At 42.3% G+C, this 72089-nt stretch overlaps 2 protein-coding genes across 2 annotated transcripts; both read left to right on the top strand.

Moving 5' to 3' along the window:
• Positions 1 to 7426: 7426 nt before the first annotated feature.
• On the top strand, positions 7427 to 14342 carry LOC124124527. Its single transcript, XM_046487711.2, has 4 exons — positions 7427 to 7615; positions 9003 to 9150; positions 10715 to 10956; positions 13670 to 14342. The coding sequence occupies exons 1-4, from the start codon at positions 7564 to 7566 to the stop codon at positions 13879 to 13881; spliced, it is 654 nt and encodes a 217-aa protein (XP_046343667.2). The 5' UTR covers positions 7427 to 7563; the 3' UTR covers positions 13882 to 14342.
• A 9498-nt stretch (positions 14343 to 23840) lies between these two features.
• On the top strand, positions 23841 to 64326 carry LOC124124523. Its single transcript, XM_048382984.1, has 21 exons — positions 23841 to 23898; positions 25739 to 25918; positions 26904 to 26991; positions 28125 to 28223; positions 30944 to 31009; positions 32563 to 32591; positions 35191 to 35274; positions 37605 to 37658; positions 38647 to 38733; positions 39347 to 39476; positions 39817 to 39868; positions 42748 to 42883; positions 46421 to 46465; positions 46955 to 46985; positions 48197 to 48333; positions 49274 to 49336; positions 49521 to 49616; positions 50961 to 51092; positions 56045 to 56119; positions 60813 to 61056; positions 62738 to 64326. The coding sequence occupies exons 2-21, from the start codon at positions 25769 to 25771 to the stop codon at positions 64324 to 64326; spliced, it is 3387 nt and encodes a 1128-aa protein (XP_048238941.1). The 5' UTR covers positions 23841 to 23898; positions 25739 to 25768.
• Positions 64327 to 72089: the final 7763 nt, after the last annotated feature.

The following is a 72089-nucleotide window of genomic DNA, read 5'->3' as shown; positions in this document are numbered from 1 at the left end:
TCATAGTGTGTCTGGTACAATCTGGTACAATCATAGTGTGTCTGGTACAATCATAGTGTGTCTGGTACAATCATAGTGTGTCTGGTACAATCATAGTGTGTCTGGTACAATCATAGTGTGTCTGGTAAAATCATAGTGTGTCTGGTACAATCATAGCGTGTCCGGTAAAATCATAGTGTGTCTGGTACAATCATGGTGTGTCTGGTACAATCTGGTACAATCATAGTGTGTCTGGTACAATCATAGTGTGTCTGGTACAATCATAGTGTGTCTGGTACAATCATAGTGTGTCTGGTACAAGCATAGTGTGTCTGGTACAATCATAGTGTGTCTGGTACAATCTGGTACAATCATAGTGTGTCTGGTACAATCATAGTGTGTCTGGTACAATCATAGTGTGTCTGGTACAATCATAGTGTGTCTTGTACAATCATAGTGTGTCTGGTACAATCATAGTGTGTCTGGTACAATCATAGTGTGTCTGGTACAATCTGGTACAATCATAGTGTGTCTGGTACAATCATAGTGTGTCTGGTACAATCATAGTGTGTCTGGTACAATCATAGTGTGTCTGGTAAAATCATAGTGTGTCTGGTACAATCATAGCGTGTCCGGTAAAATCATAGTGTGTCTGGTACAATCATGGTGTGTCTGGTACAATCTGGTACAATCATAGTGTGTTTGGTACAATCATAGTGTGTCTGGTACAATCATAGTGTGTCTCGTAAAATCATAGTGTGTCTGGTACAATCATAGTGTGTCTGGTAAAATCATAGTGTGTCTGGTACAATCATAGCGTGTCCGGTAAAATCATAGTGTGTCTGGTACAAGCATAGTGTGTCTGGTACAATCATAGTGTGTCTGGTACTATCTGGTACAAGCATAGTGTGTCTGGTACAATCATAGTGTGTCTGGTACAATCATAGTGTGTCTGGTACAATCATAGTGTGTCTGGTACAATCATAGTGTGTCTGGTACAATCATAGTGTGTCTGGTACAATCTGGTACAATCATAGTGTGTCTGGTACAATCATAGTGTGTCTGGTACAATCATAGTGTGTCTGGTACAATCATAGTGTGTCTGGTACAATCTGGTACAATCATAGTGTGTCTGGTACAATCATAGTGTGTCTGGTACAATCATAGTGTGTCTGGTACAATCATAGTGTGTCTGGTACAATCTGGTACAATCATAGTGTGTCTGGTACAATCATAGTGTGTCTGGTACAATCATAGTGTGTCTTGTACAATCATAGTGTGTCTTGTACAATCATAGTGTGTCTGGTACAATCATAGTGTGTCTGGTACAATCATAGTGTGTCTGGTACAATCATAGTGTGTCTGGTTCAACAACGAGGAGTAGTGTTTTTATTGACCTGGGCCCACTTGCACAAAGCAATCTTAGGCTTACAATAGTCGTAGCGCGATGTTAAAGTATGGGAGTTACAATCATCTTAGCGCTATGATCGCTTTGTGAAAGTTGGCCCTGAACAAAATAAGCTTTCATTTTAAGCTTATTAATGTTTCACAAGACTCATAAATACCTGCTAAATGTTGGTTATTTAAGAGACAACATCTTGACTATCAAGGCTATGAGACTATCCAAGGCTATCAGACTAGCCAAAGTTTTGAGACTATCCCAAGACTATGCGACTATCAAATTATTTGAGACTATATAATACTACTATCTTAGATTATTGAATTATCCAAGACTGAGAGTATCAGAGACTGAGGATATCAAAGGCTGTTAGACTATCAGTGACTGTGAGACTACCCAAAACAAGATATACAAGAGTTTGAGACTATACAAAATCTTCACACTATGAGACTACCAATGACTATGGTCTATCAAGGACTATGAGACTATCTATGACTATGGTCTATCCAAGACTATGAGACTATCCAAGACTATGAGACTACCAATGACTATGGTCTATCCAATACTATGAGGCTACCTATGACTATGGTCTATCAAGGACTATGAGACTATCCAAGACTATGAGACTACCAATGACTATGGTCTATCCAATACTATGAGGCTACCTATGACTATGGTCTATCAAGGACTATGAGACTACCTATGACTATGGTCTATCCAAGACTATGAGACTATCCAAGACTATGAGACTACCAATGACTATGGTCTATCCAATACTATGAGGCTACCTATGACTATGGTCTATCAAGGACTATGAGATTACCAATGACTATGGTCTATCCAAGACTATGAGACTATCCAAGACTATAGGACTACCAATGACTATGGTCTATCCAAGACTATAGGACTACCAATGACTATGGTCTATCCAAGACTATGAGACTACCAATGACTATGGTCTATCAAGGACTATGAGACTACCAATGACTATGGTCTATCCAAGACTATAGGACTACCAATGACTATGGTCTATCCAAGACTATGAGGCTACCTATGACTATGGTCTATCAAGGACTATGAGACTACCAATGACTATGGTCTATCCAAGAATATGAGACTATCCAAGACTATAGGACTACCAATGACTATGGTCTATCCAAGACTATAGGACTACCAATGACTATGGTCTATCCAAGACTATGAGACTACCAATGACTATGGTCTATCAAGGACTATGAGACTACCTATGACTATGGACTATCCAAGACTATGAGACTATCCAAGACTATGAGACTACCAATGACTATGGTCTATCCAATACTATGAGGCTACCTATGACTATGGTCTATCAAGGACTATGAGACTACCTATGACTATGGTCTATCCAAGACTATGAGACTACCTATGACTATGGTCTATCCAAGACTATGATACTGCCTATGACTATGGTCTATCCAAGACTATGAGACTATCCAAGACTATGAGACTACCAATGACTATGGTCTATCCAATACTATGAGGCTACCTATGACTATGGTCTATCCAAGACTATGAGACTACCTTTGACTATGGTCTATCCAAGACTATGAGACTACCAATGACTATGGTGTATCCAAGACTATGAGACTATCAAAGACTATGAGATTACCTATCACTATGGACTATCCAATACTATGAGACTACCAATGACTATGGTCTATCCAAGACTATGAGACTACCTATGACTATGGTCTATCCAAGACTATGAGACTATCAATGACTATGGTCTATCAAGGACTATGAGACTACCAATGACTATGGTCTATCCAAGACTATGAGATTACCTATCACTATGGACTGTCCAAGACTATGAGACTATCCAAGACTATGAGTCTATCAATGACGATAAGACTACCTATGACTATGGTCTATCCAAGACTATAAGACTACCTATGACTATGGACTATCCAAGACTATGGGACTATCCAAGATTATGAGATTACCTATCACTATGGACTATCCAAGACTATGAGACTATCCAAGACTATGAGTCTATCAATGACGATGAGACTACCAATGACTATGGTCTATCCAAGACTATGATACTACCTATGACTATGGTCTATCGAAGACTATGAGACTATCCAAGACTATGAGATTACCTATCACTGTGGTCTATCCAAGACTATGAGACTACCTATGACTATGGACTATCCAAGACTATGAGACTACCTATGACTATGGTCTATCCAAGACTATAAGACTACCTATGACTATGGTCTATCCAAGACTATGAGACTATCCAAGACTATGAGACTACCAATGACTATGGTCTATCCAAGACTATGAGATTACCAATGACTATGGTCTATCCAAGACTATGTGACTACCTATGACTATGGTCTATCCAAGACTATGATACTGCCTATGACTATGGTCTATCCAAGACTATAAGACTATCCAAGACTATGAGACTACCAATGACTATGGTCTATCCAAGATATGAGACTACCTATGACTATGGGCTATCAAGGACTATGGGACTATCCAAGACTATGAGATTACCTATCACTATGGACTATTCAAGACTATGAGACTATCCAAGACTATGAGTCTATCAATGACGATGAGACTACCTATGACTATGGACTATCCAAGACTATGAGACTACCTATAACTATGGGCTATCAAGGACTATGAGACTACCTATGACTATGGTCTATCCAAGACTATAAGACTACCTATGACTATTGGCTATCAAGGACTATGAGACTATCCAAGACTATGAGATTACCTATCACTATGGACTATCCAAGACTATGAGACTATCCAAGACTATGAGACTACCTATAACTATGGACTATCCAAGACTATGAGACTATCAATGACTGTGGGTATCACCAAGAATATGAGTAACATGTGTAATAAGCATGTTATTCAACAATTTCTTCAGCTCGCCTTGTGCTTAAACAAATTTTCAGTTTGAAATGGGAATTCCACAAAAAGAGCCAGTTACATTGTTTGTTTGTTTGTTGTCTAACGCCGCACTCAGCAATATGCCAGATATTTGAATTCTGTCAATAAATTATCGAGGCTGGACCAGACAATCCTGAGATGGACATCATGAGCATCGATCTACGCAACGCAATTGGAATATGGTTTTATCTAATCTTCCAAATAGTAAATGTTTCTGGTCTACCATACGAGGATTATCTCAGAGCGTGGCAACCCGTGTACCTCACACACAATAGAACAATGGGTCGATCATGTTGTAGATGTGTTTGACAATCCAACAGATGAAGATATGGTTATCACCGATACGGCTATTAATGATAGTCATGATGATATGAGTTGCTATATTTTGGACTCCCGCATTCCATAAGAGGAGGTGTTATGTGCTATTAACTCTTTGAAATTTGATAAATCCGCAGGAAATGACCACCTCATTTCAGAATTTTTTTAAATATGCGAATGATATGTCCCGTAGCTTACAGTGCTGTTTAATAAGTTGTTTGATTATGCGTACTTTCCTGAATCTTGGTATTTGGGAATTATTGTTCCAATACATAAGCGAGGAGACATCAGTTCCCCATCCAACTGTAGGGGTATATCAGTCCTTAGTGCACTGAGTAAGGTGTATGTTTCTATTTTGAACAGAAGGGTCACGTCTTGGTGTGAGGTCTTTGGTAAAATTCCAGAGTCCCAGACTGGTTTCCGTCATGATTACTCCACCATAGATAATATCTTTATATTACAGTGTATTATCCAGAGATATCTCAGTAAGCGTAAGGGTAGGGTATATGGTTTGTTTTTGATTTTGCAAAAGCCTTTGACAGTGTCAACTGGATTAAATTATGGTCAGTACTAATCAAATGAGGCGTTTCTGACAAAATGATAAAAGCTATACACTCTATTAATACGGATGTTAAGGGTAGCGTTAATGTTTCAGAGTCCAAGAGGAGTACGTCAGGGTTGTGTGTTAAGCCCCCTTTTTTCGCGATGTTCATTAACGAACTAGCTGCTGAAGTTGAACAGAATTCTTGACCAGAAAGATGTTATAGAGATATTCCTGTTATTATTTACAGACGATATTATTCCAATCGCAGACACCATAGGGGGACTTCAGAAGCGTATTGAAGCACTTCCTGGTCAAGTCATTTCTCTAATGCTGGTTTACAGGGGAAACAATGTTTGAAATCTTAAATTCATTGATAAACTTACATCCTCTTCGACATGATTATATTTTAAAATATTTGATATGAAAATACTCCCAATTGTGCTCTATGGTTCCGAAGTCAGGGGTCCACACCGGAATGATGAAGTAGATTCCAGACACACATTGGCATTGACGCTTTCTGGGTGTCAAATCGACAATACCCAACAACATGGTTCGAGGTGAATGTGGGCGGTATCCATTATATCTTTATGCATACAAAAGAGGTATTGGTTATTGGATAAGATTATTGAGTATGTCCGTTTGTCGATTTCCAAAGAAATGTTATTATATGATGTTTCAGGCAGAAAGTAATGGTAAGGTTAATAGGATCTCAAAATGAAAATCTATATCGTTCAGTTTGGGTTTTGGCTCTGTATGGGAAAACCAGTGTATAAGTCATCCTCATTCGTTTTTGTCAGAATTTATGTCGCGTCTGAAATGTAGTTATGAACAGGATTGGCATAGCCTTCTGGATAAGGGTAGTAGATTTTTCTCGTATTCTCTATTCAAGGTATCCGTTTGGTACAGAGTTGTATCTCAGCTGTGTGACCGACATTAAATTGAGAGTGGCACTTGCTCGTTTTAGATGTTTTTCGCATCAGCTATGTGTTGAAACAGGGAGATACGCTAATATCCCACGTGACAGAACACAACTTTGTGTTTGTAATGCTGGGTATGTGGAGGACGAGTATCATTTGTTTTTAGTTTGCTCCGGTTAAAACAAGCTGCGGGTGGATCACTTACCATAGAAATATTGTGAATATCCGACCAAACAAAAATTTAAAATCATTTTGTCTACAACTGATTGTAAATAAATTGAACGTCTATCTATCTTTATCTATCAAGCGATGTCACTTTGTAGTACACGATTGACAGAACAATAACAGCTGTGTACATTACGTCCATTGTAATACAAAGGTAACTATGGGCCGATGGCCTACACTTACGAAATAAACCGAATTGAATACGATGACATGCATCAACCAAGTCAGCGAGCATGAGCACCCAGTCCCGTTTGTCGCCTCTTACGACAAGCATAGTCGCCTCTTACGGCAAACATGGGTTGCTGAAGACCAATTCTACCCCGGATCTTCAAGGGTGGAGCCAGTTAAAATACCGTCCTGGCGTGTGTTGTTTCTTTACATAAATACAGAATACTATGTGATGAAATGAAGAGACAAAGTAGATAACATATAAAATACTGATAGAGACAGGTAAGACCTAGAGCTACAGACAATGAAACCTGGATGCAGCGATACCTTGATCTTCATTACGACATGATGTCAATTACTGGATTGTCTGGTCAAGACTCGATTATCTACAAATATTTACATATATCTGTAATAGTGATGAGTGCGGCGTTAAACAACAAACAAACAAACAAACAAAGAAGACCAATTCTAACCCGGATCTTCATGGATTGTAAACTTGTAACACGCGAGGAACATGTCCCTAACATGACGTATCTTTCACCTGTTTCATGGCCACGAGGCCTGAAGTACGAAATAAACATGATTGATTTATTGATGTCTTATATACACGCACAACGGTCGAATAACCTTTCGAAAAACGTATGGCACTGCGCTAAAATTGATATTCTAAGTGGTCACTTTCAAAGATACTTCTTACAACTCAGAATGGTAGCGTCTGTTGAGGATGTTGTCAATAACAAACGATCATCTATTATATCAACCACATCACATTCCCAGTGTGATGGGTCTATTCATCGTCATGGATTCTTCACCTCAGAATGCCCAGTAAAACCAGTGAAATAAGAGTATAGAAATTATTCACGAACCACTTGTCGTTAATGTAAATGTAAATTGATGTTGGCGTATTTTCTGATGTGACAAGGACTTGGTCTATATCGTCAGAGTGTTGTCCCAATCAATAGTGTTTATCAATATTGCCAAATGATGTACGTACACGACGCCTAAAATAAGCCCATTTGTAGCGGACTGGGTCTGCGATAAGGAGCAGCGCTGGGACCATGTGGCTTTTTCCTTGGATGTCCTGTTTTCTGATAGTCCACCAAATCAAAGGTAACCATTGTTTTTAGCATAGATTTCCGGTCTTACCTTGATCAGGTGATCAGGAGTGTGGGCTGCACGTGCACACTATGCAAAGCGTGAAATTTGGCGGTGTGTTGCACGTGCATACCATACAAAGCGTGATATTTGGCGGTGTGTTGTACGTGCATACCATGCAAAGCGTGATATTCGGTGGTGTATCCATTCCATGCCATGTGTGATATTTGACTGTGTACCTCACGTGCATCCATGTAAAGAATGATATTTATTGAGTTGGTGTGTTAGAATGTAACGTCACATCAACAAAATATCAGCCATATCGTGACGAGAAGTTTTACATTACTAATACCTATCTTTAGACTTAATAAAAACCTTTCATCAACTAGAATATCACAGATTCGGTTTGAAATTAGTTGAAATAAACATGTGGGATAGGAGATAAAAAGGGGTGTCACAGATTTGTTGAGCGCTGCTTCGCAGCAGCATCGGCCATGGTGTTAACAATGATTCCAACATAGTCGGGTAACCAACAAAAGACGATGTCATATTGGCCAGTTGCGAGATAATGAAGTGGATGAGGGTGTTTACAAGGCATATTTGAATTGTTTATGTTTAGATTGGGTGTTGATATATTTTAGTGCTGTTAAAATGGCGTTTGCTTCTGTTGTGAATATGGTATTCTTATCTGGTAATCGTGAAGATACTGTTCTGGATGCAGTGACAGTGGCACTAGAAACTGTGCCACCATCCTTGGGTCCATGTGTAAATATAGATTTTATAAGTGCCCATCTGTATCAATGTGGGGGACTCCAGAACTCTGCTTCACACGTACCATGTGGGGAATTGAACCCGGGCCTTCGGCGTATTGAGTAACCGCTTCAACCACTTGGCCACCCAACCGTCCCCCTGGATCAAAGTTGGTTGGTTGGTTTGTTGTTTAACGTCGCACTCAGCAATATTCCAGCTATATAACGGCGGTCTGTAAATAATCGAGTCTGGACCAGACAATCCAGTGATAAATATCATGAGCATCGATCTACACAATTGGGATCGATTACATGCATCAACCAAATCAACGAGCCTGACCACCACCTGATTTCTGAAGACCCTGGCTCAAAAATTTGATGCGAGTGAAATATTAAAAGACGTACTTGTAAAACCTTCTAAACATGTTTCGCTTTAATTAACCTTACAAGTTTAATTCTCATGGATCAGTGTACCCTCACGTGTCATTCTCAACTCCCTGGGGAGTAAAGAACTCAAACTGCATCTAAGGTGCTAGAAGGTTAACACTCATGTCTTCATTCTGTCCACAAAAACTAGGAGTGACTGGGCCAATACTAAAAGCTCGTTTCCCGGTAAGTAAGTCGTGTGACATACACGTCCGTTCCTGTTTCAGCATCTAAGGAATTTACAGTCCACTACACCGTCCCGGATGTTGAGACGAATCAGGCTGACGCACAGGCTCTGTGCGCAGCATCCGGGTATCACCTCGCAACCATACCTGATGCGCAGACCATGGAGTTCCTTGAAGACTTTCTCATAGAGTAGGTAGTTGTATTGCTGATATGTGCGTGCGCTGAGCGAGTACGCATTTATGCCACTTGTTGTATGCGGAGTTAAACAACAAACAAATAAAACACTATTGTAAAAATGTTTTGGTAACAAAAGAAAGTATACACCTGTGTTTAATTGTGGCTAAAATGAACAATAAAAAATGATTATCAATGGTGATGTATTTGCTGCGGGTATCATGGTTGTGTTTTGATCTTTACGTTTGCAGTGTTCAGGCGATTGTTGTCAGCCTGGTAATATTTTGGTAAGGGTTGCAATAGTTTGGTCAAATCCAGTTTTCAAATGTTTACTTTCTTTTCCCCGGCAGTTAAGTCTGAATGCTTTGAATTGAGACTTAAGAAACTTCAAATAGATAGTCAAATAATTATTGAAAGGGTTATGTAGCTTTTTTTGTGTTTGATGTGAGCATTTACTTACTGACCAATGACTAGTCGGGAAAGTAACATAACCTGGGAGATGTTGACATGTTGTCTGATCTCAAACAAGCGGTTTCTTCTTTTGGAGAATCTGATAATAAACAAAGTTATCGGTATTTATTGAATTACGTCTATCAAAACAAAAGGATAGGGGTATCGACGTCAACTTTTGATATTTTGAAAAGCCATTTGTTTGTTGTGGAACGTCGCAGTCAACTAAAATTCAGCGGCCTGTAAATAATCGTGTCTGGGTCAGACTGGGTACGTTGACAGTCACGGCATTGCGCCAAACCCCTAATTGTCGCTTCCTAACACCAACATGTCGGTCACTGGGGACCTATTCCGACGCGGCAAAACAAACAACAGCAGTAAAAACAACAACAACAACTACAATGACAATACTACTACTAGCACTAATAAGAATAATAATAGTATTGTTGTTGTAGTTGTAGGTGTTGTTTTTGCTGCTACTACCACTACTACTACTAATCCTACTACTACTAAGACCCGTGAAGATTCCTATGCTTGTCGTAAAAGGCGACTAACAGGATCGGGTGGTCAGGCTCGCTGACATGGTTGATGCATGTCATCGATCCCTATTGCGTGGATCGATGCTCATGATATTAATCACTGGATTGTCTGGTCCAGACTCGATTATTTAACAGACCGCCGTCATATAGCTGGAATATTGTTGAGTGCGGTGTTCAACAACAAACAAACAAACAAACAAAACTACTAAGACCCGTGACGAACCGGGGTAGAATAGGTCTTCAGCAACCCATTCTTGCCGTCAAACGCGACTATGCTTATCGTAAGATCCGACTGACTGGATCGGGTGGTCAGGCTCGCTGACTTGATTGATACATGTCATCGATCCCAATTGCGTAGATCGATGCTCATGATGTCAGTCACTGGATGGTCTGGTCTAGACACGATTATTTACAGACCGCCGTCATATAGCCTGCATATTGCTGAATGCGGCGTTAAACAACAAACAAAACAATGGACAACCCAAGCTCCACATGGGGGTATCGGTGGTGAGAGTGTATTTCGTTCTGTTCTACCAGGTACACCTGCTGAATTTGCAATAAACTCACTGTACATGTTCTCCACTGTGTAGCGACGTCGGGTCTGCCTACTGCACTGATGCCTGGATAGCCCTCGAGTACGAAGCCAGCAGTGGGCAGTTCAAATGGCCGAATGGCGAAGAAGCGGAATACACCGACTGGTCTGGACTTTCTAGTGAACCAGATCAAATGAATGCTGGCGAAGTTTGTGTTCGGCTGGCATTGTTGTCTGCCGATGTTTATACTTGGAGGACAACAGCCTGTCACATGCCGTACTTTCCTATTTGCGAAAAATGTACGTATTAACCAGTGTTTTGAATGGGTACCCGGTAGGATGGGATGGCAATGTGGCTGTTAACCTTCTAGCGCCTGACAGGCAGCTTGGGCTGTATACGCAACAGGGAGCTGAGAATGATTCTTGAGTGCACACTGATCCAGTGACCGAGATAATAATATCGCTTTGAGCAATTATAAATGGCCGGTTATTATAATGATTATTATTATACACATTTCTGGGGGTTTTCTTACCATGTCGGTTTAGTACTATTGACCCAATTCACAGTCAGTCTGAAAGTTTGAGTTTGGAGCTACTGATTTTGTTTAAAATTTGAAATTTCTTTGGTGCTATTTAAGAAATTAACGACTCGTTGTACGATAAACAACGACCACGAGTCGTTTTTTTCATATATAAGATATCAATATGATGTAGAGCTCCTTAAAGGATGATGGTGAAATGTACGAGCTTCATAGATACCCATTCGTATTTTAATTATAATGACTCCCTGAATAGAATCCGACCTCGGCAATATCGGACCGTTTTATGCACAGGTGGGTACTCCCGCATATCCTCGCAGTCCTCATGTCAATTACCTGTACCTTTTCTCCCAATGCCGATTGTCATATGTCCACCCTTTTGGATGCGATCGTTTGTCCACCGCGCTCATCTTCGTTGCCGAGCAACACCTATGGGGGACAACTCACTATAGACACTCCCCTCTCAAAAATAACATCTTCCAATATTTGACGTAATCTAGTTGCGACCGCATGTTCGAATCTCCAGATGTGACGTCACTTTGCGTTCTTCATTGTTCTCTGCGATTTATCGCGTAGCTATCTTATATTATTACTTGCCCGTGAAGAGATCACCCGTTTAATAAACATACAGCTTTATTACACATTGTGTAATACCAAAACGCGTGCTTATGTACTCTCGGAACACGTTTCACGAACAAATATTGAAAGCTCTCAACATCCCTTGGCGTATTCAACGACATTGTGTGTGGAGATGATAGATCACTGAGAGGAGCTTATGCACACTCGATGACCCCAGCAACCTTGTTGCTAGGCTGACGTCACATGGCATTGTTTCGCCGATGGATCTTGCAACAAAATTCAACAAATTACGTCATCGGGTATTGTGACGTGATTGTAAACTTTGAGGTGCAAGGCCCCATCCACAAGGCGATCGTACTCTAGCGCAACGACAGTCGTTAGTCTAAGTTAAATTATGTGAGTTGTGATAGCCTTAGCACTACGATCATTTTGTGGGACGAACGCCTGAATTCTAAAGGTGGACCATTGTATGATATTAGATTCATACGTTTCAACTTTTGATTGTTTGAAGTATTATTCTGTTAAACTCAATTGGATTATGCCATGGATCGTGTAGGCGTCAGCCTATTTACACTCAACAGTATAATTCTAAAAACATTATAAATGACAAGTAATAAATAAAATACTAAACTCGCTCTCGTGTAAAACCAATTTTATGAAACTCGTGAATAGTTGTGGTATCTGACTCGCTTTCGCTCGTCAGATACCAGAACTATTCACTCGTTTCATAAAATTGGTATTACACGGGAGCTCGTTTAGTATTCTATATTTTACGTATAACGTCTCGGAGTTCGAAACAATGGTATGACGTCACGTTCATCAGAAATAACACTGACGATATGACGTCATTACATAGGCAACGTTGTACTCGAACAGTCGGTAGTGTCCTGATACATCCATAGTATGGATGAAGTTGCCAATACAGTGAAAAGGGAGATGCACACACATGCTTCTTCCAAACCCCCTACCCCTTATCATCAAACGGCCACCCGTGAAGACCCGGGGTAGAATAGGTCTTCAGCAACCCATGCTTGCCGTAAAAGGCGACTATACGCGTCGTAAGAGCGACTGACAGGATCGGGTGGTCAGACTCGCTGACATGGTTAATGCATGTCATCGATCCCAATTGCGTGGATCGATGTTCATGATGTCAGTCACTGGATTGTCTGGTCACGCTCGATTATTTAACAGACCGCCGTCATATAGCTGGAATATTGCTGAGTGCCGCGTTTAACAACACACAAACAAACAAACAAATACAAACGGCCAATCATTACTAACTACAGTATCAAACGCGCTCTAGACATTGTGTCTGATCATTGTTTTGTGTGAAATATACCGTCTCAAACATCAGCTGACCATATCAGGAGATGTGTAGCTGGTATTATGCCTGTAGTCCTCGCTACTTGAAATAGAATCACGAAATATCGCGATAATTAATTAACGAAAATAGCTGCTGGTGTCCTGATAAGTGAACACAAGCAATTCCTGCGGCAAGGAATATTTGTTACAGTAATGACAAAATGTGCTAAGTGTGCCTTTCAAGAAATAGCGATAAACTTGAGTTTTGATCAGGTGTTTTAGAACAGTACAGTAACTGGAACATATGCACACATCGTTAATAAGTAATGGTGATATTTCGTGATTATATACCTCCAAACATGGTAACATGGTTTATTATTCTAGCATATTTTATAACAGTACATTAACTTTAAAGTAACATAAATACATTGATTGCCATAATCAGCAGACAGATAGAGGCTTGCAGTTTAGCGAGTCTTTTTCATGCAGCTCCATCCAATAAACAATGTAATATTGACGTATTATTCCTGGAGAAAATGACCAGAAGTGATGAGCCATACTTGTATTAATCATGTGTTCTGTTCTCTTCACAGGTATAACAAACTACATCGACCTCGTCCCCAGCCTCAACTTCGTCAACACGACGATGCTCGACATCATCCAAGTAGCCTCCCCTATAGAGTGCGCTGCTAGGTGCATGGAATTGTTCCAGTGTGACAAGATGACGTATGTCAACCACCAATGTTCCATCTACTCCTACAACATAGCCACGTGTTCCACCATGCAACTGAAGATAGACCTCTAGCAAAAAATGTTCTCGGATGTGTTACTGATGGACATATTTTCGCTGTACAGAGTTGCGACCTTTCCGTGTGCCAGAACACTATGACCATAGGTTCGAATCCCAGGTTCAGTCTGATGATATTTCCAGGTTTGTCAGCACCATACCTGTGCTCGTGGGTAAACGTCGGATCCTGCGTCATTCCTGGCTTGTCAAGTTAACACGTTGTGATATAACTGAAATACTGTAGTTCAAAACGGCGTTAATCTCATTTCTTTCGAATCCCCCAAGAGAACAATCTAATTTGTACGACATTTTGAAAAGGAAACTTTTCAAAGTCTCCTATAAGATGTACATGTGTTTTTTTTTAATAATTCAAAATTATATCAAGCATACTGTACCATGACGTGTTGAATGGGGCATCCTTGTCATATGCATGGAACAGTGCTTAGTGTGGCGTTCAACAAGAATAAATCATATACACACCTAGAAGTTCAAGTTGTCGTGTAAATATATATAAGTTTGAGTATCTACCATGGTATTTTATCCTGTGGGAATCTTGCTAGTAGTAGTAGTAGTAGTAGTAGTGGTAGTAGTAGTAGTAGTAGTAGTGGTAGTAGTAGTAGTAGTAGTAGTAGTAGTAGTAGTAGTAGTAGTAGTAGTAGTAGTGAGTGAGTGAATATGGTTTTACGCCGCTTTTAGCAATATTCCAGCAATATCGCGGCGGGGGACACCAGAAATGGGCTTCATACATTGTACCCATGTCGGGAATCGAAACGGGTCTTCGGCGTGACGAGCTTACGCTTTAACCACTAGGCTACCCGACCGCCCAAGTAGTAGTAGTAGTAGTAGTAGTAGTAGTAGTAGTAATAATAATGGGAGGGCTTGGTTAGATGATAGAATTGTCTTGTGCACTCGTCTTGTGAAGCAAGTAAAGACTCATGATGAAAACAATGCATTCCACAGTTTTCTTAAACGAGCCAAGGATGTGGGACATAATCATATACTGGACCGCAAAAGAAACGTCACCCCAAGTAACATTGCATGAAAAGTTATTGGGTAATTTTTGTCAAAGTTTCTAAAATTTAACATTACCTTGTCCAGAAAAATGAAATTTGATGATAAAAAAACAAAGCAGATGACAATAAAACCGATCGCCCATACGCATCATGGCAACGGCCATGGTAGCCCGATGCACGTGAGTTCCGTGCAAATTGAAATGCGCACTCGTTCCCCCATTTCTTGCCCTATAAAAATCCACCCAGATCGGATAACATTCATTCGTTATTAAATTGCTACCACATGCCAAGATTGACAACAAATCAGCGACACCAAGCCCTTGGACGATTACAAGTTGGACAAACCACCCGACAAGTAGCTAATGCATTTCAAGTCCACGTAAGGACCATATACAGGCTCCAGCAACGGTACCAGACCACCAACACTACAGATGACCGACAACGTAGTGGAAGACCAAGGGTCACCACCAGACGTCAGGATTGTGCGACAGCATCTTCAAGATTACTTTGTTACTGCTGTGGAAACTGCTCGACAGACCATGGGGAACAAACAAGCGACACATAAGTGCGAAAACGTGCGTCGACGATTGACGAGCAGACCCTTCCACTGTCACAGGCCACACCGAGGACCCATTCTGACACCACGTCATCGTCGGGACCGTCTTCAGTGGGCAACACAGCACCAGCATTGGCGCCACCAGCAGTGGAGAAGAGTCCTCTTCTCAGACGAGAGCAGTTACTGTATCTAAACAGCAGATGGCAAAGAGCCTGGCGACGCCGTGGTGAACGTTATTCGGATGCTTGTGTTGTTGAGAGAGATTCGTGGGGTTTTCCGGGCATCATGGTGCGGGATTGAATTGGTCTTGCACAGAGGGTTGGCCCTGTGGTCTTCCAGAACATCGGTCCAGGGAGAGGCAATGGTGCCACAGCAGCTCGGTACAATGATCAAGTCTTAAGACCACACGCAATACCTCATTTGGCACGTCGCCGCAACTACGAGTTTCAGCATGATAACGGCCGTGCCCATACTGCGAGAGCAACAAGAGACTTCCTCCAGCAGAATGGCATCAGAATCATGCCGTGTCCTGCCCTCAGTCCCGATTTAAATCCCATTGAGCACCTGTGGGACGAGATTCAAAAACTTCTGAATGACGTCCGACCAAGGCCGACAACTGCAGCTGAACTGCGTCAGGCGTTCCTCAAGTGCCTATGGCCTCCATCAACCGCCTCATCCATTCCATGTATCGACGTTGCACGGCAGTTATCAATGCACATGGCGGACACACGAGATACTGACTTGTGATGCCATTTTCTCACAGACTAGTGTTGTGTTTCACTTTAAGAACATTTGACACTTTAATTTCAACCTTGATGATCAGTTTTGCCAAGTTTCATCGTTTTAATATGTCTCAAAGTATGTGTTACAGTGTTTGGACAAATAAGGTTTCTCATATATTTATCCTTGGTGACGTTTCTTTTGCGTGTCAGTATATAATCGCAATGTCAATGTTGATATTGTTGATGGTTCCGTACTGCTTGGCGGTACAGAAACGAGTATCAGACAAGAGAAAAGCTATATCAAATCGGCACAGACTCAGTTTTTCAAGGAGAGACTATCTGAACGACCACTGCACCGAGTTTATGTGCAGTGGTTTGAGAGGATCAGCAACTCTGCAGAGTCCTTGCTTGGATGAGTCGGCTGGCCTGAAAAGTGAAACAGAAGGCTTTCTGTTTGCTGTTCAGGAACAGTCATTCGAATGTATGATTTTGCATCAAAATGTAAATATAAAATTAGATTATGCAATAAATTTAATGAGACTGTCCACATTGTAACACATTGTCAGTGGATGCCCAGCTTTGGCACAAACACAGTATCTTAAGCCACATGATGGAGTGACTCGATCCATTTATTAACGTCTTCGCCATGCTTGTGGTTTTGACACAGAGGTCCCAATATAAATACAAATATTCTGTGGAATAGGCCAGTATTCAGCCTCAGACCTATCCAGGCCAACAAACCTAATCTTGTCCATCATCATAAACCAATGAAATCATTTATATCATTGAACTTTTCGTCCCTTTTGATACTAATGTGATTGACAAGATTCAGGAGAAACATGGCAAATATGCAGACCTCGCTTTTGAAATGTTATGCTTGCATCCCAAGTACCAAGTTGTCCGTCTACCCATTATTCTCAGTGCTTCAGGTTTGGTACCTCCCAATCTGTTGACTGACATTGGGAGAGTACCCGGGTTTGCTTCCAGGAATACAACCCTTCTGACAATCTGGGTAATACAGAAGGCTGCAGTGTTGGGGAGTCTTCACATTCTCCGAAAAGTTCTGGGTGGGTTCGACTGGGTAGCGCTTCCTGGGAGAAGTCCCATTCGCCGTCTAGGCTGCGTGTATAGAGAGCGCAAGGGCCCTGAGCTGATGATGAGCCTAACCAGCCTGACTGTGCCAGGATCACCCAAACCCTCTTTTCTGCCTTTATTTAATTTAACCTGTAAATGATAATAATATGAAGAACAAGAAGAAGAAGAACGGTAAGCGGGAGTTCGATCCTGGCCGCGTTATACCAAAAAGACGTTTAAAGATAGCACTTGGTGTTACCCTGCCTGGCGCCCGGCATTACGGGGCTTAAACAAGGACTGGTCGGCTCAGGATGTCGAGACATTAGTCCGGACTAGTGCAAGCAGCCACACACACACATGTGCATGCAAGTCGCTATAAAAGTGCAATAATCTTGGAGGCGACGTTAAACTCAATTTCACCTCTCCTTTTATTTAATTGTTTTCGGAATCAATGTCTTCTGTCACCAGGCAGCATTCTTCTGGGTGCGGTGAGGTGGCCAAGTTATTCAGAGATATATGACCTGTGTGAGATTGCGCTCATCAGCAACATTAGCCCATTCCGCCGTCGTGATGGTGCAAAAATACAGCTAATGGATGCTTATATTGTATTTTATCCGAAGAGTGAGTGAGTTTCGGTTTTACGGCGCTTTTAGCAAAATTCCAGCAATATCACGGCGGTTGACACCAGAAATTGGCTCAACATGTTGGGAATCGAACCTGGGTCCTCGGCGCGACGAGCGAACGCTTTAATCACTAGGGTACCCGACCGCCCCTTTTATCCGAAGAGGATTGTTTTATCACAATAACTGAATGTAGAAGGAAAATCAACATGTTTACCACTTTAATAAAGCACTTGTGAAGCGATACTTAACTTTACTTCAATAATAACGCCATCAGGAAGATAAGATCCTACATTGTTCTTTAACCTTAGCTTCTTCGTAGCGAGTTGACTGACCTTGAGGACAAACATCGCATTGTTTGTATCCCGGCGTGCATAGGCACAGGGTTCAAGGCCGTCTGGTGAATATCTTCCCGTTCCCCAAATACCTGTAAGACAGAAATTATGTATTTAAAATTAAATTGTTTCAGTGAAATCAGGAAGTGGACAACAATTCGGCCGTCACTATCATCTGATCGTGAGATAGTGGTGAAGACTAATGTGAAGACTAATGTGAAGACTAATGTGAAGACAGGCTTCAGCATCAGTACCCTAGTTGCTATTGTATTGCACATTAACAGTTGAAGTGGTCAAGGAATCTGAAAGATCGCTCCGTGTCTTTGTTCTGGTGATGATCGCTTGTGCTCGAAATCATACAAAAAACCCTTCAGAATCTTTATCACCATGGACAACGACATGTAACAACATACACTGTAACGACACACTGTAGCTCCACAGAGTAACAATTAGCTGTAACCTGACACTGTAACATCATACTCAAAGCGAGGCTTCCGACCCATAGGGGTTCACGTCCTGCTTGTACCTCCGTGATATGGTTTGAAGATATTTTTTTCTTAATGAAATGGATTTGTCTTAATGCCAATGGTTTGTCTTAATGCAGCTTATGGGGTAGAATAGGTTTTCAGCAACCCATGCATGCCTCATAAGGCGACTATGCTTGTCGTAAGAGGGACTATGCTTGTCGTAAGAGGCGACTAACGGGATCGGGTGGTCAGACTCGCTGACTTGGTTGACGCATGTCATCGATCCCTATTGCGTGGATTGATGCTTATGATGTCAATCACTGGATTGTAGGTCCAGACTCGATTTTTTACAGACTGCCATCATATAGCTGAAATATCGAAATATATAACAACAAACAAACTAACTAACTTCACGCATCTTCAATTCAAAGACATGAATACGTATTGCATGGCATACCAAATATAGACAATTAATGTCATATACAAATATTTGCTAATATCGGACCCTAATTTATTACCATCAGTTAAGCAAGTACAAAATCATTAGATTATGAGTAGATAATTGAACTATGAGTCCCTCTTGAAAAATTGATTCTGTGATAAATGTGTGTACAGAATTATTTCTGTGTTTCTACAACTTTTTCAGCATTACGATACAAAGCTGTTTTTATATCATACCAATGTGAATAGTAATACGTATTATTTCTAATAATGCGTGATTTGGACACACAGGTAGGTAATGAATAATTTCCATAATTATCGCCACAAGAGCAGGATAGGTCATTGAAAAAAAAATCATTTTTAGGTGAATTTAAACCGCTACAACCTAATCTGAGTCGAGAATTTATTGCTTGGCAGAATCTTTTTTTCCAAAATTGGCATCAAATCCACATTTATGTTCCAATTTTGGAGTGATCATGTCTGTAAAAGTACATAAAGATTGTACTGATTATATATCTTCTGGTAAAGAGTTCTAACGTTCTACAGTACTAGGCAGGAACGATTTTATGATTTCAAGATGATGTTCTGGCGTTAATAGGTTTCATTTCTGTAGAATTTCTTAATTTGTAAGGGTTACCCGCTGATACATAATCATGAACAATATTACATAAATGTATGTCATCTATATTGTCGTCCATTCTATGAAATGTGTCAGCTTCTGTATCCAGGGATATAAAACTTGTTTCAGCATCCACTTTACTGTGACTCGTACATCTCGTTTCCCAACATAATTCCCCCGACAAGTAACCACGTGTGACCCTTTCCACAATGCTATCTATGTTGGACTTTCAAAATTGCATTTATAAAAAAAATATTTTATTGTTTCTGGTTGTTGTTTTCTGGATTGATCTTCATCTGCCACTGATTTGCCCACAGTGAATTTGTTTCTATATTATTATTTAAACGTGTTGTTGTTGTAATTGCGTCATCAATTATTGCGTAAAGTGATATATTGTCTGCGAATGGTCACACATTACAATCAACTTATGACTCTGTCCAAAAGTGCCTCTGTTCACCCAGCAGGAAACGGGTGCCCGATATGTGAAGGTGGATGTAAAAACTCTCTGGCGCCAGTAGGCAGCTTTGGTTGTATACTCCCAAGGGAGTTGAGAATGATAGCTGAAATCCAAACGGATCCACTGGTCGTGGAACAAAAAAATCGCATCTGAGCAGAAACTAGTACATGGATTCCTGCGGTATACAAATGTATAATAAACATTAAATAAATATTTAAAAGATAATCCCAGTAATACGCACATAAATATGACATTAGTTTCGCCTTATCAAGCAAAGATAAATAATTTATCTTTCTTTCCTATGTTCATGGGGGTTTATAGTCACTTAAGTAACATAATACGAGACAATGATCGCTACTTACAGGGTCTAGAGCACATGAAGAACACACATTACTATAATTAAAAACAAATATTAATTCTATGCGAGTGATCAGTAATCCTTGCTGGTTCAATAATAAATTGAATAATTTGAATAATTAAATTGAATAATTTGAATAATTACATGAAATAATTTAAATACTTAATTGACATTGCGTGGTCGGTATCCATTTTGTTCCGAATCTGTTTGTTTCAGGTTAAAACTCCATGTCACTCATGTTACAGGTCCGTGTCTGCCTGGAACGTCTTCCTCTGATGGCCTTCAACCCTGTACTCCTTGCCCCCGGGGGTCGTATCAAAGCTCGCTGGTAAAAAACAAACTGTGGCGTTTATAATAATAATTACAATGATGTATTGCGCCAAATTCTCACACTAAAGCATGCTCAAAGTGCTACATTATTAAAACATTATTATGGATCAGTGTGTAGCTGATATTCAATACCAGGGGTACACGGGAGATGGAAACAACAGAACAATATCAGGGATACACGGGAGATGGGAAACAACAGAACGATGTCAGGGGTACACGGGAGATGGGAAACAACAGAAGAATATCAGGGGTACACGGGAGATGGGAAACAACAGAACAATATCAGGGATACACGGGAGATGGGAAACAACAGAAGAATATCAGGGGTACACGGGAGATGGGAAACAACAGAACGATATCAGGGATACACGGGAGATGGGAAACAACAGAAGTATCTAAGGGGTACACGGGAGATGGGAAACAACAGAACAATATCAGGGGTACACGGGAGATTGGAAACAACAGAACAATATCAGGGGTACACGGGAGATGAGAAACAACAGAACAATATCAGGGGTACACGGGAGATGGGAAACAACAGAACAATATCAGGGATACAAGGGAGATGGGGAAACAACAGAACAATATCAGGGATACACGGGAGATGGGAAACAACAGAACAATATCAGGGATACTGGGAGATGGGAAACAACAGAACAATATCGGGGATGTACGGGAGATGGGAAGCAACAGAACAATATCAGGGGTACACGGGAGATGGGAAACAACAGAACAATATCAGGGATGTACGGGAGATGGGAAACAACAGAACGATATCGGGAAGAGACGGGAGATGGGAAACAACAGAACGATATCAGGGATACTCGGGAGATGGGAAAGAACAGAAGAATTTCAGGGGTACACGGGAGATGGGAAACAACAGAACAATATCAGGGATACACGGGAGATGGGAAACAACAGAAGAATTTCAGGGGTACACGGGAGATGGGAAACAACAGAAGAATTTCAGGGGTACACGGGAGATGGGAAACAACAGAAGAATTTCAGGGGTACATGGGAGATGGGAAACAACAGAACAATATCAGAGATACACTGGAGAAGGGAAACAACAGAAGAATATCAGGGATACACGGGAGATGGGAAACAACAGAACAATATCAGGGATGCACGGGAGATTGGAAACAACAGAACGATATCAGGGATACTCGGGAGATGGGAAAGAACAGAACGATATCAGGGATACACGGGAGATGGGAAAGAACAGAACAATATCAGGGATACACGTGAGATGGGAAACAACAGAAGAATTTCAGGGGTACACTGGAGAAGGGAAACAACAGAACAATATCAGGGATACACGGGTTATGGGAAACAACAGAACAATGTCAGGGGTACACGGGAGATGGGAAACAACAGAACAATATCAGGGGTACACGGGAGAAGGGAAACAACAGAACAATATCAGGGATACACGGGTTATGGGAAACAACAGAACAATGTCAGGGGTACACGGGAGATGGGAAACAACAGAACAATATCAGGGGTACACGGGAGATGGGAAACAACAGAAGTATCTAAGGGGTACACGGGAGATTGGAAACAACAGAACAATATCAGGGGTACACGGGAGATGGAAAACAACAGAACAATATCAGGGGTACACGGGAGATGGGAAACAACAGAAGTATCTAAGGGGTACACGGGAGATAGGAAACAACAGAACAATATCCCTCACTCCCTCTAATGGGGACTGCCGGGTAGCCTAGTGGTTAAAGCGTTCGCTCCTCACGCCGAAGTCCCGGGTTCGGTCCCCGACATGGGTACAATGTGTGAAGCCCATTTAAGTTGTCCCCGCCGTGATATTGCAGGAATGTTGCTGAAGCGGCGTAAAATCATACTCACTTACTTATAAACGTTGCGTGGACTTTTCTGAAAAGAATTATACTTCTATGCTGTTTAGGGTTTCAACTTATAATTAGAACGTGTTCGTGTGTTGAATGACGTCATGACAGTAATACATGTATAAATTCCAATAGGCGAGATGTTGCATATCTGTGCAGTATTCACTGTAGTCGAGTTTTTGTATACACGATGCCTTCGTTGAGTCAGTAAGAAAAGATCTGTAAAAACATTTGTGTACGCACGCTGAAAAAGCCACATTGGGTAATTATGTTAAGTGTTCTTATACTTTAGGATTAACTAATTTCTTCATACGTATTTGCATGCAAGCAGACCCGCGAAGATCCGGGGTAGAATATAGGTCTTCAGCAACCCATGCTTGTCGTAAAAGGCGACTATGCTTGTCGTAAGAGGCGACTCACTTGTGTGTGTGTGTGTGTGTGTGTGTGTGTGTGTGTGTGTGTGTGTGTGTGTGTGTGCGTGCGTCCGTGCGTGCGTGCGTGCGTGCGTGCGTGTGTGTGTGTGTGTGTGTGTGTGTGTGTGTGTGTGTGTGTGTGTGTTGTTTAACGCCTCACTCAGCAACATTCCAGCTATGCGACTGCGATCTGTAAATAATCGAGTCTGGACCGAACAATCCAGTGATTTACATCATGAGCATCGATCCAATTGAGATACGATGACATGCATCAACCAAGACAGCAAGCCTGACCACCCGATCCCGTTAGTCGCCTCTTAAGACAAGCATAGTTACCTTTTACAGCAAGCATGGGTTGCTGAATACCTGTTTTACCCCGGATCTTCACGGGTCTACTCTCTATACAGATGACATTATTACATATGGAAATTATTATCTATATATTACCTTAAATGTTCCCTCGATGGATTAATCACCGCCGAAAGCATCGCACAACCCACCCATGCACTCACTCATCCTTCATGAGATAAATATTCCTCTTTTTGATGTAATTTCCTCTTTTAATTTACTTCTTTTTTTAATTGTGTCAGCGTTATAGTGGTAAAATATTTCACAAAAAGGATCATGCATTTTCAGAAAAACCCGCTCAGCACACGACTCCAATGGTTTCATCTTAGTGCGTCGATACGCTTGGACAAGATATCCGTAATTGAAGTATACTCGCAACTTCGTCAGGTTTGGTGTGCTGGAATTCCCAAGTGGTGCAATGTATGTGCAAGCTTTTACACGTGAATATTGTTATTGAAATTTAACGAGTAAGAGACTGGTTTTAAAATTTATCATATATTTCGACCAAAAAAGGCGTAGAAAAATCAAACATACAACATTCATTTTGAAATGTTGATAATCCAAATTTCAACGTGGTTACGACGGGTTCTCATCTTACAAGCTATGCCATGTGTTCTGTGTTTATACACCGAATTTCAGACACGGGTATCAAGCTGCTGCCTTTGCTTGCACAACATCTATCCGTGAGCAAGTTACAAACTCGGCTGAACTGAAGGCATAGATCGACTATGCAGCTGAAATGTGACTGAACACAGTTACCACTAGGCTAAACAACACTCAAAACGCGGCATTGTGGGCGTCTATTAATGAAAATTAACACAAAGTTCCATTTGTCGTGAGGTCTAGAAACAGGTGCTATTGAATATGTTCACCGTTATTTTCGTTCAAGGACCCAAGGGCTATGGATCGAGTTAGGGTAACCTTCCCTAATTTTTCTTGAGATGTATCCAGGTTTGACAGTACTAATGTGTGGCGAACAGATTTTATAATAGCATCGACTAGTACTATAGTAGTAGACATTTACCTGATGAACAGAAACTAGCGCTCACCTAGATCTGTAGTTGCCTGTTTAGTTGTAACAAGTAGCACAGGCCTATAGCCTTCTCTCCATGTACAAGGATTGAGGCAATTAGTGCTGGGACGGTAACTGGGGGACTCGGGTCGGGGGACTCGTGAATAGGTCTTCAGCAACTCATGCTTGCTGTAAAAGCCGACTATGCTTGTCGTAAGAGGCGACTAACGGGATTGGGTTGTCAGGCTTGCAGACTTGGTTGATGCATGCAATCAATCCCAATAGCATGGATTGATGCTTATGATGTCAATCACTGGATTGTAGGTCCAGACTCGATTATTTACAGACCGCCGTCATATAGAGGGAATATTGCTGAGTGAGGCGTAAACAACAAACAAACAAACTCAGGTCGGGTGGGTCCTGAATAGGACCTGGGTACCCACAGTACTACCCGGACCCGTGGTTAGTCATGTGTTGTATTGTTTAATGACAAAAACTTGCTATAGCTCAGTGGTTACACTACAAGTCGCTAATGTTCACATTTCTTCCTAACCAACATCAGTGTACCCATGATCAGATCGTTTGATACATGTATCTAAACAGTTTTTGCCAGGGCTGCGGTAAAACAATTTCCAATGGGACATTTTGTTCCCACATCTTGAGACAGACCTACAGTGGGTGATAGGGTGATAGGGGGTCGGGTACCTGGGTAGTAAATTTGGACTTATCCCAGTCTTAGAGGGAATCATGCATAACCATGTCCATTACTTGTTACAGAAATAATTAGACCAGAAACATTTATAGTACCAGATGCCACATGCCATATCAATTTAGGTTGTGTGATGCTTCCTCATAATAGTATTGGGCCGGTGGGGAATTCTAGTGGTTAAGCATTCGCTCGTCACATCGAAGGCCCAGGTTGGATTCCCAACATGGGTACATTGTGTAAAGCCAGTTTCTGGTGTCCCCCACACTGACATTGTTGGCGTGTTTATAGCGACATAAAATCCAACTAATTCACTCACTAACTCATTATAGTATTGTTCATGATATATGTGGGAATATATAATTAAGACAATGTTTGTCTTCACAATTCACGAAACCAGTTTCATTTTGGCTCTCGGGTAAAATCAGTATTGCATGACTCTGCGTAAAACAACATTCACTCACTTAACTCTGGTTGTGTCTGTTTGTCAAATCTGAAGAACCTATGACAATCTGGAACTGTGTGATTTGAAATTGTTGTAGGGGTTGAAGTGACGCCATATTCAACTAAAGATGGCGGCGACGTTTTGTGAGATAGACATTGAGGACCTGGTGTTCTATGAGCGGTGTGGCGGCGGCACATTTGGCAGCGTGTATCGGGCGCTGTGGAAGTCGCAGGACATGGTCGTGGCTGTCAAGAAACTTCTCATGCTCGAGAAGGAGGTAGGACTGAAAACTTGCCTTTCAAATAAATCACACATAATTACTAGACTCAGGGTCCTGTTCCCGAAAGCGATTGTTTCGCTACGACAGTCATAACCTATGTTAAGGTATGGAGTTACGATCACTTTGTGGAACGGGACCTAGCATGCAAAGCATAGTTTATGTTTGCACATGTCAGTGTTTGGACTAAGGGGGTCCTAGGGTTTGTGCCAGTAGTATTTGCATCTTGGGACCCCCTCATTCTTCAACATTGACTGTCAGCACAATGACAAGGACCCCCAGACTTGCATGGTTACTTCATGCTTAAACACTGTGTGTTAGTCAGATTCAAGATAGTCCATGCCAAACAGGAAATACTGCAGTGAATGCCAGTCATTATTGTTCAGTGTGCATGGTTGTAATGGTAAATTGGATGTGAAATGGTTTCAGTAAGACAAGTAACCAATTCAAGATTTTACAAACCATAACCTTCCCTATTGGGAACAGTAAAAAAACTTCTGAATTTATTAACCATAATTTTCACAAGATTTTATTGTTAATATAAGACAGTTACCGGTATTAGATGAGCATAATATTTATGAGATTCAAAGATCTGTGAAGAGCCGTGTTAGAATACCGTATGTCTTCAGCAACCCATTTTTGCTGTAAAATGCGACTATGCTTGTCGTAAGAGGTGACTAACGGGATTTGGTTGTCAGGCTCGATGACTTGGCTGATGTATTTCCTCGTATCCCATTTGCTTATGTCAATGCTCGGGCTGTCAATCACCAGATTGTCTGGTCCAGACTCGATTATTTTCAGACTGCAATCATATAGCTGGGATATTGCTGAGTGCAGCGTTAAACAACAAACAACAACTAGTCTCAAGCTAGTGGCTGAAGTGACGTTTATTACATGCTGTTTGTTTTCTGTCAAACAAACTTCTAAGAAACATGACGTTGTATTCATGCTATTAACAAAGCCATGTCCTGCTATCTTGTTTCAGGCCCAGGTGTTGAGTGTTGTCAGCCATCGGAACATCATCCAGTTCTATGGTGCTGTCACTGTTGACCCCAATGTGTGCCTTGTTACTGGTAGGTTACCATGGTTACGTGAAATGCCGGCAATCTGTCATTTGTGGTATATGATGGTGGATCAGTTCAGTGTTGTAGAAGGTGTTGATGTTGCAGATTTAAATTTTCACTGCAGGTTTCAATTGGTGTTCAACTGCAGTTGCTTGAGACCCGTGAAGATGCGGGGTAGAATAGGTCATCAGCAACCCATGCTTGCCGTAAAAGTCGACTATGCTTGTCGTAAGAGGCGACTAGCGGGATCGGGTGATCAGACTCGCTGCCCTGGTTGAAGCATGTCATCGATTCAAATTGCGTGGATCGATGCTCATGATGTAAATCACTGGATTGTCTGGTCCAGACTTGATTATTTACAGATCGCCGTCATATAGCTTGAATATTGCTGAGTGCGGCGTTAAACGGTGGTGACTTTGAATCGTGTGGTTGGACTGAGTTATTGCGTGTCATTGTACCTCAAAGGTGTGGATTATTGCTCACACTGTCAAGCATTTGTTTGTCTGGTCCAGATTCATTTATTGACATTTGCAGAGCTTGAGCCAATAGCGCCTTTCTTACAATGCTAAGTTTTGTGGATAAAAATGGCTTACCGGAGAGGGAGACGCAAGCAGACGGGTATACTTCTAGTCACATAGTTTTAAATGATTTTCAGGGATTGTTACGAAACAGCTTTTAAGTAAAATACCCAAATGTCAAGAAACAGGTTGGTAAAACAAATTTTAATACCCTCTAAAACTTGTGGATACTTAATCAAAATGAAACCCCTGGGTAAAATACCCAAATAACCAAAAGCTGTCTCTAGCTCTGCATTTGTGATCAATGTGTCATCTTCTCTATGTCTTCATACTGGCAACATTTGTTTTATATTTTACTTTTGTAAAAATTTAAACTTTGACAAGTCTTTATGAATCTCCTCAAAAGCGTTAAGAAACAGAAATCTTAAACTTTGTGATACTTTGACCACAACTTGACTTGGTTTTGTTCAGGGTATAGAATAGGACAAATCTTTTGGGGGTTGATTATTGTTAAGATACGTATCCTGTGTATTTCACTGCATTCTACCCTGAGATGAAAATGTGGGTGTTTAGAGCAAGCACCAGTGCACATCATCTCCACTGTGTCGCTCTTTATCTTCTCAGAATATGCCCCCAACGGTTCTCTCTATGCCTACCTCACTAACCCTGAAAATCAGCTGGATTTTCAACAGATTCTCACCTGGGCCAAGGAAATTGCCACAGGTAAGTCACAGACTGCAGTCATGTTGGTAAAAAAGATGCAATAATTCTAAATAAAAGGTTTCTGCAAACTTGTCGTAAAAGATAATGTTTAAGTGGTGTGACCTATCCTGTGTTCCGCAATTCAGATACTGCAGTCAAATACCTATGCACTGCTCTTGTACTTCCCATGTAAACATTCTGGTGGGTGGGTCTCTCATCACTTCCTTTGTAAACGATCCGAGGGTGGGTCTCTCGCCACTTCCCATGTAAACGTTCTGTTGGTTGGGTCTCGTCACTTCCCATGTCAACGATCCAAAGGTGGGTCTCTCGCCACTTCCCATGTCAACGATCCGAGGGTTGGTCTCTCGCCACTTCCCATGTAAACATTCTGTTGGTTGGGTCTCTCGTCACTTCCTATGTAAACGATCTGAGGGTGGGTCTCTCGCCACTTCCCTTGTAAACATTCTGTTGGTTGGGTCTCTCATCACTTCCTATGTAAACGATCCGAAGGTGGGTCTCTCGCCACTTCCCATGTCAACGATCCGAGGGTTGGTCTCTCGCCACTTCCCATGTAAACATTCTGTTGGTTGGGTCTCTCGTCACTTCCTATGTAAACGATCTGAGGGTGGATCTCTCGCCACTTCCCATGTAAACATTCTGTTGGTTGGGTCTCTCATCACTTCCTATGTAAACGATCCGAAGGTGGGTCTCTCGCCACTTCCCATGTCAACGATCCGAGGGTTGGTCTCTCGCCACTTCCCATGTAAACATTCTGTTGGTTGGGTCTCTCGTCACTTCCTATGTAAACGATCTGAGGGTGGGTCTCTCGCCACTTCCCATGTAAACATTCTGTTGGTTGGGTCTCTCGCCACTTCCCATGTCAACGATCCGAGGGTTGGTCTCTCGCCACTTCCCATGTAAACGTTCTGTTGGTTGGGTCTCTCGCCACTTCCCATGTAAACGATCCGAGGGTGGGTTTCTCGCCACTTCCCATGTAAACGTTCTGTTGGTTGGGTCTCTCGTCACTTCCCATGTCAACATTCTGGTGGGTGGGTCTCTCGTCACTTCCCATGTAAATGTTCTGTTGGTTGGGTCTCTCATCACTTCCCATGTCAACATTCTGGTGGGTGGGTCTCTCGTCACTTCCCATGTCAACATTCTGGTGGGTGGGTCTCTCGCCACTTCCCATGTAAATGTTCTGTTGGTTGGGTCTCTCGTCACTTCCCATGTCAACATTCTGGTGGGTGGGTCTCTCGTCACTTCCTATGTAAATGTTCTGATGGGTGGGGCTCTCGTCACTTCCCATGTAAACGTTCTGTTGGTTGGGTCTCTCGTCACTTCCCATGTAAACGTTCTGTTGGTTGGGTCTCTCGCCACTTCCCATGTCAACATTCTGGTGGGTGGGTCTCTCGTCACTTCCCATGTCAACATTCTGGTGGGTGGGTCTCTCGTCACTTCCTATGTAAATGTTCTGATGGGTGGGGCTCTCGTCACTTCCCATGTAAACGTTCTGTTGGTTGGGTCTCTCGTCACTTCCCATGTCAACATTCTGGTGGGTGGGTCTCTCGTCACTTCCTATGTAAATGTTCTGATGGGTGGGGCTCTCGTCACTTCCCATGAAAACGTCCGGTAGGGTAGCGATCTCATTACTTGCCGTGTAAATGTTGTGATGGATGGGGCTCTGTGTCACTTCCCGTGTTAACGTTCTGATGGGTGGGGGGTCTCGTCACTTCCTGCATTTTTAAAATGCTAATCCAGATTAGGTAGCATTAGTTACCATGGTTACATAATATTTCGGTCTTTAGTCCCACAGTTTCATTCCAAATTCCTACAGAAAGATTCATATGGTGTTAAATTAACTTTCTGAATTTGAGACTGTAAATGCCATTGTCCATACATGTCTTCAGAACAAAGATAAGTAAAGCAATGAATTCTATACCTTCTTATCCCCCTGCAGATAATGCATGGATATAGTCATCATCTGGTCTATCTGTCCGTCGTCCATATTTCATTTCTGGAGCAAAAATTGAGAGCCATGAAAGATCTTTCATCCAAGTTTGGTACATGTATAAACCTTGACCTGAAGTGTCTTTTGCTATTGTTGGGGCTGATGACTCTGATGGTCAGAGGAAAGGTCATTGACATGACCAACAATAAGATGTCCTCTGATCTAAGATGGGGGCACAGGTGGGCCAGTCATCTAAGGCGCCGCATATCGCTGTGCAGAGTTGCGTCCCTTGTTCATGCCAGAAACCTATGATTGTGGGTTCATATCCCGGTTTGCCCCGATTATGTTTTTAGATTTGTCAGCACCATACCCGTGCTTGTGGGTTTCACCGAAGTGGTAAACGTCTAAGACCTGCAGGGGCGGTTGGGTAGCCTAGTGGTCAAAGTGTGTGCTCGTCACGCCGAAGACCCGGGTTCGATTCCCGCCATGGGTACAATGTGTGAAGCTCATTTCTGGTGTCCCCCGCCGTGATATTGCTGGAATATTGCTAAAAGCGGCGTAAAACCAAACTCACTCACTCACTCACTGAGACCTGCATCACTTGGGGCTTTCCTCCAACATTAAGCTGACATGCCGTGATATAACTGGAATACTGTTGAAAGCGGTGTGAAAACCAACTGACTCTCTCAGATCTAAGATATGATTTTGATGAGATTGCCTTGTTCTGATATGTCATGGTAGTGTGGGAGTTATCTGCGTGCGTTGCCTGCCTACATCCCGCAGTGTGTTTCAGGGATGCACTACCTACACTGTGAAGCTCCCGTCAAAGTCATACATCGAGACCTCAAGTCCAAGAATGGTACGTCATTATTTTGAAATATCCATGAGAATAAGTTAACATGAAAGACAAACTGTCAGACAGTTGATCATCTCCATTTGGACACAATCAATATGAACAAAACTACAGATTTACAAGAGGCGACTAAAGGGATCAGGTCGTCAGGCTCGCTGACTTGGTTGATGCATGCCATTGTATCCCAATTATGTGGAACGATGCTCATGGTATCAATCACTAGATTGTCCGGTCCAGACTCGATTATTTACAGACCGCCGTCGTCATGACAGGAAGAACACAGAAATAGTCCCACTGTATAAACTAGGTAAATGTTTCACTGCATAACTGATGTTCAGGACCAACACTACCACAACAAAGACTGCCTTTTGTTTTTTACCTGGAATTACCTTTATTGTGTTACTGATTGTTTTAATATGATAGTGAGGCTGTTTTGATATGATAGTGAGGCTGTTTTAATGTGATAGTGAGGCTGTTTTAATATGATAGTGAGGCTGTTTTAATGTGATAGGATTTACTCAAAGTATTGACATTTTCTGCCTGATGTCAGACTTTACCTGCATTATGTACATGTGAACATATTCTCACATTAATGTACTTCTCTACATTTAGTAGGGATATTCGGAATGTCTGGATAAATCCAACTGGCTGGTTGGATAGGTTTTCATTTGAATAGGATTTGACGTATAAGTTAATTTCCAGTAATAATAAGGGGCGATGGGGTAGCCTAGTGGTTAAAGCATTCGCCAGTCATATTGAAGGCCTGGGTTTGATTCCTCACATGGATACAAAGTGTGAAGCCCACTTCTGGTGTCCCCTGTCGTGATACTGCTGGAATATTGCTAAAAGCGGCGTAAATCCACACACACACTCACTCACTCACTCACTCACTCACTCACTCACTCACTCACTCACTCACTCACTCACTCACTCACTCACTCACTCACTCACTCACTCACTCACTCACTCACTCACTCGCTCGCTCGCTCGCTCAAGTAATAATAAACAAAAGTAAACATTGGATTAACATGGAAAGTTTTAGAACAAATTTTAGATTTCCGCAATATCGCAAATTCATTGCTAATTAAAACAGCTTGTGTTTGTGTTGAGACACTGAATGAGAAGATGTTAGTCATTGTTGTATGCCTCGTCGCTATATGGCTGAAATAATGCCAAAGAGACGTTAAATTTGAACTCACTCACTCATTGTTGCATGCAAGCTTCTCTTCTTTCCCAAAACGACAAAATGAGTTCTAAATTCCCTCAAATGCGTTAGTCTGAACAATACTACTCAACCCGTGATAGGGATACTGTGCTAGCTGACACTAGCCAGGAGACAACAGCGTGTATATTGTTTTCTTTTGTGTATTATGAAATGAAACTTAAGATGCGTCAGGTCCACTCCAAATCACATCCTATTCGTATGACAGCATCTCTGTACATCCAGTCAGATGTGCCCCCACCTGGACACTGAGACTATCCCTATCACATGTTGAGTAGTATACAACACACACGTTGGCTGTCTGTGTGTCACACTCATATCTGTGTTCATATTTCAGTGGTCATATCAGATGACTGGTCATGTAAGGTAAGTTTTATTCAATATGAACAAGAGACTCTGCCTGACTTGTAAACAGTGCGTAACACCTATTCTGGCCCAGAACCCCTGTAGAATCAGAGTTAGCAGCGGTAGAAAGTAACATTTTTGGTCCACTAGTCCTTATAATGATAACATATAGCAAAACCTCCAAAAATGGCAAATTTCTACTTGTCCTTATGATACCTTAACTATTGGGCAGTTGGCAAGGACCACAGGACGGTCCAGACTCGATTATTTACAGACCGCTGTAATTCATAGCTGGAATATTGCTGAATGTGGCGTTAAACAACAAACAAAACAAACAAAAAGACTACAGAACTAGAGCCAATTTCTAACACTGGTTAGAATGGGTCCCCAGCCACCTAACTGTTCGGACAGATGACTAAGTGGATCATGTGGATTTGATTCAGTGTTAAAAACTGAACAGTTTTAGTCCACTAGGCCCTATAATGTTATCATATAGCCAAACCCTGAAAAGGGGCAATGTTCTACTTGTCATTATGATACCTTCACTATTGGGCGACTAACGGAATCCGGTGGTCAGGCTCGCCGACTTGGTTGATGCATGTCATCGTATCCCAATTGCGTGGATCGATGCTCATGTTATCAATCACTGGATTGTCAGGTCCAGACTCAATTATTCACAGACCGCAGTCATATAGCTGGATTATTGCTGAGTCCGGTGTTAAACAACGAAGAAACAAACAAACAAACAATCAAACAAAGTGTTGGGCAGTTTGGCAAGGACTCTTGGACTAGTGCCAGTTTAGAAGGCTGTGATTATGTGCCAGGGTACCCTGATGGCATGGGACATCATTTTATATGAATCGAGGGTTTGCAGGGATTTATCTAGGTCAGCCCAGAGGCCGATATTCACCCCAAGTGTTAGTAAAATTTCTAAATTGGAATTAATATCCTTTCAACTTGTGTTAATAGAGTTCTAACTGATGTCCTGGCTTTTGAGAGACTTGTGTTTCACTGATAATGTGGACAATACATGATAAAGAGGAAGAGAAGTTGTAGAATATTGCATTGAATGCAATGCTGAGAATCCATTGGTAAAGTACCTCTGAATTTAAGAAAAAAACAACTTAAGAAAATATTGATTTTTTTCCCATCTTGCCTGCCAAGGGCACATATTTTAGAGCCTATGTTAATCTCTTGTTTGTCAGGTCCCGACTTATTTACCAGTCGCCACAACATTGCTGATATTTTGTTGGCTGCAGCAATGTAATAATCCACATTCCATCCAGAGGCTGGTGAAAGTTCATCAGGACTTGAAAATGCTGTTGTAATGTTCAGACCGCCTCCGTGGTCTAGTGGTAGAGCGTCAGCCTGGAGAGCGGAAGGTCCGGGGATCGATCCCCAGCCGCGTCATACCAAAAGACGTTAAAAGATGGTTCTTGTTGTTACCTTGTCTGGCGCTAGGCATTAAGGGGCTAAAGCAAGGACTGGTCGGCTCGGAGTCAGTATACTGTGTCTGAGTGGGGTATTCATGTTAAACTGCGGCATGGTATCTCAGTGAGCTAACACTTTAAATCAGCATCAGTCCGGACTAGTACAAGCAGCCATTCACCCACACACACACACACACATGCAAGCACATCACTCTATAAGTGCAATATACTTGACACAATTTTACCTCGTAGGTCTTGATTTAAGGAATTTGATTTACCTTGCACCAAGTGCATATTGACATGAAAACCAACTTGCATCATACAAAACCAGGTTTCACCTGTGTCCCCCAAATACCAAAGTTGACACATAGGCCGGCCTGCAGACAGTGTGAAAATAATGAATGGTGCTTTGATGTAAAACATAACAGGAGTGTCAGCCTACCCACAGTTTGATGACATCAAGCCTTAGAAAGCATGACAAATAACATATAATACAGGGATTGATGTGGTATGGTAAATAAACTTTAGAGGTATTGAGTGTGTTCAAATGTAAATGTTGTGTGGACAAGTAAGGGTCAGTCAGACACAAATTTGAAATGTTTTGACATACACTTGGTGCATGTGGACATAAATATTAGCTTGCATTTTTCAATAAAAGGTCCCACTGGTGCATGTTTTACTATTTGGTAGTTTTTCATAAACACATGCTCATGATATAGCCGGAATCGTACAATAGATTCTGCTTTATGCAGAGATTTCTTATGAATATGGAAAGGGTGTCCTCTTAATTATATTGCTGGGGCGGTCGGGTAGCCTAGTGGTTAAAGCGTTCGCTCGTCACGCCGTAGACCCGGGTTCAATTCCCGACATGGGTACAATGTGTGAAGCCCATTTCTGGTGTCCCCGCCGTGATATTGCTGGTATACAGCTAAAAGCGGCGTAAAACCATACTCACTAACTCACTCATTAATTATATTGCTAATTCGAGCCCTTGCTTATGTATGCTATTAGTGTTTTATTCTTCAACAATGTAGCACTTCTTATCAAGTATATTTGTAGGTTGGGATACTGCTTCCACAGTGACAACACTTCAAAAGTTATACACAAATATTCAAAGCAGAATGCAAATGTGTTTGGTGTTGGAAGCTATCCATCACTATGTCAGTAGCTGAAGTGTTTCTGTTTTTCAGCTGTGTGATTTTGGTGCATCCAAGTTCATTGGCAGTACAACCAGGATGTCACTGGCGGGGACGTTCCCGTGGATGGCGCCGGAGGTGAGGTAGTCCCGGACGAGGGAGATATCAGGGCTGTCTTAGGGAATAAGGGGTGGTGGGGTAGCCTAGTGGATAAAGGATTTGCTTGTCACGCCAAAGGCCCAGGTTTGATTCCCAACATGGATACAATGTACATTTCTTGTGTCCCCTCCTCGCGTGCTGTCACTGATATAGAGAATCTCACCCGAGTGTCTTTTGATATCAAATATATCAACACGAGTTGATTAAAGTGGAAAAACTCTGAGGCTTGATATTGATATCAAAAGACACTCGGGTGTGATTTTATTTATCATATAACATCATTCTTCCAACTTTATCAGTTTGTAATTAGCAGTGTCTTAAGTGTAAAAAGTACTGCTAACAGCTTCAGGTAGTAGAGCCATTAGTGATGTCATTTAATTGTGATGTCATGGTAACCAATGAGGTCACAATGGTCTGCAAAGCAAATTTGATCTCACCCAAGTGATATCTCCTGTGGGAGCCAGTTTGGGATGATAAATGTTGTTAAAAGCGATGTAAGATCCAACTCCCTCACTCACAGGGAATAAGCATGTTTAGTGTGTAGCTGCATGGTGCTGACTTGAATGTGAATGTTATGTTCAGTGTTTGTAGGCCATTGGCCCATGTACATATCAGTACAAATATACGTGATATAATATGATAGACACAATTAACGATTAACCGATACATACGATATCAATACTTACATACACGATATTTGAATGGTCAGTTTGTGAAATTGCGATATGCTATAAATAGAACAGGAAGTTATAGAGTTACCTCCCACAATGGCAGAAGTAGCACAGCGCCACCTGTAAGCATGGCAGAACACAAGGATGTGGTAGCAGAGGATGTGCCGACTAACTGTTACATTCAATAACCATCCCTTCATTTAAACTCTTTGTTCTTGTGGTTCTCTTTGTAAAGTTTTTAAAATAACAATAAATAAATGTATGAAGAAAGAGGTTTTAGAGCTGCATATCAGTGATGTCATCATTTCTTACTCTTTGATGTGGTGTATCGTGATACCAGTAGTATCATCAGTCTGTATCGTGATACCAGCAGTATCATCACTCTGTATCGTGATACCAGCAGTATCATCGGTCTGTATCATGATACCAGCAGTATCATCACTCTGTATCGTGATACCAGCAGTATCATCGGTCTGTATCGTGATACCAGCAGTATCATCACTCTGTATCGTGATACCAGTAGTATCATCAGTCTGTATCATGATACCAGCAGTATCATCACTCTGTATCGTGATACCAGCAGTATCATCACTCTGTATCGTGATACCAGTAGTATCGTCTGTCTGTATCGTGATACCAGTAGTATCGTCAGTCTGTATCGTGATACCAGTAGTATCATCAGTTTGTATCGTGATACCAGCAGTATCATCAGTCTGAATCGTGATTCCAGCAGTATCACAGGTCTGTATCGTGATACCAGCAGTATCACCGGTCTGTATCGTGATACCAGCAGTATCATCGGTCTGTATCGTGATACCAGCAGTATCACCGGTCTGTATCGTGATACCAGCAGTATCATCGGTCCGTATCATGATACGAATCGTATCACAAGATACCAGGCGATACTCAGCTCTAGAGACAATTGTATAATATGAACAGTGCAGACAATCGTTTCAGGCAAATTACATATTTTTGTACTTAAGACCTTTCTCACATATTTAGCACATTTTAGTATCTTTATTATTACAGTTTAACAATTGAGTACATTTGATAATATTTGATATATAAATGGAACTTGGTTTATACTTATATCTTAATGTATATGTTCATGTTGTAACGGAAAATTAAGTTCATCTCAATAGATCAATCACTGGCTTGTCTGGTCCAGATTCACCTTTTTACACACCGTCATCACTTTAGGGCTGGCTATCAATATAGATCTTAGAGACTGATAGTCATTAACTAGATATCGATCAATTACTGATAAATATCAGGAAAGTTACTTTCAGCAAATATACAAAAAGCTCAGAGACAAAACATCATATTTCACGTCACTGGTGAGTGGTGACACATTTATGCATGGATTACTTTGTGGACATTTGAGATATAACAAAATCAGTTGCTTTCCATCTAAGGCAATAGACAAAAGCAAGTCTGCTTTGGTAACTTAAAACCTTATTCCATGACAATAGTTTATGTAAGATATTATTGATGACACAATTTTCATTTCATTTATTGTTATTATTTTCCCTATCTTTGTGGTCATCCTAATGTCTTATAACTGCTATGTTGCCATTACAGCATAAATAGCATGAACAAACAAACAAACATGAAGGAAGTTGTTTCTGTTTACTCCAGGTGATTCAAAGTCAGCCTGTGTCGGAGTCCTGTGATACCTGGTCCTACGGTGTGGTAAGTCAGAATAGTTCAGAACAATAAGACCCGTGAAAATCCGGGGTAGAATAGGTTTTCAGCAACCCATGCTTGCCGTAAAAGGCGACTATGCTTGTCATAAGAGGCAACTAACGGGATCGGGTGGTCAGGCTTGCTGTCTTGGTTGATGCATGTCATCGTATTGGATTGATGCTCATGATGTCAATCATTATAATGTCTGGTCCGGACTCGATTATTTACAAACCGCCGTCATATAGCTGGAATATTGCTGAGTGCGGCGTTAAACAACAAACAAGAACATCAGAACAATAAACAAGCAAGAACTCCAAAGTGAGGCTAGGAGTGATGAACAGCATTCACTTATATCTATATTTAGCAGAGGGCCGAGGTGACTTGGTTGACTGTAGGACATTTTATCCCAAAGCATCGGCGTTGCTTAGAATATCGATTTTTGGTTTGTCGGGTTCAGACTCGTGGCCCTGTCGTCTAAGGCGCCACAATTTGCTGTGCAGAGTTGCGTCACTTTGGCACACCAGAAACCTATGATTGTGGGTTCGAATCAGGTTTGCCCCGATTATGTTTCTAGGTTTGTCAGCACAATACCCCTTCTCATGGGTTTCACCGAAGTGGTAAACGCCTGAGACCTGCATGACTTGGGGCTTTCCTCCCACATTAAACTGACACGCCGTGATATAACTGAAATACTGTTAAAAGCGGCGTTAAACCTAACTCACTCACTCACTCACTCACTCAGACTCGTACTTACAGCTGCTGTCATGAAGATGGGTGTGGCACTAAGCAGCAAAGAAATAAAGAAACAAACTCGCATGAAAGTTTCTTACCTTCCTAAAAGTAAATTTTCTCTAAGTGCTGAAAGTGTAGCGTCATTATCAGCCTCCTGATGTCCTCATGTGTTTCTGTGTTGATTAAGTGCCATGGTTCTGAGTTCTTCAAATAATGGATGATGTAGTTTGTGGGTGTCCTTCTACAGTTGGTGTTTCTACAGGTGCTGTGGGAGCTACTGACTCACGAAGTGCCGTTTAAAGGAATCGAGGGCTTCCAGGTGGCATGGCTGGTGGTGGAGAAAGGGGAGGTAACTCTATAGTCAACTCTAAACAGCAGGGTCACGGACCTAAAAATATTAATGATTTATTATCATGTTTCTGTGCATCCTTGATTATGTGGTGTATTAGTATTATATCTCCATTCTATTGTTATAAGTAACTTGGACCCATTTCAGCAATTCATGCTTGCCGTAAAAGCCGACTATGCTTGTCGTGAGAGGCAACTAACGGGATCGGGTGGTCAGGATCGCTGACTTGGTTGATGCATGTCATCAATTCCAATTGTGTGGATCGATACTCATGATGTCAATCACTGGATTATCTGGTCCAGAGTCGATTATTTACAGACCGCCATCATATAGCTTAGATATTGCTGAGTGCGGCATTAAACAACGAACCAACCAACCAACCAATAATCCTTTAACATAGCTTCATTTTGAACTTGATTCAAATGGCATGATGTTAACAGTAGCCATCCAATGAAATTACTGTCGTAAGCGAGAGACATTCCGTGCTAAGATAGAGATAGGGGGATGTGACAACACATTGAACGAGGACCTGTGTTTGATACAGTATGTAAGGCCCATTCCTTTTGGTCTTTGATTGACATTATTGTTTTCTAAATCTCTACTCCCATTCCAGAGATTGTTGGTGCCAAGTACTTGTCCGTCCTGTTTTGGGCAGCTGATGAAAGATTGCTGGGAACTTGATCCAAAGAAGCGACCAACTTTTAAGCAGATTCTTGCCCGTCTCGATGCCATGCTGCAGGATGGTAAGGGGGACATGGTCTTTGATAATGCGTTCAAATAATGGAGTTGTCCCCCTTAGATGGCAGGATCTGGTGGTTGTGGTGATGCTGGTGTGTTTTCGTAGGTGTTGTAATTGTCTACGTCACATTGGTCCCCCCTCCCACTGTCTCTTCCCCTGAAATACAGTTGAGCATGCCTGGTACATCTACAAAAGCATTTACAGTGCTCCAGACACATGCTCCAGACACACACTCACACACGTCACTCTATGAGTGCAATATTCTTGAACGTGACGTTAAACCCCATTTCACCTCACCTCAGCTTTATGTTTGTTGTAATGAAATCCTTTCTTTTTGTCTTTAGAAAGTTTACCAGATCAAACCAACTCTTTCCTTGAACATAAAGAAATATGGAGGTGAGTACAACCCACTCAATATGAGCTAGTGTTCCCTCGTTATTGCACTCTTCAATATAGCGCTAACTTGGTTATAGCGCGGTAAAGCATGGCTCCCAAAATTTACTAACATTTTTAATGAACTCAAGTTTTCAAATGACACAATGTTTTCCCCCACCTCAGAAAACATTATCAGCTGATCACCGCGATCACTTAACACCGGAAATACCAGTCAACACATCCGAACTGAAGTACGCAATTTAATCCTATTATTATAATATCTGGTAATAAAAAAATTGTTCATTGTTTATCTGAACTGGGTGTTTGCAATATATTTTATTAATTATATTAAAAATTTCATTCATTAATTATAATAATGTTTACAATAATTTCGGCAAAATCGTATGCGAAGTGATCGGTAGATTGCACAACTCACCGTTATTTACAGCAGCCAGGGTCAGATTACCGCTATTGACGCCTTGAAACGGACTTTAGTTGCAAGAGAATGGATACACATACAGTGATCCCTCGATATACCGCTGTCATCGGGGTCCAAGAAACTGACCCCGCGGTGTAGGAAAGAGCGGTGTACAGATATTCCTTGCTGAGGTTCACATTACATAATGATGGTAGTGAATGGAACAGTGGCGCAATTATTTCACAGTGGCATGGGACATGTAGATCTATGTAACACTGATCGTGGACGATGATTCAAACTGCATGCGTAAAAAAATAAAAATACTTTGTGTAAATTAATCAAAGTAGTCTGTATTATTTTACGACTGGATGTTATACATGTAGAATCTAAATAAATGTTATATTTCAAGTTTTTCGGGAGAAAATTGGCCTGATTGCCGACCTACTCACATTATCGATCGATGACAGTACATTACAAAGCCAAACCAGCCTTGTAACGAAACTAATGTGCAACCAAGGCTGTGATTGGTTAATAAATAATGACGTGTCAAAGTTATGAAAAACCCGGACACAGCCGGCTCTCTGTATGCACTTTATGTACAATGTACATTGACATGACGTGCTTAACTACACGGTCATTTGAGTGATTTATAAAAATCAAACACAAACGTAGATTTGAGTGGATAAGAGATATATTTAGTTCTGTTAATAATGATAATTATTCAAAGGGAAAATCGTCAGGGCCATGAATATCTTGGGACAGTTTGACTAATGAACTAAGATTTATTTTATACCCTTCGTAATTACGCTATTTAAACAATGAAGTTCCAATGTTTTTTATAGGTCTCTCACGGTTACTCAAGTCCAGATTAAATACCGGAAGCCATTGTTTCGATTGTTGTTATTGCATTACACGCGGCCGGTTTGAAGTTCACATGTTGTCTTACCAATCACAACAAGCTGAGATGAGTATTAAATGAAACAATGCGGCTTATGTTTGTTGTTGCTGTGATTTTATTTTTTGTGAGTTTAATGCCAGATCTGTGTACGATATGTTTTTTCACAACCGGAACAAAAGGCAGAATGGTTTCGATCACATTCAGCCGGATACAATGAACGTAATTGTTTTACAAATACACACACGTGTACATCGACTTGGAATTTAATTTCATCAGTTTATTTGTAACTTTATTTGCTTAAACGCGCGTTAACGCGATTTAACGCGCTTTTAGGGGAAAATTCTTCATGCATTTTTGGGAGCCATGGTTTACCCCGCGGTGCATCCGGAGTAGCGGTACATCGAGGAGCGTTAAGTCGAGGGACCACTGTATCATAAATGTCGTACCATGACTCGCTATAAGTCATATTTGAGGCAGTTTGACAATTAAGTGTCAACATAACATTTTCGCAATCAAAATACATGTAGCGCGGGAAGTCCCTACGGTGACTGGTCAAATTCATTCCATACGTTAAAAAATATCCTGCATACCATCTGTACCAAAGTACCTGCCCTTGTATAAGCCTGTGTCAAATGTCTGTACCTGCCCTTGTATAAGTCCTTGTCACATGTCTATACCCGCCCTTGTATAAGCCTGTGTCATGTGTCTGTACCTGCCCTTGTATAAGCTCGTGTCATGTGTCTGTACCTGCCCTTGTATAAGCCTGTGTCACTTGTCTGTACCTGCCCTTTTATAAGCCTGTGTCACATGTCTATACCTGCCCTTGTATAAGCCTGTGTCACATGTCTATACCCGCCCTTGTATAAGCCCATGTCACGTGTCTCTACCTGCCCTTGTATGAGCCTGTGTCACATGTCTATACCTGCCCTTGTATAAGCCTGTGTCACATGTCTGTACCTGCCCTTGTATAAGCCCATGTCACGTGTCTCTACCTGCCCTTGTATAAGCCTGTGTCACATGTCTATACCTGCCCTTGTATAAGCTCGTGTTACGTGTCTGTACCTGCCCTTGTATAAGCCTGTGTCTGTACCTGCCCTTGTATAAGCCTGTGTCACTTGTCTGTACCTGCCCTTGTATAAGCCTTGTCACGTGTCTGTACCCGCCCTTGTATAAGCCTTGTCACTTGTCTGTACCTGCCCTTGTATAAGCCTTTGTCACATGTCTATACCTGCCCTTGTATAAGCTCGTGTTACGTGTCTGTACCTGCCCTTGTATAAGCCTGTGTCATGTGTCTGTACCTGCCCTTGTATAAGCCCATGTCGTATGTCTGTACCTGCCCTTGTATAAGCCCGTGTCACGTGTCTGTACCTGCCCTTGTATAAGCCTGTGTCATGTGTCTATACCCGCCCTTGTATAAGCCCGTGTCACGTGTCTGTACCTGCCCTTGTATAAGCCCATGTCACGTGTCTATACCCGCCCTTGTATAAGCCCATGTCACATGTCTGTACCTGCCCTTGTTTAAGCCCTTGTCACGTGTCTGTACCCGCCCTTGTATAAGCCCTTGTCACGTGTCTGCTGTTGCAGGAAGGAGATACAGACGACCCTGGAGCGTCTGAAGCGAGCTGAGATGGAGCTAGGGGTTAAGGAGCGTCAGCTGAAGGAACGCGAACTGAAAATCAAGGAACGAGAGAAGAACCTGGAACAGCAATTTAAAGTTGTTGTAAGCAAACCCTCAGTTGTCAGTGTAGGCAGTCCCCCCATCACATTCACAGAATGGACCCGTGAAGATCTTCACAATAGGTCTCCAGCAACCCATGCTTGCTGTTAAAGGTGTCTCTGCTTGTCGTAAGTGGCGACTAACGGGATTGGGTGGTCAGGCTTGCTGACTTGGTTGATGCATGTCATCATATCCCAATTGCGTGGGTCGAGGCTCATGATGTCAATCACTGGATTGTCTGGTCCAGACTCGATTATTTACAGACCGCCATCATATAGCTGGAATATTGCTGAGTGCGGCGTAACACAACAAACCAACCAACATTCACACTGTGGCATACTGAATTGGCCCTTGGACCATCCCGGTCCTGAAGTTTGTCCCACTTCAGAGAATTGAGGTGTAACGATGCGATGGGGTCGCGATACAATACATATCCACATACTAATGGTGGGAAGCGATTCGTATTCCATACGGCACTTTTATATCATAAGTTGATTTTCTTTCCTTTCACAGTTCAACCACAACCCTGAATGATTTGTTTTAAAATTTAAGAGAATGAGATGGGATATTGTAGGATAGAAACGTATAGAGGGCACTGTGAATGTTATGCCATTGATATCCACACGGGAAATACTAGAATGTAATGTAATGTATCGTAGATATCGTCATACAGGGGTTGTAAATCGATGTATTGTGTCATGGGCCTCATATCGCAATACAATACTGTATTGATGGATCGTTAAAGCACCAGTACATGGTTCCGGGCAGAATAGGTCCCTAGTACCTCAAGCTTCTCTCCCTGTGGTGTGTTTCTGAGCAGAATAGGTACCCAGTACCCCAAGCTTCTCTCCCTGTGGTGTGTTTCTGAGCAGAATAGGTCCCTAGTACCCCAAGCTTCTCTCCCTGTGGTGTTTCTGGGCAGAATAGGTCCCTAGTTGCCCTAGCTTCTCTCCCTGTGGTGTTTCTGGGCAGAATAGGTCCCTAGTACCTCAAGCTTCTCTCCCCGTGGTGTTTCTGGGCAGAATAGGTCCCTAGTACCTCGAGCTTCTCTCCCCGTGGTGTTTCTGGGCAGAATAGGTCCCTAGTACCTAGAGCTTCTCTCCCCGTGGTGTTTCTGGGCAGAATAGGTCCCTAGTACCTCGAGCTTCTCTCCCTGTGGTGTTTCTGAGCAGAATAGGTCCCTAGTACCTCGAGCTTCTCTCCCCGTGGTGTTTCTGAGCAGAATAGGTCCCTAGTACCTCGAGCTTCTCTCCCTGTGGTGTTTCTGGGCAGAATAGGTTCCTAGTACCTCAAGCTTCTCACCCTGTGGTGTTTCTGGGCAGAATAGGTACCCAGTACCCCAAGCTTCTCTCCCTGTGGTGTGTTTCTGGGCAGAATAGGTCCCTAGTACCCCAAGCTTCTCTCCCTGTGGTGTTTCTGGACAGAATAGGTACCTAGTACCCCAAGCTTCTCTCCCTGTGGTGTTTCTGAGCAGAATAGGTCCCTAGTACCTCAAGCTTCTCTCCCTGTGGTGTTTCTGGGCAGAATAGGTCCCTAGTACCTCAAGCTTCTCTCCCTGTGGTGTTTCTGGGCAGAATAGGTCCCTAGTACCTCAAGCTTCTCTCCCTGTGGTGTTTCTGGGCAGAATAGGTCCCTAGTACCTCGAGCTTCTCTCCCTGTGGTGTTTCTGAGCAGAATAGGTCCCTAGTACCCCAAGCTTCTCTCCCTGTGGTGTTTCTGGGCAGAATAGGTCCCTAGTACCTCAAGCTTCTCTCCCTGTGGTGTTTCTGAGCAGAATAGGTCCCTAGTACCTCAAGCTTCTCTCCCTGTGGTGTTTCTGGGCAGAATAGGTCCCTAGTACCTCAAGCTTCTCTCCCCGTGGTGTTTCTGGGCAGAATAGGTCCATAGTACCCCAAGCTTCTCTCCCTGTGGTGTTTCTGGGCAGAATAGGTCCCTAGTACCTCGAGCTTCTCTCCCTGTGGTGTTTCTGGGCAGAATAGGTCCCTAGTACCCCAAGCTTCTCTCCCTGTGGTGTTTCTGAGCAGAATAGGTCCCTAGTACCTCAAGCTTCTCTCCCTGTGGTGTGTTTCTGAGCAGAATAGGTCCCTAGTACCCCAAGCTTCTCTCCCTGTGGTGTTTCTGAGCAGAATAGGTCCCTAGTACCCCAAGCTTCTCTCCCTGTGGTGTGTTTCTGAGCAGAATAGGTCCCTAGTACCTCAAGCTTCTCTCCCTGTGGTGTTTCTGAGCAGAATAGGTCCCTAGTACCTCAAGCTTCTCTCCCTGTGGTGTTTCTGGGCAGAATAGGTCCCTAGTACCCCAAGCTTCTCTCCCTGTGGTGTTTCTGGGCAGAATAGGTCCCTAGTACCTCAAGCTTCTCTCCCTGTGGTGTTTCTGGGCAGAATAGGTCCCTAGTACCTCAAGCTTCTCTCCCTGTGGTGTTTCTGGGCAGAATAGGTCCCTAGTACCCCAAGCTTCTCTCCCTGTGGTGTGTTTCTGGGCAGAATAGGTCCCTAGTACCCCAAGCTTCTCTCCCTGTGGTGTTTCTGAGCAGAATAGGTCCCTAGTACCCCAAGCTTCTCTCCCTGTGGTGTTTCTGAGCAGAATAGGTCCCTAGTACCCCAAGCTTCTCTCCCTGTGGTGTTTCTGAGCAGAATAGGTTCCTAGTACCTCAAGCTTCTCTCCCTGTGGTGTTTCTGGGCAGAATAGGTTCCTAGTACCTCGAGCTTCTCTCCCTGTGGTGTTTCTGGGCAGAATAGGTCCCTAATACCCCAAGCTTCTCTCCCTGTGGTGTTTCTGGGCAGAATAGGTCCCTAATACCCCAAGCTTCTCTCCCTGTGGTGTTTCTGGGCAGAATAGGTTCCTAGTACCTCGAGCTTCTCTCCCTGTGGTGTTTCTGGGCAGAATAGGTCCCTAATACCCCAAGCTTCTCTCCCTGTGGTGTTTCTGGGCAGAATAGGTCCCTAGTACCTCAAGCTTCTCTCCCTGTGGTGTTTCTGGGCAGAATAGGTCCCTAGTACCCCAAGCTTCTCTCCCCGTGGTGTTTCTGGACAGAATAGGTACCTAGTACCCCAAGCTTCTCTCCCTGTGGTGTTTCTGGGCAAAATAGGTCCCTAGTACCCCAAGCTTCTCTCCCTGTGGTGTTTCTGGGCAGAATAGGTCCCTAGTACCTCAAGCTTCTCTCCCTGTGGTGTGTTTCTGGGCAGAATAGGTCCCTAGTACCCCAAGCTTCTCTCCCTGTGGTGTTTCTGAGCAGAATAGGTCCCTAGTACCTCAAGCTTCTCTCCCTGTGGTGTTTCTGGGCAGAATAGGTACCCAGTACCCCAAGCTTCTCTCCCTGTGGTGTTTCTGGGCAAAATAGGTCCCTAGTACCCCAAGCTTCTCTCCCTGTGGTGTTTCTGGGCAGAAGTGGCTCCTGGTTCATGATGCTTTCTGTAAGATCCGACAAGAATTCAATGTTTGACCACTCTACTAACTCACGCACACAGACACAGACACTCACTCACAGTTTGTAACATCTGTATTTATGTGACTCGATAACCAATATATGTCTTCCTCTTCCAGCAACTTGACACACATGATGTAAACACATGGCGTGAAGTAGATGTGGTAAGTTTCCCAAGTTGATCACCACAACATCCATCCTTCTAGCTCTCTGTTTGTCCTTGTGACAAACGTTTGTTAGCAGGAGCAATCAGAGCTTCATGTTAAATATGATGGGAGCAAGTTTGAAAAACATATATTGTATTTAGAATTTTGATTTTTGCTGAGTTTTGATTTGGTTTGAAATTAAATTTGTGATGTTTTATTACGAATTGAAATACAGCTTTCATTTCTTGCCATGGTATGCTGTTGTTTTAACTGAAAATAATATACTATTCCAAAGAAGTTAAGGAACACCAACAATTCGAGGGCATGTGAAACCATCGGGTGTTCTTTAACTTCTTTTGAGTAGTATATTTGATGCTTGTTATTGTGACTGTGAACTACACACCTTCTTGGCAATGGTAGCGATGGTGCCCAGTGATCTAAGGTGCTACTTTCCCTGAAGAGTTGTTCCCCTTTATCTCTAAAACTCTCCTACTTTTTCTGTTTCAGTATCAGTGGGTGATGCAGCTGGGAGCTTCTGGTACGTTGACATGTTTGTCTTCTCTATGTCTAGGTTACTGGGGGTGCCGGGGGCACATGTAGGGATGGTTTTAGGGGCAGCTGGGAGCGTCTAGTACGTTGACATGTTTGTCTTCTCTGTGTCCAGGTTACTGGGGGTGCAGGGGGCACCTGTAGGGATGGTTTTAGGGGCATGATTCACCTTGTAGTTAAGCAACGCACCATAACAAGCTTTTTGGTGTTGGCAAATTGTGGAGGTGACACCGTATAAGTGAAATAATTCCCAACAGTGTTAAACTCACACACTCACTTCCTGTGTATGTTCAAAAAGGAAGATAAAATAAATAAACAGATAAAATAAATAAACAGAAATGAGAAAGTTTAGTAGATTATAATACTACTTGTGGAGACTTAAAGCATGTGAATGAAGATGACGTTTTGTCCTAATAAAAACCTTGGCTAATTTAGGAAATGAAGTGCAGTGGATCTCTGTTGTCTTGAACTCCAGGACACCAGAGAAACAGGTCCATAATCCGTCTCGACCTTATATTCATTTATTTTATGTTTCATGCCATAAAGTGTTAGGCCATTATACTTGTCAGCGATAGAAACTGTTTTAAGCCACTAGTCCTTATAATAATAACATATAGCAAAACCCTTTATAACGGCACCTTTCTATTAATCCTTTAGGGAGTCGTCTAAGGTGCCGCAATTCACTTTGCAGAGTTGCATCCCTTGGACATGCCAGAAACCTATGATTGTGGGTTCGAATCCCGGTTTGCCCCGATTATGTTTCTAGGTTTGTTAAAACCATAGCCGTGCTTGTGGGTTTCACCGAAGTGGTAAACCCCTGAGAGCTGCATCACTTCAGGCTTTCCTCCCACAGCAAGCCGACACGCCGTGATATAACTGAAATACTGTTAAAAGCGGCGTTAAACCTAACTCACTCACTCACTCACTCACTCACTCACTCACTCACTCACTCACTCACTCTAATCACTCCCTCTAACCACTCACTCTAATCCTTATGATACCTTAACTATTGGGCAGTTTGAAAAGGACTATGGGACTAGTGCCAATTTCTAAATCTCACTTGTGTTATTTTTTAAAAATCTTTTAAGCTTGATCAGAGTAAGTATTATTGTAACACTTAGGGCCATAAATTCGACACAGCCGTATAGTGGACACATCTAAGTTTGAGATCATTCACTGTACATGAGCTTCTGTTGACAGATCATACCAGTGACTTGGCCCAGTATGCCGACCGCTTCCTACAGCACAACATAAATGGACGACGCCTCCTGAAACTCTCTCAGAATGATCTGTCGATTGTGGGAGTTAAAAGCCACGGTCATGTTCTAGATCTACATGTAAGTTTATGGGGTGGTGGAGTAGCCTAGCGGTTAAAGTGTTCGATCACCACTAGTCGTGGGTTTGATTCCCCACATGTGAAGGCCATTTCTAATAAGTCCCAGTATCCCATGCTTGTCATCCGCGAAGATCTGGGTGAGAATTTGTCTTCAGCAACCCATGCTTGTCATAAGAGGCGACTAACGGGATCGGGTGGTGAGGCTCGCTGACTTAGTTGACTGCATCCCAATTGCATGGATCGATGCTCATGATATCAATCACTGGATTGCCAATTCAGACAATGAAACAAACAAACCCATGCTTGTCATATAAGTGGCTTTGTTTTAATTTGGGCCCTTTCGGGCACACTGAAAATTACAGTTAACCTTGAAATATTGGTTAAAAAATTATTGGAAATGTACACGTGGCTTACAATCAGCTGTTTTTCTTTTTCATACGTTTGGTAGATCCTGACAGCTCCAGTAGGACTGAAATGAGGAAAAAAGGCTGTTGTTTTTTGTACCAAGTTTGCTTGTACTGTCTGTCTAGCTTTATTTACATCGCCACAGAAAATCAGCAAATATTATGAAATGCTTGCCGAAAACTTCTAAAATATCAGAAGGATGGCCAGTCATCTACGGCCACCAGATCCCGTTAGTCACCTTTTACGGCAAGCATGGGTTGCTGAAGACCTATTCTACCCCGGATCTTCACGGGTGGGAAATGAATGGTTACTTATTAATTCATAATTCTCTATGCAGAGTTGTGTCCCTTTGGCATGACAGAAACCTATGATCATGGGTTCGAATCCTGGTTCATCCCGATTATGTTCCTGCACCACTTTGGGTTCTCCTCCATCATTTAACCTGATATGCAGTGATATAACTGGAATACTGTTTATAAGTATCGCCACACATTTCTTGCTGCATCGCGGTATTACATGTGTTTTCTTATTTTCAGATGGAAATCAGTTTATTGAAAGCTCATAACCAGAGACTATTAAACTTCCCCCCTCTTTCAAAGGTGAGTAACCTTGTAGTAACCATGGTAACAGAGGAATGACGGGATGTATTAATTCGGTATGTAAAGTTACCGTCTTTCTGATGTCTGTGTCAGCATAGCATTGTCTTCCAGGGAATATTAGTTGTCGGAAATGGAGGTGAATGGTTTTGAGATGAAAGTTGAAAAGAGATGTCTATCCTCACAGGAGCAGAGTGCAGTGCAGGCCGCCAACGCCGACTTCAAGACCGTCACGCTCACTCTCATCTTCGGTCACCATGTGAGGCACGGTAAAACCCCCCAGGTGAGTACAGGCACTATGGGGTTACCCCGTGATGATTCCTCAGTGAGGTCGTGAATGGCAGCTTATGGATTGGGTTTATGGAGTGTACTCATAGTCTGGCGATGTGGATTGCTGTTCACAATGTCAATCACTGGATTGTCCATACTCCGATACTTACAGGCTGCCGTGGTGACTCGGTCACTTTACTGATTATGTGTCTGCTTGTCCCACTGGATCATGCTCTAACTGGTTTCAGTGACTGCTGAAATATGTTGATTTAAATTCACACACACACACATGCACGCACTCACACATGCTCGCACTCACTCACACACACACACACATGCACACACATGAACACAAGCTGGCACACATGCATACACAAACACGTGCACACTCACACGCACATACATGCACACACACACATGCGAAAACACACATATAAACACACACATGCACACACATAGCACACACACACACACACACATAAGCATGCACTCAATCACATGCACACACACACATGAAAACGCATATGCACACACACACATAAGTACACACATATTGAAGTGAAAACACACTACACACATAAAAACACATAAAAACACACATAAAAACACACATGCACACACGCACTGATTACTTTTTATGTTATATTCCCTGCCCGCCTCACTACCAAGCCCAGTGCCTCTTATAGCCATGGTGTTGGGTGTTGCTATGGTCACAACACGTGTACTATGCGAATTATATACAGGATGCTGGTCAAGTTTTAGTTGTGCTATTTCCATCCCAGAAACCAAGATGCTAATTTCCGATTTTAGAATCTTGATGAGATTGGTCACTTATGTAAACTTTGCCAACTAGATGAAAATATGCAAAATGTAATATACTATACCAAGCGTTTTGTGATACCGTATATCGCTGTTTAAGGCGACCCCCCGTATAAGACGACCCCCCTGTACACGCCTTCAAAATCAACCCAAAATCCTATACTCTGTGTATAAGGCGACCTGGAATGAAGCACATCACAAGTGCGCACACAAACCTTATATATGCAATAAAAATATGTTTATCTTGCGTTGTTTTTTCTACGATGATTGGTTGTGTGTGTAGCTCCAGCACATGTTGCCATTTTGTGTTTACACGGTACGACACCAAATTGGTGCCCGTAAAATAAAATTCATTTATGAAGTAATAACATATAAGAGACAATGGTGAGTAATTTAATTGCCAATTAACTATGTTGTAACTATGTACATATTTATTAGTACCAGTGTTTCAAATCTTGGTTTAACGGTAACACCGCTCTCTCTTGTTTGCTCTTTTGCGTTCTGCCTATTGACTCACTCACTCACTTGTGTTTTGAAGGAGCACAAGTGGAAGATGTACCTGGAAATAGACGAGGATGATGATGATGTTATTGCCGACCCTCTGACTCTCATCAAGGAGGTGGTCTTCACCTGCAAGGTGCCCAACTACGGCTCCTTTAAACTGAAACAGGTGGGTCATGATACTAACAGGTGGGTCATGATACTAACAGGTGGGTCATGATACTAACAGGTGGGTCATGATACTAACAGGTGGGTCATGATACTAACAGGTGGGTCATGATACTAACAGGTGGGTCATGATACTAACAGGTGGGTCATGATACTAACAGGTGGGTCATGATACTAACAGTGATCATGATACCAACAGGTGGGTCATGATACTAACAGTGATCATGATACTAACAGGTGGGTCATGATACTAACAGCGGTCATGATGCTAACAGGTGGGTCATGATACTAACAGTGGTCATGATACTAACAGGTGGGTCATGATACTAACAGTGGTCATGATACTAACAGGTGGGTCATGATACTAACAGTGGTCATGATACTAACAGTGATCATGATACTAACAGGTGGGTCATGATACTAACAGGTGGGTCATGATACTAACAGGTGGGTCATGATACTAACAGGTGGGTCATGATACTAACAGGTGGGTCATGATACTAACAGTGATCATGATACTAACAGGTGGGTCATGATACTAACAGTGATCATGATACTAACAGGTGGGTCATGATACTAACAGTGATCATGATACTAACAGTGGTCATGATACTAACAGGTGGGTCATGATACTAACAGGTGGGTCATGATACTAACAGGTGGGTCATGATACTAACAGGTGGGTCATGATACTAACAGTGATCATGATACTAACAGGTGGGTCATGATACTAACAGGTGGGTCATGATACTAACAGGTGGGTCATGATACTAACAGTGATCATGATACTAACAGTGGTCATGATACTAACAGGTGGGTCATGATACTAACAGTGGTCATGATACTAACAGGTGGGTCATGATACTAACAGTGGTCATGATACTAACAGGTGGGTCATGATACTAACAGGTGGGTCATGATACTAATAGTGATCATGATACTAACAGGTGGGTCATGATACTAACAGTGGTCATGATGCTAACAGGTGGGTCATGATACTAACAGGTGGGTCATGATACTAACAGTGATCATGATACTAACAGGTGGGTCATGATACTAACAGGTGGGTCATGATACTAACAGTGGTCATGATGCTAACAGTGATCATGATACTAACAGTGATCATGATACTAACAGTGATCATGATACTAACAGTGATCATGATACTAACAGGTGGGTCATGATACTAACAGGTGGGTCATGATACTAACAGTGGTCATGATACTAACAGTGATCATGATACTAACAGTGATCATGATACTAACAGTGATCATGTTACTAACAGTGATCATGATACTCATGATACTAACAGGTGGGTCATGATACTAACAGGTGGGTCATGATACTAACAGTGATCATGATACTAACAGTGATCATGATACTCATGATACTAACAGTGATCATCATACTCATGATACTAACAGGTGGGTCATGATTCTAACAGGTGGGTCATGATACTAACAGGTGGGTCATGATACTAACAGGTTGGTCATGATACTAACAGTGATCATGATACTAACAGGTGGGTCATGATACTAACAGTGGTCATGATGCTAACAGTGATCATGATACTAACAGTGGTCATGATGCTAACAGTGATCATGATACTAACAGTGATCATGATACTAACAGTGATCATGATACTAACAGTGATCATGATACTAACAGGTGGGTCATGATACTAACAGGTGGGTCATGATACTAACAGGTGGGTCATGATACTAACAGTGGTCATGATGCTAACAGGTGGGTCATGATACTAACAGTGATCATGATACTAACAGTGGTCATGATACTAACAGGTGGGTCATGATACTAACAGTGGTCATGATACTAACAGGTGGGTCATGATACTAACAGTGGTCATGATACTAACAGGTGGGTCATGATACTAACAGGTGGGTCATGATACTAACAGTGATCATGATACTAACAGGTGGGTCATGATACTAACAGTGGTCATGATGCTAACAGGTGGGTCATGATACTAACAGGTGGGTCATGATACTAACAGTGATCATGATACTAACAGTGATCATGATACTCATGATACTAACAGTGATCATCATACTCATGATACTAACAGGTGGGTCATGATACTAACAGGTGGGTCATGATACTAACAGGTGGGTCATGATACTAACAGGTGGGTCATGATACTAACAGTGATCATGATACTAACAGGTGGGTCATGATACTAACAGGTGGGTCATGATACTAACAGTGATCATGATACTAACAGTGGTCATGATGCTAACAGTGATCATGATACTAACAGTGGTCATGATGCTAACAGTGATCATGATACTAACAGTGGTCATGATGCTAACAGTGATCATGATACTAACAGTGATCATGATACTAACAGTGATCATGATACTAACAGTGATCATGATACTAACAGGTGGTACATGATACTAACAGGTGGGTCATGATACTAACAGGTGGGTCATGATACTAACAGTGGTCATGATGCTAACAGGTGGGTCATGATACTAACAGTGATCATGATACTAACAGTGGTCATGATACTAACAGGTGGGTCATGATACTAACAGTGGTCATGATACTAACAGGTGGGTCATGATACTAACAGTGGTCATGATACTAACAGGTGGGTCATGATACTAACAGGTGGGTCATGATACTAACAGTGATCATGATACTAACAGGTGGGTCATGATACTAACAGTGGTCATGATGCTAACAGGTGGGTCATGATACTAACAGGTGGGTCATGATACTAACAGTGATCATGATACTAACAGTGATCATGATACTCATGATACTAACAGTGATCATCATACTCATGATACTAACAGGTGGGTCATGATACTAACAGGTGGGTCATGATACTAACAGGTGGGTCATGATACTAACAGGTGGGTCATGATACTAACAGTGATCATGATACTAACAGGTGGGTCATGATACTAACAGTGGTCATGATGCTAACAGTGATCATGATACTAACAGTGGTCATGATGCTAACAGTGATCATGATTCTAACAGTGATCATGATACTAACAGTGATCATGATACTAACAGTGATCATGATACTAACAGGTGGGTCATGATACTAACAGGTCGGTCATGATACTAACAGGTGGGTCATGATACTAACAGTGGTCATGATGCTAACAGGTGGGTCATGATACTAACAGTGATCATGATACTAACAGTGGTCATGATACTAACAGGTGGGTCATGATACTAACAGTGGTCATGATACTAACAGGTGGGTCATGATACTAACAGTGGTCATGATACTAACAGGTGGGTCATGATACTAACAGGTGGGTCATGATACTAACAGTGATCATGATACTAACAGGTGGGTCATGATACTAACAGTGGTCATGATGCTAACAGGTGGGTCATGATACTAACAGGTGGGTCATGATACTAACAGTGATCATGATACTAACAGGTGGGTCATGATACTAACAGGTGGGTCATGATACTAACAGTGGTCATGATGCTAACAGTGATCATGATACTAACAGTGATCATGATACTAACAGTGATCATGATACTAACAGTGATCATGATACTAACAGTGATCATGATACTAACAGTGATCATGTTACTAACAGTGATCATGATACTCATGATACTAACAGGTGGGTCATGATACTAACAGGTGGGTCATGATACTAACAGGGATCATGATACTAACAGTGATCATGATACTCATGATACTAACAGTGATCATGATACTCATGATACTAACAGTGATCATCATACTCATGATACTAACAGGTGGGTCATGATACTAACAGTGATCATGATACTAACAGGTGGGTCATGATACTAACAGTGGTCATGATACTAACAGGTGGGTCATGATACTAACAGGTGGGTCATGATACTAACAGTGATCATGATACTAACAGTGGTCATGATGCTAACAGGTGGGTCATGATACTAACAGTGATCATGATACTAACAGGTGGGTCATGATACTTACAGTGGTCATGATGCTAACAGGTGGGTCATGATACTAACAGTGATCATGATACTAACAGGTGGGTCATGATACTAACAGTGATCATGATACTAACAGTGATCATGATACTAACAGGTGGGTCATGATACTAACAGTGGTCATGATGCTAACAGTGATCATGATAATGAGTCCCTTTATAATGTGCCAAATTGAGCAGACATGAATTCAGCAAGTTGATGCTCATGATGCTGTGGTATTATTACCCTGGTCAGTGGATCAGTGTGCACTCGGCTCCCGGGGGATATTCAGCTCAAGTTCACTCACTCACTCACTCACTCACTCACTCACTCACTCACTCACTTGTCGTAAGAGGCGACTAACGGGATTGGGTGGTCAGGCTCGCTGACTTGATTGATGTCATGCTCATGATGTCAATCAATGGATTGTCTGGTCCCGACTCAATTATTTACAGACCGCCGTCATAAAACTGGAATATTGCTGAGTGAGGCGTCAAACAAACAAACAAACAAAAGGACCATGTGCCACCCTCTTGATAGGCTTCATTCTGTGGTGAGGCTTATGCTTGCACAGTTCATATATGTTAACAATATGATACAGCAAATCACATAACATGTTTCCATGATAACTGAACATAAGTCGTAAGCAGAATGTGACACAAAATACTAAACCTAAGGTAATTTGATAAATATTGAACAACCGTGATGTTTACTTAACCAAGTATCTGTTTTGCCAAGCCAAATGGCACATTTGCCATATTTGGCATTGTGAAAAAAATTATCCATACCAGTTCCATAAGTTTCATACAGTCTGAAAAATTTCAAGGATTTACTTTTAACAATTTATTTCAACCAATTAGATTGCAGCATACACTCCCAAACAATTTGTAATCCAACATAACTCCCTGACAATAATGATACTGTTACCAATAACAAATCTTGATAAAATATGCATAAGTTTAATACCTGTTCTTGAATTCTCCCTAGCCTCCGTTCATCATGGAGAAATGGTGCCTGGGTATTGAGCCGGCCATGACCATTGAATGTGTCGTCACATACGAGGTAAGTAGTTACTGAAAACAGACATGAACACCTGTACCCCATGCTTGTCTCCCTTTGTTGGGATTCCGAGCAGACATGAACCCCATGCTTGTCTCCCTTTATTAGGACTCGGAGCAGACATGAACACCTGTACCCCATGCTTGTCTCCCTTTGTTGGGATTCCGAGCAGACATGAACACCTGTACCCCATGCTTGTCTCCCTTTGTTGGGATTCCGAGCAGACATGAACACCATGCTTGTCTCCCTTTGTTAGGATTCCGAGCAGACATGAACACATGTACCCCATGCTTGTCTCCCTTTATTTGGATTCCCAGCAAACATGAACACCATGCTTGTCTCCCTTTATTAGGATTCCGAGCAGACATGAACACATGTACCCCATGCTTGTCTCCCTTTATTTGGATTCTCAGCAGACATGAACACCATGCTTGTCTCCCTTTGTTAAGATTCCGAGCAGACATGAACACCTGTACCCCATGCTTGTCTCCCTTTATTTGGATTCCGAGCAGACATGAACACCATGCTTGTCTCCCTTTATTAGGATTCCGAGCAGACATAAACACCTGTACCCCATGCTTGTCTCCCTTTGTTGGGATTCCGAGTAGACATGAACACCATGCTTGTCTCCCTTTGTTGGGATTCTAAGTGGACATGAACACCATGCTTGTCTCCCTTTATTAGGATTCCGAGCAGACATGAACACCTGTACCCCATGCTTGTCTCCCTTTGTTGGGATTCCGAGCAGATATGAACACCATGCTTGTCTCCCTTTGTTAGGATTCCGAGCAGACATGAACACATGTACCCCATGCTTGTCTCCCTTTATTTGGATTCCCAGCAAACATGAACACCATGCTTGTCTCCCTTTGTTAAGATTCCGAGCAGACATGAACACCTGTACCCCATGCTTGTCTCCCTTTATTTGGATTCCGAGCAGACATGAACACCATGCTTGTCTCCCTTTATTAGGATTCCGAGCAGACATGAACACCTGTACCCCATGCTTGTCTCCCTTTGTTGGGATTCCGAGTAGACATGAACACCATGCTTGTCTCCCTTTGTTGGGATTCTGAGTGGACATGAACACCATGCTTGTCTCCCTTTATTAGGATTCCGAGCAGACATGAACATCTGTACCCCATGCTTGTCTCCCTTTATTTGGATTCCGAGCAGACATGAACACCATGCTTTTCTCCCTTTGTTGGGATTCCGAGCAGACATGAACACCTGTACCCCATGCTTGTCTCCCTTTGTTAGTATTCTGAGCAGACATGAACACCATGCTTGTCTCCCTTTGTTAGGATTCCGAGCAGATATGAACACCATGCTTGTCTCCCTTTGTTAGTATTCCGAGCAGATATGAACACCATGCTTGTCTCCCTTTGTTAGGATTCCGAGCAGACATGAACACCTGTACTCCATGCTTGTCTCCCTTTATAAAGATTCCGAGCAGACATGAACACCTGTACCCCACAGTTTGTCGTGAATGTTTTGCTGACATAAAACAATAAACACTTGTTCAGCCAAGATTCACAGGCTACATGGAAACTATGACAAGGAATGGTCTGCCCGGAGAGCAGAAAGTCAGTAGTTCCATCCACAGCTGCATCTTACAAACAAACCTATGATTATGGGTTCAAATCCAAGCTCGCCCCGATCATTTTTCTAGGCTCATGGGTTTCACCAAAGTGGTAAATATCTGAGACCTGCATCACTTGGGGCTTTCCTCCCACATTAAGCTGAACCGTGATATAAATGGAATACTGTTCAAAGCAGCTATAAACCCAACTCACTCACTACTTATCACCTCACCATTGTGAACAGGACTGGCACTCCTCATTGTCAAACCTCTAATTGCCTGTTCTCTAAAACTAATGTGGCGGATGAGGACCATTATTTATTGCCCATATGGGCTAAATATGTAGTGTATTATCTTTTTGGTATTTGCACAGTGTGCAAATTAGTGATTCTTGAAGCTGATTGGTCAGTTAACCAAAGATAAATTTTCATAGGACAACGGGACTATTTTTTTCTCATTCCGTTTATTCACAAAGCCATGGGATTCATTCACATGTTTCACGTGCAACAATCTCACTGATTCGAGATTTTTAAGACAAGAAATGTAGTTCCATATCAACCACATGATTTCACATTATAATGAACAAAGTATTTATTTCACGTGATTTTCGTTTTTCAATAAAAACCAAAACTACAATTTGTAAACAAAGATGGCTGATCATTTGACCCCTGTCAAAGTAAATGTCCTGGTACATGTGGAGGGAGATTTGACACAGGAAGAGTTATTCGTTGATGTTAAAACTGCATATGGCCAGATTGTAGTTCCAAGATTCAGGTTTCGAGTGTTGCCAGAAACTGTTTCTAGTGCGCCAAGATCAGCAGCACCAAGTCCGGGTTTGCCAGCATCTGTGCTGGAGGACTTGCTGTTGGACGAAGTTTTCGACCACCCAATATCGATGTACTTTGCTAAACTAAGGGAGGTTTTGAAGTCAAAACAAAAATAATTAAAAATACAAGGAAAAGAAAACTTACCCCAGCAAGCTAATCCTGTGTCCGATATTGAACTAAATCAACTCCGTGAATGGGGACAGCTTGACACAAAGTCTCCAGATACTGCGTTAGTCCATCAACAGCTTTTCGGCCATTAATGAATCACTTCAAAATATCAACAAACTCCTGTCATCTACTTGGCTATGACCAATTCAAGCATGTTTGGGGGGCACGGGTGGCCCAGTCATCTGAGGCCTTGTGCAGAATTGCGTCCCTTGGGCACGCCAGAAACCTATGATTGTGGGTTCGAATCCCGGTTCGCCCTGATTATGTTTCTAGGTTTGACAGCACCATACCCGTGCTCGTGGGTTTCACCAAAGTGGTAAACGTCTGAGACCTGCATCACTTCGGGCTTTTCTCCCACATTAACTCACTCACTCACTCACCTCCTAAAATCCCAGATGCGCATGTTTCCCATCAGGCACACTTGTCTCAAATCATGCACGATGTTCATACAACTTGTTATCTGGATTAAACTGTAACACTGTTGTCATTCCTGGTTTCGGCTGCCTCATATCTGGGTCAAGTCGGGTCATTCATTCCGACACTGACAACAATCATTCTTTTCAAAGTTTACCTGCTTTTCTCTAACAAACATGACTTCTGTCCATTCTGTCTATGTTGTTGTAGGTTTTGGCATTTTTTATTGACTGACACATGACAGGTTTTCCATGTTTCCTCTTCTCAATGTGAAATGCATGTCTATGCTGATGCACGATGGCGACTGTTTGTTAATGACGAGATCTTGTTAAAACAAGCCGTGATGAACCTTTTTTGAAACTTGTCTTCTAGTATCAATGCACACTGTGTACAGACATATAACTGCAATAATGTGATCTATACAGTTTTTTAACAGAACTATATTTGTAACATGTAACAACACATAAACTGAGTAATGCGGTTGGATTGGGTGGACAGTGATTTTGCACACGCAGATTGATACAAAATAAACAACATTACCTCCCCATAGATCATTCTCAACGTAGTTAGCCTCCATTCTACCTTGAATTTGGAAATACTCAATTTTGATTGGTAATCAGAGGTATCAAATCACAATTTGATGGCTGTATCACCGCGATAACTAATATTTTAAAAATAGTACTTCTTTTACAGTCATTGTCTGTAGGCATATTATAGTAATATCTACAATTACAGGTTACAAAATCAAAGTTGCAGTTACCACAATATTTAAATGATGTCTGGCAATACATTTCGTGCTGAAAACACAATAGAAATCTACAAAGAGAATGTATTTCAAGTTTTGAGGACAACAGAGAGCTTGGAATTTGTCACTTATCTATATACGACTGTGACACCATATCTTTTGCGTCACATTGAGTGATATGACGTCATTTTAGTGACGTGCGTTGTAGAACAAACCTTTACAAGGCTTGCTTAGTTTTCTTTAGACGTGCCCACGTCATGTTAGCTTACAAAGTTACCGTGCTACATGCTTTCAGCGCCTGTCATTAGTTTGTGTGAAGTATTACACTGTAAACAAACTGCATAAGCCTGTAGAGTGGCATATTTTGTTTAAAGGCTGTTTTTGGTCAGTCCGTAAATTCTGATCGACAACCGAATCAAAACACTGGACTCAACCGATGCTGCTTCACTAACACCAAAGCGTTAGCGGAGTATTTAGTCATGGTAGAATGGAGAAGACCGGTGAAGATTCCAGGGTAGAATAGGTCTTCAGCAACCCATGCTTGCCGTAAAAGATGACTATGCTTGTCGTAAAGGCGACTAACCGGATCGGGTGGTCAGGCTCACTGACTTGGTTGATGCATGTTATCGATCCCAATTGCGTGGATCGATGCTCATGATATTAATCACTGGATTGTCTGGTCCAGACTCGATTATTTTACAGATTGCCATCATATAGCTTGAATATTGCTGAGTGCGGCGTTAAACAACAAACAAAACAAAAAGAATGGAGAAAAAATAAAAAAAAGTGTTTTCAATGTGGAGGTAGGTTACCTGTACATTTAACCACATTTAATGTAACATTGGAAACTTCACCCTGCACATTCGGTTCCAAATTCAATTTCACGTGGTTAACCCTGCAGGTAACCTGGCTCTACCTTGAAAACACAGCATGTTATCTCCTAATTATATTTTGACCTAGACGAGCGTCAGGAAGCCCAAGATGACCCGACACCTCCATCACCTGGACGTGTCCAGTTCCACTCCACAGCAGAAAGCAGTCACCTTGACTCTTGAACACGCAGAGACACCTGGAGACACTCCCAATACCCCCTCTCCCATCACAAAACGCCGCCCCAAGACAAGCTCCCCACAGCTCCAAGGGGATTGGCATAAGAGGGAGACAATACGATCTCTCCATGTGGACGTCCCAGAACACCCTGCAGGTGAGTTTAGCCATGTTCGTCTTTTCTCCTACAACTGATTCGTAGTGTCACAGTAATGGGTCACTTGATGACTGGCATTAATCTGAGACTTTGTAATTTAGATAATGACATTTAGAAACTTATAGAATTCAACTTCCTGCTTGTCGTAAGAGACGACTAACGGGATCAGGTGGTCACATTCGCTGACTTAGTTGATGCATGTCATCGTATCCAAATTGCGTGGATCGATGCTCATGATGTCAGTCACTGGATTGTCTGGTCCAGACTCGATTATTTACAGACTGACATCACATAGCTGGAATATTGCTGAGTGCGGCGTTAAACAACAAACAAACAAACTTCTTGATTCTTTGGAACAGGGCTACTTTTTGCCCCTCCAGTTCTGAAAAGTGTAAGCAGAATATGATCGTGTTGAAAGATGGTCATCTGTGAGGAATAAACATTTTATTATATGAGTCTGAGATTATTTTTACGATACGGAACAAGGTTCACTCTTGGAATTGTCTGACATGGGCACATTAAATGAAAATGTCCAAGATTCCAGAGTTATAGCCACGCTGGCCTATACAGCATGAGGTTAAATTGCCCCATTGTCTTTGAAAATGTGGGCCTGTTTTTTAAGGTTAGGGTTAAAAGCACAGGGCTAAAATTATCCCCGTGGAAACACACAAGGATTGTAATTTCATTATCTTTATAATGTCATTCTCACCATATTTGGTGATTCAGACGTAATTTTACTCAAAGAAGAAGTTTTAGAAACCATGTATAAATATAATGTAGGAGTTATCTGCCCAATCCTTCCTAGGATGAACTTGCTGCAAGCTTGCATTTGTAACGTTTGTGAGAAATTAGGAGACACCTCTTGAAGCTTTTGGGATTGTGGGTGGGTAGTTAATAGAGAAAGAAGGTCTTGCACTGGTGTATGGAGCTTGGAAGTCGTTCCTGCTGGAAGATCTCATTTATCTGACCCAATTGCAGGGATTGATGCTCATGATATCAATCACTGGATTGTCTGATCCAGACTCGATTATTTTACAGACCGCCGTCATATAGCTGGAATATTGCTGAGTGCGGCGTTAAACAACAAACAAACAAACAAACAATCATTTATCTGATCGTGATACCACATTCAGTGTACTGGTTATTCACACAGATAACACTGTCTTTTACATGATTAATAGAGAATCTCACCCTCGTGTCTTTTGATATCAAATATATCAACATGAGTTGATAAAAGGGGGAAAAAAGGTTTTTCCATTTTTATGAATGAGTGTTGATACATTTGATATCAAAAGACACGAGGGTGAGATTTTATTTATAATCCAACATCATTCTGCCAACTTTTTCAGTTTGTAGACAGTAATAAGCAGTGTCTTAAGTGTAAAAAGTACTGCTAACAGCTTCAGTAGCAGAGCCATTAGTGATGCCATTTGATTGTGATGTCATGGTAACCAATGACGTCATAATGGTCTGCAAAGCACCCAAGCGATATCTCCTGTGGGAGACAATTTTGGATGATACAATGTTTATCATCCAAAACTGGCTTGGCAAGCCTCAGAGTTTTTCCACTTTTCTCCACTCGTGTTGATATATTTGATATCAAAAGACACTTGGGTGAGATTCTCTATTCATCCTACATTGAACATTTGATCTACTCCCTGACAATGTTGGAATGTTTCAGTGAAGTCCGACCTGTGGTCGAGCATCGTGGCCAGGAGGAAGCCTTCCCTCACCTCACTGCAGCCGAAGCCCATCCCTGGGACCAACATGTCCCTCTACACTCCGCCCCCCTTCGACTGCAGCAACCACAACCAGTTCCCCAACACCCTTGGCTCCGCATCACCCAGCATCCCCCGGGATGAACAAGGTCAAGGTAATCGCAGTGCCAAAGTCAGCTTCTTCCTTGACGAGGAGTCTTCTGGGAGCAATGAGAGTGGATTTAGCGAGGCTCCTCAGACTCCAGGGGTTGGTAGGGGGATGGGGAGCTATGCCGAGGCGTGTCGCACGGACCATCTGGGTGGGAGCGGGAGAGGGGCTAGTAGGGCAATCAGGGGGAGTGTTGGCAAGGGGGATGGTGAAGACGGGCAAGAGTTTGAGGGGTCCTGGATGAAGGTGGCAAGTGAACCTAAGTTTGGAAGTCCTCCACCTTATGAACGGAGCTATCGGCGGACAGTCAGTGATGGGCAGGCAAACAATAGGGGGCGCGGGGGTAGGAGGGGGAGAGGGTTGTACATTGACACGGGAGGGAGGGGGCGGGGTTACGATGGGTATAGGGAGGGTGACAAGTATGGAGGGAGGGGTGGGTCTCGATACAGGGGGCGGGGTAATGATGAGTTTCGGGGGCGGTATGATGGATCTAGAGACAGGGGTAGGGGTTCTGATGGGTTTAGAGGGCGGGGTAACGATGGGTTTAGAGGGCGGGGTAATGATGGTTTTAGAGGGCGGGGTAACGATGGGTTTAGAGGGCAGGGTTCTGATGGGTTAAGAGGGCGGGGTAATGAGGGGTTTAGAGGGCAGGGTAATGAGGGGTTTAGAGGGCGGGGTAATGAGGGGTTTAGAGGACGGGGTAATGAGGGGTTTAGAGGACGGGGTAATGAGGGGTTTAGAGTGCGGGGTTCTGACTTTAGAGGGCAGGGTGGTGACATCTCCAGGGACAGAGGGAAGGGTGAGGAGAGTTTCAGAAACAGAGGAGGTGGGTATGATCGAGATCCACGAAGGACAGACCAAAACAACCAGGGGAAGGAGGAATATCAGGTAGGGGATGAGGCATGGGATAAAGATGGGGAAGAAAATCGCAGGGGGCATGGGCAATGGGCAGGGGCTCATCAAGGTTGGAGACAGATCAGTACAGATGGGGGGTTTGAGGAGGGGGAACAAGGAGGGTCCGTTAGGGGGAACCGCAGGTACGGAGAACGTGGGGCAAGACACACCCGGGGCAGGGGGAGTGCAGAGAGACGGGGGGGACACAGGGGCAGAAGAGGGATCCGAGACAGCCAGGACTCAAGACCTCATTCAGGGCAACGTACTGACACACAGACACAACTCAACCCTGGCACCATGTCAAAAGACATTACAGATGATGAAGAAAGAAACGGCAGCCAGGATTGGACGACGATCACCCGAGGTCGCAGCGCAAGTCAAACCTCAAATGGTTCCAACTGCTCATTGTCAGGTCAGAGGTCAAGGTCAGCTGGTCATCAAAGTCAGGGTTTATTGAGAAGAAATCGCCCAACGAGTCCGTCGAGAGACACGTCCAGCCAATACAGATAACACGTTATTCAGCAGGGTATTTGTGCTTCGGAATTGTAAATAGTTTGTAAGTTATTTTAATGACAAACGTTGACTCCACAGTGACGCATACAATGTTTGTGCCCTGCTGAATGAAAACATTACCCCAGTTATTCATCATCACAAACATCATCATTCCAAGCAATGTGTGTCATGTGTAGTGGATGGATGCTATATCACAGGTAGTGTCACCTGATAGACAATCACAAATAAAGCTATGTTCATCAGTGCAACACCCACCAATGCATCAGTCTCATATATACCTGAGCAACAGATAAGCTGCGTATTTGCGTAAAATACCCCCCAAAATATTCAAAACCCAATTACCGGTACTTTCAATCAACTTGCGTCAAGAAACGCATGCATTATAAAAAACCTCAAATGTATAAAAACAGCATGTGTAAATACCCAATGAAGTTTTTTCAGCAAGCGTACAATGGAGCTAATTTCTGACACAATTACGAGCTAGTTTACTTTGAGTCAAGCCTATAGTTAGAACTGTGATATACATCTAAAACATTATTTTCTTTGTTTTGAAATCTCAAAATGGTTATGCATTTTGGGAAGGCCCCAATAGAGTGAAAATAGATGAGATTGAAAATATTTCTTACCCAATTAAAATGGAAACCTTCAAGTGAAAATTCAATTGCTCAAAAAGTTATCTGGAGCTATGTATACTCATCGCCAAAAGAAACGCGAACCATAAAAACATGTGGAGAAATATGTACGTAAAGAATAGATGTTTCCAATGTTTACCACTTAATGACAAAACTAACAATCAAGTGTCACCGCAGTGCGTCCTTTTTTTTATCATGATATGCTGCCCGTGATTTCCAAACTTAACATGCTAATCCTGCACGAGACAAATAGTGCATCTCACGTTATGGATCGATGATGCAGATGTGAAGCTTTCATGAGTATCGGTTCACACAACATACCAGTAAGATAGTTTGTACATCAAATCAATCTAATATCTCTTGAACATGATTATGTCTTCGTCTTCGCGTTTCTTTTGGCAGTGCGTATAGATGATGGCGCTTCCCACCAAGTTAACATGTACACTCTAGAGCTGGGACGGGTAACTCGGGTACCCGGGTCGGTTGAGTAATGAGTAGGACCCGGGTACCCACAGGACTACCCGGACCCGTGGTTAGTCACGTGATATATATTGTTTAATGACACAAATTATGCACCAATTCCTTCTGACTTTTCATATGGTTGAAGATATAAAGATATAACCTAAGTCAACTTCAGTGTATGCATGACCCGATTGTTTAATACATGTGTCTAAATATGTTTTGCCAGTGCTATGGTAAAAAAAAATCCCAATCGGACATTTTGTACCTATCTCTTGAGGCCTACAGTGGGTACCCGGGTAGGGTCGGGTAATAGGGGGGTGGGTACCCGGGTAGTAAATTTGGACTCGTCCCAGCCCTAGTAAACTTGTACAAGGAGGTTCAACAACCAAAGTAAACACCCTCCTTGATTCAAGATCCACATGGGTACAGCCCTGGGAAGAGGTTCATCTACAACCAAGTTATTTTGCATCTTAAAGTTTTGGTGACTTGATATGTTGAATAAAAAACATTTGGACGCTATATCGATTCTATTTCCAAATAGTATTTATATTTTAGGCGTTGTGTTATAACTTGTGGAATGTTCCTTCAGACCATTGTGTAAGAGGTTTTATTTGTGCAGGTTACTTAGTGGTCAACCACGTAGTGTTCTTGGGGGCTTGGGATACTTGATTGAGACAACATTGTTTCTGGGTCTTTCAAAACGTGCTTTATTCTCTGCCAAACAGTGTAGAGGAATGACGTCATGTGTTTCCCATGGCATTTGACATTTGTCATGTCCAGTGAGGTAAATGATATTTCTCCAGCATTTTCTGGAACAAACTGATTTTGGTCGGGGGGGGGTTGTGTATTTTTTACATCCAGATTCCCTTGAAATATTTGGTCGCTTACATGCAACTGCAGTGACTTTTGTGGTCATTTTTGTGACTATTACTATTCAAAAGCAATGTCTCTCCAGGTGCTCATTGGTATTTCTGTTAACGTCATCTCACATTACGTGTTTAGTTTCAGCAGTTGTGACATATGGATTTTTTTCAAGCATCATAACACGTTAGACTTATGTACATGTTCCCTATATTGGTATTTCATGGCAAGTGGCAGCTGTCTATATATATACGATATATGTATGTCTCTGTCTTATGCTGCTCAACTTCTCACAGGGGCAGTGTGTACATTTGTAAGGTCACAGTTTTGTGACCAATGGAATGATAAGAATATCCTCAGAATAACTGAGCAGTGTATACTAAGTTTGTAGTTTATTGGTAAAGGTGTGACCATGTCTTGTTAGTTACTTTACATGTGTAACTTTGTGCTGGTTCATGTTGGTGAAGATGTTTTTAATCCTTTAGATTGTTATATGAAGCTGAAGACATTTTGATCATGCACCTGGGTTGAAGTGACAGTGGATCTTCCATCAGGACGTTGTTCAAACAGCATTGGTCAGAAGTAGTACTTGTTAGTGTTTGATGGATGGATGAGGCGAGTAATAATCTTAGATGTTGCATGGTTACCAGGGTGCCGTTGTACAAAACAACTTTAGGACTATGACTGTTGTAAGTCGATGTTAAGGTATGGGAGTTACGATCACCTTAGTGCTAAGATCGCTCTGTACAACGGCCCCCTGATCTAATCTTTCACACAAGGTTCAAATGAGCCAAAGCTTATCATCAATAATTCTGGCAACAGTGTCTCTAACATCTTCTCACTCTCAACTATTTTGAAACATTGCCCAATATTGAATATGTCAATTTTCTCACCCGTTTTATGCATGTAGTTACAGTATGGACAAATCAGTGTTTGGGGCATTTCTTTTATTTTTAACCCATTTTGGCCGATAATAAATATTCATGCTGTTTTGTTGTATCAGAACTGATTGCTTACACTTTGTCAAACCTTTTATGTCATTCATGATGTTGCAAATTTTCGAGACATTTATAAGTGAGCTACAGAGCATTTTTAAAATCATGCATCAGTTTTTATTATTTTCTTCAAAGCTGAGCTGACCTCAAACGTTTAGCCAAAATATTTCAGATGATGTTCGTGTATTATTAATTTTTATTTTGAGTCGATGAAATCAGGTCTTTATGGGCAAATATCTAAAAATAATTACTTCATATTTTGCAGATCTTTGTCATCATACTGCAATGTTTGTGTGTTGATATGTGAAGTCTTGTGTTATGGAATGAGAGGTTGTGCGGTAATATGTTTGTAGTGTTTGCATCAGGGTATTCCTGTCAGGTATTTCCATGTCTATTTTCTGTGTGGTCCAGTGGCGGGCTAGGGTGGTCCAGTGTAGGGCAAGGGTGGTCCAGTGGCAGGCTGGGGTGTTCCAGTGGCGGGCTAGGGTGGTCCAGTGGCAGGCTGGGGTGGTCCAGTGGCGGGCTAGGGTGGTCCAGTGTAGGGCTAGGGTGGTCCAGTGTAGGGCAAGGGTGGTCCAGTGTAGGGCAAGGGTGGTCCAGTGTAGGGCAAGGATGGTCCAGTGTAGGGCAAGGGTGGTCCAGTGGCGGGCTAGGGTGCTCCAGTGTAGGGCTAGGGTGGTCCAGTGGCGGGCTAGGGTGGTCCAGTGTAGGGCTAGGTTGGTCCAGTGTAAGGCAAGGGTGGTCCAGTGTAAGGCAAGGGTGGTCCAGTGTAGGGCAAGGGTGGTCCAGTGTAGGGCTAGGGTGGTCCAGTGGCAGGCTGGGGTGGTCTAGTGGCGGGCTAGGGTGGTCCAGTGTAGGGCAAGGGTGGTCCAGTGTAAGGCAAGGGTGGTCCAGTGGCAGGCTGGGGTGGTCCAGTGGCGGGCTAGGGTGGTCCAGTGTAGGGCTAGGGTGGTCCAGTGGCGGGCTAGGGTGGTCCAGTGTAAGGCAAGGGTGGTCCAGTGTAGGGCAAGGGTGGTCCAGTGTAAGGCTGGGGTGGTCCAGTGTAGGGCAAGGGTGGTCCAGTGGCGGGCTAGGGTGGTCCAGTGTAGGGCAAGGGTGGTCCAGTGGCGGGCTAGGGTGGTCCAGTGTAGGGCAAAGGTGGTCCAGTGTAAGGCAAGGGTGGTCCAGTGGCAGGCTGGGGTGGTCAAGTGGCGGGCTAGGGTGGTCCAGTGTAGGGCAAGGGAGGGGCAGTATTTGTTTGGAGTGTTTGCATCAGGGTATTCCTGTCAGGTATTTCCATGTCTATTTTCCGTGTCATCATGACCAGGTCATTCCCAGGTTTGCCCTCTGGTCTTGTCTTTCAAGTCGGTGTACCTCGCAGGGGGATAGTGTGGGTGGCATCTGGTCTTCCTATACGAGATGTTGGGACAACAACCTTAAGAAATGAATATGATTCTGTCCGGTGGTGGGCACGGGTGGTCAAGTGTTGAGAGTTATGTATGTTATATCTCTGTCGTGTTGAGTGGGGGCACGGGTGACCCAGTCGTCAAAGGCGCTGCAATTCACTGTGCAGAGTTGCGTCCCTTGGGAGTGCCAGAAACTTATCATCGGCATTAAACCCAACTCACTCATTCGCTCTTGCTGAGTGTGGGATTAAACAACAAACACACTCACACTAAACATTATCGCTCAACCATGCTTGTGTCTCAGATTTTGTAATTTTGTCTAAAGCTTTTCCTTCCTTTGTTGGCTGGTGCCAAGGAGCAACCTGTGTGCTCGGGCTGTGAACAGTGGTAGTTGCAATGGTCATAGCTCTGAGATGCTTTGTGAAACACAGCTCTGAACAGGTGATATTCTCCAGAAACATGTCTCAAGTACTGACAAGAACTGAACTTGTCCAAACTTTCACATATCAGTTTCCAGGAGTCGGTTCCCTGAACGTTAATATGCTCAAGACCATTCATTCGTTTGTTGCTGTATTTCATTTGCTGTAATTAGGCAGTATTTTGTATAGCTTGATTTACAGAAGTGCCGACTATTTAAATCAACATCGCTGCTCAGCAATCTTTGTGGTCTTCAGTCTGTTGAGACTTTGTTTCTGGTGTTCATCAAAGAGGCATCATGTCTAAGTACTGTTGCACTCATATTGAACGAAGTCCCAATACATGTCAGTCCCAAGTGTGAACAGTTTAGTATCCCCAGGGTTAGAAATAACAGAGTTCATAAATATTGTATTTGAACAAGTGCAAATATCACTTCTCGCGCATAAGTGCATTGTTTCCGCCATCCGGATGGCATTGTTGATGTCATTTGAATCTTATAGTGACGTAAGGTTGAAATGATGTCAAATTAGCTTCGGCAAATTGTGGTTTTCTAGGACAGCAGTGGTGATCAATGCATTTTTTTAAAGGGGAGCTGAAAAGGAATGTGTAGTAATGTGTAGGTATAGAAATTATGACACTCAATTTGTGTCATACAGATTTTACGAATCGCTCTCACTCGGGAAATACAAGAATTCTGACACACGTTTCATAAAATCAGTATGACACACATGCTTGTATAATAATCTCCATATATTATTTGTACTGTTTGTTACATGTCATCAACATCAGAGGGGTAACAGTTACATTCCTGTCATACTGTCAGTGCTGATGACGACAGTTCCAGATGGAGAGCTCATGATCTTGAGTTCTAATCCCATCCTGGGTTTGCTGGCACCATAGCCATGTTGATGGTTGCTTTGTCAAAGTGTCGGAGACCTCCATCACTTCTCCCACATTAAGATAATATGCTGGTCATCATGGATTCTTGAGCTTTGCGCTGATCATGAGTGTGGAAGATCAGTGATTTGATCCCCGGCCATGTTATATCAAAAGCTATTAAAAGATGGTACTTTTTGTTACCCTGCCTTGCATTAAGGGGCTAAAACAAGAACTGGTCGGCTCAGAGTTTCCATACTGTGTGTAGGTGGGGCATGCAGGTTAACTTCAGCGTGGTATTCAATTTATCAAAGTATGTTTGTTTCCAATTTATGTTTTTATTTTAGTTTATATTTTTATAGATTAAAAATTAATTTCTTCAGTGTATTTTTCCTCATAAACTTACAATGGTGAGTTGTTATGTTCTTGGTGCTTGTGTACTCAGGTGAAGGCTATTTTAGTAACTAGCAGCCTAACGTACTAGGACTACTACATCATCGTATTTGGACAATCAAAACAATTCTTGGATTCATTGTCAATTTTGGACTGTGTCACATGGTTGAAGCAGCAAGGGTAGGTAACTCTAGCCATCTGGTCTCACATGTTAACAAGTAGTTCATTTCTGTGTATTATATTTGAAGCAAGGCCAATGTAGTTTTTAAAGTTTTGGACAGCTTGTATGGACCTTTGTTTCTTTGCACTTTCTTAAAAAGGAGATTAACTCTTGCAGTATTGTCTTTTATTTAGTTCCTTCCATGTCATCAAAGAATGACATTTTAACAAAAGACTCTTGTCTTTGGAGATTGTAGGCAGTGATTTTGTTTGTTTGTTGTTTAATGCCGCACTCAGCAATATTCCAGCTATATGTCGGCGGCTGTTGGCAGTGATTTTGTTTGTTTGTTGTTTAGTGCCGCACTCAGCAATATTCCAGCTGTATGTCGTCGGCTGTTGGCAGTGAAGATGATGGTATTACCGCTACGTGATATTGGCATTTTGTGATCCTCAGGGAGATGAAATGCTCAGGTTCAAGTTTATATCAAGGTGTGTTCCATGAATGTCAGTTGAGCATGAGTATCTGAGTATTGGCCAGGTGTGTGTATTGTGTGTCTGCATATCACTTCATGGTCATACGGTGCAGCAGTCACGAAGCATCTCTCTGAGAGATCCATGTAGAGTTGATTGTGGTTTGTAGTGTTTGGTATATTGTTTCCAATTGGCAATTGGCTAATGGGGTTTGTCTAAGTGGATTGTCCCTTGATCTACAGCAAATTTTGTTAAGCGAATCCTAAACTTGACATCACCCAGGTTGTTATGATTTAACATATGTTGTAGTCTTCAGAGATGACTTCGACATCACAGAATAATATGACCAATATAGAAAGGCTCAATACCTAGTTTGACATTGGGGAATTTTCACTCGGGGAGTTTGATTAATTTGCCTGGGACAAACACTATGTTAAAGTCCTTTGATTTTAAGTAGCAGCTTTAAGGTGTCTCTAGACATGGTTGATACCTGAGTCTGCATGAAGTATTCATTTACTGTGTGTCTCATTATTTGTCAGGACGACAGTTGCATTTGATTATCAACCACTGCCTCAGTCTATTTTTGATGGAATTGTCAGAGTAAATGTGACGTGTTTGAATGTGGTACATATACAAGCAGGTCAATTTCCATCAGGAAATGGATGATAGTCTAATTGTTTTCAGCTGCCTGGTTACCTGCTCGTCTGTTTGAAGAGAGCAATAGTGTTGTTGTATGTTGTTGAATCAGATGTTGTTCAGATGTTGTTTGAGGTCATGAAAAATTCTATTAGTTAGCAAAATGTATTGCCATGAGGAGTAGCCTGACAATCCCATGTTTAAACTGGAAGTGAAGGCTACAGGCCGGGTGTCCAGTTGCTATGTCATGTGAAGGCATAATATTTGTACAGGTTTAAATAGTTGATGATAGCTTGTTGTTTTGTATAGCCATGTTTGTTTCCTTGTGATTGTATGAGATTCATGATGTATGTACACTGACAGCAATGAGATAACGACAACGTGAGCGATGACAGTTTACACCCCGAACCACCTCACACCAAAACACCCTTCCTTGTCACCTCAACGATGGTGTCCCCAGTGTATTTCAAGAC

The sequence above is a fragment of the Haliotis rufescens genome, unplaced genomic scaffold, assembly GCF_023055435.1.
Source record: "Haliotis rufescens isolate VD_foot unplaced genomic scaffold, xgHalRufe1.0.p SCAF_43, whole genome shotgun sequence".
Classification (NCBI taxonomy): domain Eukaryota; kingdom Metazoa; phylum Mollusca; class Gastropoda; order Lepetellida; family Haliotidae; genus Haliotis; species Haliotis rufescens.
The sequence above is the reverse complement of the archived record's forward strand: the minus strand, read 5'-3'. Positions and strand labels throughout refer to the sequence as shown.

What these genes read in the sequence shown, in the direction of transcription:
- LOC124124527 (XM_046487711.2), top strand. Translation starts at nt 7,564, where the DNA reads ATGTGGCTTTTTCCTTGGATGTCCTGTTTTCTGATAGTCCACCAAATC. An exon ending in CTTGAAGACTTTCTCATAGA is followed by an intron (nt 9,151 to 10,714) that starts GTAGGTAGTTGT and finishes TCCACTGTGTAG; the next exon opens with CGACGTCGGGTCTGCCTACT. An exon ending in CTTTCCTATTTGCGAAAAAT is followed by an intron (nt 10,957 to 13,669) that starts GTACGTATTAAC and finishes TTCTCTTCACAG; the next exon opens with GTATAACAAACTACATCGAC.
- LOC124124523 (XM_048382984.1), top strand. Translation starts at nt 25,769, where the DNA reads ATGGCGGCGACGTTTTGTGAGATAGACATTGAGGACCTGGTGTTCTAT. An exon ending in GATGCAGCTGGGAGCTTCTG is followed by an intron (nt 46,986 to 48,196) that starts GTACGTTGACAT and finishes TTCTGTTGACAG; the next exon opens with ATCATACCAGTGACTTGGCC. An exon ending in ACTTCCCCCCTCTTTCAAAG is followed by an intron (nt 49,337 to 49,520) that starts GTGAGTAACCTT and finishes CTATCCTCACAG; the next exon opens with GAGCAGAGTGCAGTGCAGGC.